At 38.2% G+C, this 67,925-nt stretch overlaps 3 protein-coding genes across 5 annotated transcripts; 2 read left to right on the top strand and 1 right to left on the bottom strand.

Annotated features, from left to right (window-relative positions):
• Window positions 1-23,522: 23,522 nt before the first annotated feature.
• Window positions 23,523-25,391, bottom strand: LOC113062646 (eukaryotic translation initiation factor 1b-like). The gene is made up of 4 exons (XM_026232644.1): window positions 25,209-25,391; window positions 24,205-24,368; window positions 24,005-24,106; window positions 23,523-23,904 (listed from the first exon to the last, which is right to left on the bottom strand). The coding sequence occupies exons 1-4, from the start codon at window positions 25,237-25,239 to the stop codon at window positions 23,860-23,862; spliced, it is 342 nt and encodes a 113-aa protein (XP_026088429.1). The 5' UTR covers window positions 25,240-25,391; the 3' UTR covers window positions 23,523-23,859.
• A 14,998-nt stretch (window positions 25,392-40,389) lies between these two features.
• LOC113062643 (keratin, type I cytoskeletal 13-like) lies at window positions 40,390-42,554 on the top strand. Of its 2 annotated transcripts, none has more exons than XM_026232638.1 (7): window positions 40,390-40,884; window positions 41,153-41,235; window positions 41,322-41,478; window positions 41,566-41,727; window positions 41,819-41,944; window positions 42,028-42,248; window positions 42,343-42,554. In XM_026232638.1, the coding sequence occupies exons 1-7, from the start codon at window positions 40,405-40,407 to the stop codon at window positions 42,461-42,463; spliced, it is 1,350 nt and encodes a 449-aa protein (XP_026088423.1). In that variant the 5' UTR covers window positions 40,390-40,404; the 3' UTR covers window positions 42,464-42,554. The 2 variants fall into 2 exon arrangements, with proteins under 2 accessions (XP_026088423.1, XP_026088422.1); XM_026232637.1 differs by having other exon boundaries at window positions 42,340-42,554.
• Window positions 42,555-48,433: 5,879 nt separating this feature from the next.
• On the top strand, window positions 48,434-50,622 carry LOC113062644 (keratin, type I cytoskeletal 13-like). 2 transcript variants are annotated; one of them, XM_026232639.1, is made up of 7 exons: window positions 48,434-48,982; window positions 49,270-49,352; window positions 49,439-49,595; window positions 49,683-49,844; window positions 49,936-50,061; window positions 50,145-50,365; window positions 50,457-50,622. In XM_026232639.1, exons 1-7 carry the CDS (start codon window positions 48,503-48,505, stop codon window positions 50,578-50,580), a joined length of 1,353 nt encoding a protein of 450 aa, XP_026088424.1. In that variant the 5' UTR covers window positions 48,434-48,502; the 3' UTR covers window positions 50,581-50,622. The 2 variants fall into 2 exon arrangements, with proteins under 2 accessions (XP_026088424.1, XP_026088425.1); XM_026232640.1 differs by having other exon boundaries at window positions 50,460-50,619.
• The last annotated feature ends 17,303 nt before the right edge of the window (window positions 50,623-67,925 follow it).

Raw genomic sequence — 67,925 nt, 5'->3', positions numbered from 1 at the left:
CACTTATATGTGTCTACATCCCGGTCTTTGCAAGTATCCCCATAAACACAGTGATTTAGGTTTTAAGAGAGAGTAAACAGCTGAAAAAAAAATGCATATGTAACAGTTTATTGGATATGGACTTCTTATCTTAAAGGGGAAGCAGTCCAATATTTATCCTGTCTGCCATTCATATTAATCAAACAACAGAGAGAAAGTCTCTCACTGCTCTCGACTAAATCCCTTTTGTAACTTAAATAAAAAATTAAAAAATAATAATTATGTATATCATTATCGTGATAAACGATTTTGGTCATATCACCCACCCCTATAAGGTCCTGGGTGTTTTTATATGTGTATTGAAACTGATAAACTCCATTTAGAATGGCATCAAAGCAAACGATAACTCATAAACCATTTCGATAATGCAGAAGTTAACATTTGCATTTGTTAAACATAGAACCATTAGTAAACCTGCAGGGATTCATAGAAGAGGAAGGCAACAGATGATAGAGAAAAACATATTTTGTTCTACACTGACGGCTCGGGGAGCTGCTTTCCTTCAAGCACACAGCAGAAATGCTCATATCCTCTGGGAAAGAAGAACATTTACAGAACAGCAAACATTTCATGAGTCTCTAATGGCATTTTCAGCATTGACAGATTGATAGGAAAGGTAAAGAGAATGCTAATGACCTGAGACATAATGAAAGTACTCATGACTCTCTTGGTGGTAATACATATCCTTTTTAACAGCTGCTTTACTTCATGCATATGAGAAACTCTCAAAATTTTATGAAAAATGAGTGAAGCCACAACTTTAAAAGAGTAAAACCATAACAGTTCCTTCATGTTTAATACCTTCTGATAAGATTATTATATTAAAGAAAGCCATGATAAAGGTAGATGGATGGATGGGCAGGTGGACATAGATAAATAGACAAGACAAACAGAAGGATAGATAGAAAGAGAGAAAGAACAATAAAGAGATGGTTGGATGATGGATGGAGGATGGATAATGACATAGACAGACAGACAAACATATAGATGAAAGACAGACATTTAAATAGACATTTAGATAGATAATTTCTGAAATACTATAATTGCATTTACAGGTGCAATACTTTCTGTCTTTCTAAAACAAAAAATCTCAAGATGTTTAATCATCAGTAAAAGAAAGAATGAATGATGTTCAAAATGTACTTTTGTAGGCTAAGGTAACACTAACTTTTATGTATTCACTCCAGTTTGTTCATTTGACCCCAAAGCATTTCTATAGCTCACCTTTAAAACTGAAATATTCAAAAGTATAACTGTGGCTTGTACTGACTGTGAAACCTGTATCAGCTCGAGGCTTGTTTCTATGCCACACGCTTAGCTTACTTCAAGCCTAATGGGGGAAGAAGCTTAGCTGGATTTTTAATTAAATGATATAACACTTTAACACAGTCACTCTCATTTTCTCTCTCCCAGTGGTCTTTTTCTGCCTCGGTGTAACACCTAAATATACAAGCATTCTCGTGCCGTCGAGGACAAATGGGCAGATGAGTTTCCAAATGCCCATAAAAACCTACAGTGATTTACGTAGACTCGTATTTAGAGATTACTTTGATCTTCCAAATGGCTGAAACTCACATTCATCTGAACTCTGGCTCTCAGTGGAAAAACCGTGCTGATAAACCCAGTCCAGATTTGGATGACATGGACAGACTAAGCTGATATTATGCCTGCTGACGCTGTCTTTCACACGTCACTCTGCATGTCATGCTTCCCCGTTAGAGGAGCTCGAAGAAACCGCTGCTACCAATACTGATTGCTCTTTTTAGAGAACCAAACTAAAAATGTAGAAAAAAATGCTCTTAGGACAAGGATGAGAGAGAATTTAGTCAAGTATAAGGCCTCTGTCATGGATCATAATTCACTTGAATAGCTTCAAATGTAGCAGTCTGGATGCGTGAATTTGTATGTGAGTTACAGATATAAAGTACTTTTTGGAGGATTTTGACATACTGTAGTGTGTATAAATACCTAAGCTGTGATTTAAATAACTTTAAAGAGGTGTGTGAACTTGCAAGCACGATGTCAGACACTGTAATATGCTCTGGTCCTCTCCCTGCTTACCGTGGTGACGAGATGCATAGCAGATTGTCATCACTCAATGGCTGGATGTCTAAGTGGTGCCCACAGAATAACATAGGTTTCATAGACAATTGGACGAGCTTTTGGGGCAGACCTGACCTGTTTAAAAGAGATGGTCTTCATCCCTCCTGGGGTGGCGCCACTCTTCTGTCTAGAAATATGGCAAATAGTCTTAGTGTTTATACTTGACTAACTGGGGCCCAGGTCAGGAAGCAGACAGACTGGCTAAACCGACCGTCTGCTAGCTGCCTCCCGTCACAGAGGTCAGTTAATTCTCAGCACATAGAGACTCTTTCACCTAGATATCACACTATAGAGACTGTGTCTGTTCCCCGAACTAGAAAATACAAAAAACGTCCAAACCAAGTTAAGGTTAACAATTTAATTGAGGTTCAACAAATAAAAAACAAATGCAATATGGATAAACAAATGATAAAGATTGGCTTATTGAATATCAGATCCATTTCTACGAAAACACTTTTTGTAAATAATATGATAACTGATCATAATATAGATGTGCTCTGCTTGACAGAAACCTGGCTAAAACCTGATGATTACATTATTTTAAATGAGTCCACCCCCCAAGATTATTGTTATAAACACGAGCCGCGTCTAAAAGGCAAAGGGGGAGGAGTTGCTTCAATTTATAACAACGTTTTCAGGATTTCTCAGAGGGCAGGCTTCAAGTATTACTCGTTTGAAGTAATGGTGCTCCATATAACATTATCCAGAGAAACCAATGTTAATGATAAATCCCCTGTTATGTTTGTACTGGCTACTGTATACAGGCCACCAGGGCACCATACAGACTTTATTAAAGAGTTTGGTGATTTTACATCCGAGTTAGTTCTGGCTGCAGATAAAGTCTTAATAGTTGGTGATTTTAATATCCATGTCGATAATGAAAAAGATGTATTGGGATCAGCATTTATAGACATTCTGAACTCTATTGGTGTTAGACAACACGTTTCAGGACCTACTCATTGTCGAAATCATACTCTAGATTTAATACTGTCACATGGAATTGATGTTGATAGTGTTGAAATTATTCAGCCAAGTGATGATATCTCAGATCATTATTTAGTTCTGTGTAAACTTCATATAGCCAAAATTGTAAATTCTACTTCTTGTTACAAGTATCGAAGAACCATCACTTCTACCACAAAAGACTGCTTTTTAAGTTATCTTCCTGATGTATCCGAATTCCTTAGCATATCCAAAACCTCAGAACAACTTGATTATGTAACAGAAACTATGGACTCTCTCTTTTCTAGCACTTTAAATACAGTTGCTCCTTTACGCTTAAGAAAGGTTAAGGAAAACAGTTTGACACCATGGTATAATGAGCATACTCGCACCCTAAAGAGAGCAGCCCGAAAAATGGAGCGCAGCTGGAGGAAAACAAAACTAGAGGTATTTCGTATTGCTTGGCGGGAAAGTAGCATATCCTACAGAAAAGCATTAAAAACTGCTAGATCTGATTACTTTTCTTCTCTTTTAGAAGAAAACAAACACAACCCCAGGTATTTATTCAATACAGTGGCTAAATTAACGAAAAATAAAGCCTCAACAAGTGTTGACATTTCCCAACACCACAGCAGTAATGACTTTATGAACTACTTTACTTCTAAAATCGATACTATTAGAGATAAAATTGCAACCATTCAGCCGTCAGCTACAGTTTCGCATCAGACAGTGCACTATAGACCCCCTGAGGAACAGTTCCACTCATTCTCTACTATAGGAGAGGAAGAATTGTATAAACTTGTTAAATCATCTAAACTTACAACATGTATGTTAGACCCTATACCATCTAAGCTCTTAAAAGAGGTGCTTCCAGAAGTCATAGGTCCTCTTCTGACTATTATTAATTCCTCATTGTCATTAGGATATGTCCCCAAAACCTTCAAACTGGCTGTTATTAAGCCTCTCATAAAAAAGCCACAACTTGACCCCAGAGAACTAGTTAATTATAGACCAATCTCGAATCTCCCTTTTCTGTCCAAGATACTAGAAAAGGTGGTATCCTCACAATTATATTCCTTCTTAGAGAAAAATGGTATATGTGAGGATTTCCAGTCAGGATTTAGACCGTATCATAGTACTGAAACTGCTCTCCTTAGAGTTACAAATGATCTGCTCTTATCATCTGATCGTGGGTGTATCTCTCTATTAGTTTTATTGGATCTTAGTGCTGCTTTTGACACAATTGACCACAACATTCTTTTGCATAGACTTGAACACTTTGTTGGCATCAGTGGAAGTGCATTAGCTTGGTTTAAATCATACTTATATGACCGCCATCAGTTCGTAGCAGTGAATGAAGATGTATCATATCGATCACAAGTGCAGTATGGAGTACCTCAAGGCTCAGTTCTAGGGCCGCTACTCTTCACGCTTTATATGTTACCCTTGGGAGATATCATCAGGAAACATGGTGTTAGCTTTCACTGTTATGCTGATGATACGCAGCTCTATATTTCTTCGCGGCCCGGTGAAACACACCAATTTGAAAAACTAATGGAATGCATAGTCGATATAAAAAATTGGATGACGAGTAATTTCTTACTGCTAAATTCAGAAAAAACAGAGGTGTTAATCATAGGGCCTAAAAACTCTACTTGTAATAACCTAGAACACTGTCTAAGACTTGATGGTTGCTCTGTCAATTCTTCGTCATCAGTTAGGAACCTAGGTGTGCTATTTGATCGCAATCTTTCCTTAGAAAGCCACGTTTCTAGCATTTGTAAAACTGCATTTTTCCATCTCAAAAATATATCTAAATTACGGCCTATGCTCTCAATGTCAAATGCAGAAATTTTAATCCATGCATTTATGACTTCAAGGTTAGACTATTGTAATGCTTTATTGGGTGGTTGTTCTGCACGCTTGGTAAACAAACTACAGCTAGTCCAAAATGCAGCAGCAAGAGTTCTTACTAGAACCAGGAAGTATGACCATATTAGCCCGGTCCTGTCCACACTGCACTGGCTCCCTATCAAACATCGTATAGATTTTAAAATATTGCTTATTACTTATAAAGCCCTGAATGGTTTAGCACCTCAGTATTTGAATGAGCTCCTTTTACATTATACTCCTCTACGTCCGCTACGTTCTCAAAACTCAGGCAATTTGATAATACCTAGAATATCAAAATCAACTGCGGGCGGCAGATCCTTTTCCTATTTGGCACCTAAACTCTGGAATAACCTACCTAACATTGTTCGGGAGGCAGACACACTCTTGCAGTTTAAATCTAGATTAAAGACCCATCTCTTTAACCTGGCATACACATAACATACTAATATGCTTTTAATATCCAAATCCGTTAAAGGATTTTTAGGCTGCATTAATTAGGTAAACTGGAACCGGAACACTTCACATAACACCGTACTTTCTACATCATTAGAAGAATGGCATCTACGCTAATATTTGTCTGTTTCTCTCTTATTCCGAGGTCACCGTGGCCACCAGATCCAGTCTGTGTCCAGATCAGAGGGTCACTGCAGTCGCCCGGATCCAGTACGTATCCAGACCAGATGGTGGATCAGCACCTAGAAAGGACCTCTACTGCCCTGAAAGACAGCGGAGACCAGGACAACTAGAGCCCCAGATACAGATCCCCTGTAAAGACCTTGTCTCAGAGGAGCACCAGGACAAGACCACAGGAAACAGATGATTCTTCTGCACAATCTGACTTTGCTGCAGCCTGGAATTGAACTACTGGTTCCGTCTGGTCAGAGGAGAACTGGCCCCCCAACTGAGCCTGGTTTCTCCCAAGGTTTTTTTCTCCATTCTGTCACCGATGGAGTTTCGGTTCCTTGCCGCTGTCGCCTCTGGCTTGCTTAGTTGGGGTCACTTCATCTACAGCGATATCATTGACTTGATTGCAAATTAAAACAGACACTATTTCAACTGAACAGAGATGACATAACTGAATTCAATGATGAACTGCCTTTAACTATCATTTTGCATTATTGAGACACTGTTTTCCAAATGAATGTTGTTCAGTGCTTTGGCGCAATGTATTTTTTTTTGTTTAAAGCACTATATAAATATAAAAATAAAGGTGATTTGAGGGTGTAGAAAGGTCCAGGTCTGTCTGAAAGGAAGTCGGAATACATAAAACCCAATTCTGAAGTTCTCATTGGTCAAAAAAATGCATACTGTATGTAAAAGTGTGTTTGGCATAATACAATTTTAAAAAATGTTTGGTAACATGCCAGTGTCAATTTTTGCAAACCCTTGTGAAGTGTAAATCATTAACTACTTAACTTGTCAGATACAAGATTAGCACAACTAACATAACAAAAACATGTTAACAGTGTTTCTATTGTTAACTAAATCTAAAAACTGTTTTTGTTAATTGAAAAAAAAATTCAACTGAAATAACATAAACTTTAGATGAAAACCTTGGCGACCAAGTGAAAAAAAGTATTAAAATTACAAACTATAAAAATAATTATATCTTAATAGAAATATAAATAAAATAAAATAAATCATACATTTTCCCACTTTTTTTGTAATAATTAAAATGACTAAGCGTAGTGGCTCTGTAAAATTTAAATGAAACTAAAATTTGTATATTTCAAAATAGAAGCTGTTTCTTAATATGAATAAAAACTTTAACAGTATAAATACTATAATCATATAAATAATACTATAAAAATAACACTCAATTTTGAAAATTAGTGATAAAATCATTTTCACGTTATGGCTTTTAACCAATAAATGGACAACTATTTTGTCCAAATAAATAGCTTTAAATTAAACCACATTTTATTCATTATTCAGTTAATTTAGACATCACAACATTATAATGTACAGAACGAAATTCTGAGATTAAATATAAAGATTAAATATATTGTTCATATATTGTTCATATATTCAGTTCATATATTTCAAGAAAGCCACATTATTACCTTGATGGTTAATTTCAAGGTTTGCAGGTGTGCACTCAGTCACACAGTATTTTAGAGTAAACAGAAGGGATGCAACAATACAGTTAGCCCACAGATCAATAGATACCTCATTTTTGGTAACCACAGTTTTCAGTTTTCGGTTCTGATGGCTTGGCACATCAGAGTATTTTCTTCTTCTGCTTTTTTTGTGATTTGTGATTTTAATAAATAAATAAATAAACATTAGTACACTATAATTAAAACTTCAGTATACATCTGTACACTGTAGAAAAACATGAAATATCATATGCCTACTTCATATTTCATTTTAAAGAAGTATTATTATTATGTGTATTATTATGTAATGTCTGTTTCATTCATACAGGACGCCAGAGGGCACCCTCGCACAGAAACACCAAATATGCATCAATGATCCTCCAGGAAATCCCTAATATGGACAAAGGCATCCAGCTATCACTGTAACTGAATGGACATAATGATAAGCAATAATAAAATTATAAACAAAAAGGCTCGTAACCTTCTGGTGAAGCATCACTATCATAACTGTTGAGGTTAATGTTACCTAGCTAGCGCTTCTATCTCATAAACGATATCAAATAATGTAAATGCAAAACAAAAACAAAATAATGACTTTATTGACTGCCCTCGCTTAAGAAATCATAAAGACGGTGGAAGTGGATGGGAGATGAAGTAGGGATTTTATGATGTGGCAGTCTCTTTTTAATGATAGGCCTTATGCATTTACCAGTCCTCCCCGCTTGCTATTTGGGGAACGAACCCTGTGCTCTAATTGGTTTATCTCTTCTGTTGCTTGTTTTCAGTACAGCGTGTGGACAGAAGCGCAGGTTTAGGTTTAGAGTGACAAATCGTTGGCAGGTCTGCTGTTGAACAAAAAATAAGATATTTTAAAGATACTTTGTTTTAATGGTAGCCATCGACTTCTATAATATGAAAAAAAAAAAATACTATGGAAGTTGATGGCTACCAGCTACTGTTTGGTAACCAACATCCTTCAAAATATCTTCTTTTGGTGTTCTACAAAAATAAATTAATATACGTTTGGAACAACAAAAGAAATTTCATTTTTGGGTGAACTTTCCCTTTAAAAAGTTTTTACCCTACAGTTGCTACTTTATATGACCTTTCTGAAAACAATCCACTCACCTTCATACATTAAATATCCCTTTTTTCTCGATAGTTGTCTCGCCTTGTAAAGAAAAGTGGCGTGTCAGATAGGGGACAAACATGAGAAAGTGTACGAGTAGGTGAGTGAACGCCGGCTGTACGTTCTGCCAGTGAAGGAGAACAGATGAAAAACACTGAATCACAAAGGACAGAAAATGTGTGAGAGAGAAAAAACACAGGAAACATAAAACAGAAATAAGAAGTTTCTGGAGTCTTTCGGGGGCTTCAACAAGACGTGTGTGGGGACGTAGATAAGTGCAGGAGGCGAAAACGGGAGATGGCAAGGGAAAATTAATGACAGCTCCCTGTGGAGCTGGATAAGAGAGCTTATATTATGATGGTTTGCAAGACGGTGCCTATTACGCAATTGACAAAAAAAGAGAGACATAATAGAAGAGGTAGGAGGAGCTGAGAAAAGCAGGAGACGAGGGGTGAATGAGGGCAGCTGAAAAATTAATTCAAATGTAGTTTGGGTCTTGTTCTCACACATCTATTGAACATTAGCATGCTGTCAGAAACCGAGATAGCGGCTACAGATTTAGCCGAAGTCTTGTCTCCCAGTTGGAACATGTGAAGCATTTAGGGGATGAAAAGCTTCCTTTGAAGTCTTTAATGAGTGTCAGGAGAAATTATTTGTCAGTATGCCAAAAATACGGCACTGTATAAGCGTGCTCATGGGAACATTTCAATTTATATGACCACAAGTTTTGTCTGAGGCTCTTCCCTAGGATTCAAATGCATGGCCATGTTCTGTCACGTTTCATTGTCATTGGGTGTTTCAGCTACAGGCGCGTTCGTGTCCCAGAGGTTGTTTTTTATTAAAACAAACAGATTTCAGCACCAGGCATTCATTTGCTAAATATGGAAATCCATCATGAAAATATTCATTATTGCATTTTAAACCCCTGATAAACTAGGAGTGAGACAAACAGTATAACCAAACAGATAAATAATTTAATATTTATCAAGCACTGAAGAATAAATTGTTGTTGAAACTACTTTCACTCGGAAGCTGCTAGTTAAGATTCACAAACATTTACAAAGAAAAGGCAATTAAATGTGGTATTTCAATTGGAAAAACTGAAATATTGTTTCGTTTTCTTCTAAAGCATATACCAACAAACTTTGTTTTATTCAGCAAAAATAAAGATACTTTGAAAAATCTCTCAGTCAGTGTGGTCCAGTGTCTTTTTTGGGTCCCACTGATTTTTTTTTTTTTTTTTTTTGATGTTCAAACATTGGAGAATCATCAAAATACCAGCTTTTTTGTGCTCCGCAGAAGAATGAATGTTGTCATGTCATGTGATTTCAGAATGATACATGGGTGACAAATTTCATTTTTTGGAAAACCAAGTCCAGAGGGCCAAAAGTGTCCATTGTGTTGGGTAATGTGACAAACACGAACATTACAGCGAATAAAATATGACACACAAAAATATGTGGACAGGGAACACGGCTGCTGCAAAAGCCAGAAAAGATGAGAGCACCCGAAGAAACATCACACTGAAGATACTTATGATTACTGTACAGCAAATCCTCAAGAGCCGTATAACCTGATATTGTAATGCCAACAAGAATAATTGCATATACAAACATCGTTTCTGGCCCTAAGGAAATAAAACCTAACTAACAAGATAAGGAAGGCCTTTCTGTCGATCAAAGCATAATTTATTAGGAGCTGAACGCATCTTATGAATGAATTTCGATTCTATTAAATGTGGAGAGAGTGGCCTCTCAGTCTGGTGACTGCCTAAAACTGCAACCATGGGCAAAAACATTTCCTAATTAAATATTGATCTCTAAAGAAGGTAATTAACCAGCTGTGAAGGTAGTTGGGCACGAAACGATTGGACTGGGAAATGTTGCTTGTATGATCCTGTTCTAGCCATAGGAGAGACTTATGAGAACAATCTTATGGTCCTGAATAGCATTCTCAACAGATATCCTCCAATTCTGCTCTGACAAACATTGTTGAATTACCTAGAACCTAATTCTTGTGATCACCAAAGCATAATGATAATCTGCTTCATCCAGTGTGGGTTGTCTTTTCACAAATAGCTAAACTCTTCAACAACAGCCTGTGTATATTCTGTGCATAATTGTCTGTTTGTTTCAGGGTTGAAAAAACAGCACTGGCTCAAACAGTGAATGTTTGAATCTTTTTAAATAGTTGTGTTTGAGTCCCTCAAATGTCCTCAGTCTGAAAAGATGTATCTCAAAATCATACAGTCACTACTGGAAAGGGTTCAAATATGCAAAGATGTTGGAAAACTGAATAATCTGCAGGACCTTAAAGATTTTTCTGAAGAACGCTGCTCAGTTTAACTGTTCAGAACAAACAAGGGACTCATGCACAATCATCACAAAACAGAAAGACAGTCGAGGATCATCAGGTAACAGAACACAGTACTAAGAACCAAGGGTTCCCAAACTTTTGAGTAGGGTTATTTTAATAATTTCAGCAATTTTTTTGTCTTGTGGACTAAATGTTAATATCTTTTATGTACAATATCTTACTCAGGACAGTACTAAATAAAAAATAACATGCATTTAGTATGATCTCTCTTATTTTTTGAAAATTACTCATATTTTCACAGATTCTGCAAGGGGTGCCCAAACTTTCGATCCCCACTGTATATATATGTGTGTGTGTGTGTGTGTGTGTTTGTGTGTGTGTGTGTGTGTGTGTGTTTGTGTGTGTCATTTCTGTCCCCCTCACTTCTGAAAAGATGGCTACGCCCCTGATGTGAATGATCACAAAATTCATTCTTGTCATTATATAACCTTTTTAGCGTAAAAGGTTCTTTGGAGTTGAATAAGGAACCCTATGGTTCTATATAGAATCCCAATTAACCCTTTTTTCTAAGAGTGTGTTGTCATAACCTTCACCTTGGAGATCGAAAATGTTCCTTTTTTAAGACCCCAGGAGCCCAAATTCAGGCTCCGAACAATAAAACCCACAGAAGAGGTGGGAGTTCAAAGGATGAATCTTATATTACCAAACTGCAGGGAGAGGAAGAGTAGATATAAGTCATGATCTGCAAGATTAACTACAATCTGATGTGATCCGAGCACCTCAAAAAAACCAGTGAGCTGCTGCAAGAGCTTTAGAAGAACAGCAGCTGTGGTCAAAGAGTTCTCGTGTGTTCTGATTGGTGGATGATGATGATGATGATGAGTGGGTAAAGACTAGAGAAATCAAATAGTGAGTGATCTGCTCACCTGGTTATGTTCGTGGATGTTTCGATGTGGAAAGCAGTTCGGAATGGAAATAGTGATATTTTATTTGTTAACAACATACTTTGCGTACCTTATAATCAGTAAATGTTAGGAAATTAGAGAACTAAGCCAATAGTAGTGCTGGCGGTGTCAATTGATTTTAGATGGGAACTTCAGATTATGATCGCGAATCATTTAAGTCAGTTTGGGAGTTCGATACGGGATCACGAATCATTTGAGTCAGTTCGGGAGTTCGAAGCAGGTTCGCGAATCATTTGAGTCAGTTTGGGGATTGCGAATCATTTGAATCAGTACGGGAGTTCGGAGCGGCTTCGTGGATCAGTTCGGGAGTTCGTAGCGGCTTCGCGAATCATTTGAGTCAGTTCGGGAGTTCAAAGCGGGATCGCGAATCATTTGAGTCAGTTTGGGGATCGCGAATCATTTGAGTCATTTTGGGAGTTCGGAGCAGGTTCGCGAATCATTTTAGTCAGTTTGGGAATCGCAAATCATTTGAATCAGTTCGGGAGTTCGGAGCGGCTTCGCGGATCATTTGAATCAGTTCGAGAGTTCGGAACGGGTTAACGAATCATTTGAGTCAGTTCGGGAGTTCGTAGCGGGTTCGCGAATCATTTGAATCAGTTCGGGAGTTCGTAGCGGGATCGCGAATCATTTGAGTCAGTTTGGGGATCGCGAATCATTTGAGTCAGTTTGGGAGTTCGGAGCGGGATCGCGAATCATTTGAGTCAGTTCCCCAGCAAACAAGGGGACGTCGGCTTAGGTCCGCAGTAGGTACGCTTTATTACGTTCGCTGGCGGACGTTCGGATTTGGTCCGCTTTTTGACATTTGCTGGTGAATGTTCGGAGGACATTCTGAGACACTTTGTGAACGTCCCTGTTTCGTCCTTCATCTGCCATTTCCATTCCAACACTTGAAGTGTTGGGCAGTTACATGTAACTAAATTACGTATTTAATTGCAAAATAAATGTAGCTGTAATCTGTTAATGTAATGTAAACTGTAATTAAATTACAGTTAATTATGATATTGTTAATGATTACAAAAGGGAGTTACATTTGAATATTTTCACACATATACATATTTAAAATATGAGACACCAATGTTTCTGGAGTTGAAGACACAGAATATGACACATGCTTATTCCATAACTGTTTTATTTCCTATTTTGGTTTATGTAAATGATTATTTATTTATGTATTTATTTTATTTTATTTTTAGATTAACTGCCTTTTTTCCAAGGCATTATTAGATGCCAATGTTTCCTGTCATAGCTATGCAAAGATTTTATTTCAAAAACAGTATCATCGCTATTAAACTATATCTTATGATTTTATATCTGTATTTAACCTAAAAAAGATTGCAAAGTAAAAAGAGCTGCTAAAGTCCTATTTTGAGGTGGTTGTACTTTACAATCTTAATTCAATTGAAGAAGGATTCTGAAATCTGAGAGTAATCAGTGTTGAGTACCACTGTATCATTAACCCTGCCTGCTTTAGATTATTCAAAATAATCAAAATTTGAAAACAATAGAAATTTAGAAAAGTAATCAAATGTAATCAGTTACATTACTTAAAGTCACTTGAAACAGTGACACTACATATTACATTTTAAATAAGGTAATTTGTAATCTGTAACCTATAACATTTCCAAAGTAACCTTCCCAACACCTGACACCTTGCAACTCAGACAAAGATAGTTGACAAAATCAAACTAATATAAACTCATTTTGGATTTTAAAGGGTATTTGCCTAAAACAAAATCCTAAAAAAAAAAAAAAAAAACTGTAATAATAACAGATTGCTAAATAAAAAAAATGTTGATTTGCAGATTGATATTATAATTTGTTTTACTATATAGATTTGAATACATTGTAAAATAAAGTTAATGTTAAATTAATCATTTTCATTTCTGGAAAAAGAAAATAGGAGTAACTTCTGTAATGAAAAATGTCATTAAATCAGGAGTCTGTTTTCAGCATTTAAACATCAAAATCATGATGCCTTTCAATAATATTATTGAACATACCTACAATTAGGTTTTTGCATGAATGAAGAAAATATGTTTGTAGTTTCTCTACTAGAATGTTATAGAGTGAATGCCAAGGAAAACATGAAGAAAAGAAAGTGAAAAATAACACAGGTAAGACAAATAAATTAATTATTTTAATTTACGTAGTAAACTGTTTATTTGATCTATATAAATTGTATAAACTGATAAACTGAAATATAAATTATTTTAGTTATTGCATTTAAGACTGCTATGCTACATGGAGCTGTAATAAAAAAGTAATATAGCCACACTGGAGATAGGATCCAAGCAGCTGTTGATCAAATGAGCACATGACCGAATGACGTCACTTTAGGGCACACAGCATGTATCCATGGGGACCTTTTTTTGTTCTGAGCAGATTCGCGAATCATTTGAGTCAGTTCGGGACTTCGGAGCGGTATCGCGAATCATTTTAATCAGTTCGGGAGTTCGTAGCGGGTTCGCGAATCATTTGAGTCAGCTAGGGAGTTCAAAGCATGGTTCAAAGCGGGTTCGCGAACCATTTGAGTCAGTTTGGGGATTACGAATCATTTTAATCAGTTCGGGAGTTCGTAGCGGGTTCGCGAATCATTTGAGATAGTTCGGGAGTTCAAAGCGGGTTCGCGAATCATTTGAGTCAGTTTGGGGATCGCAAATCATTTGAATCAGTTCGGTAGTTCGGAGCAGGGGGCAAGGAACTCGACCGGATGTTGAAGTCGGGTGGGGGCTGCCATCTTTTAGCAGAACTTCACTTGCGTTAGCATTCCCATTGACTCCCATTCATTTTGGCGTCACTTTGACAGCGAATAACTTTACATCTGAGGCGTTTAAAGACGCCGTTTGTCCATTATTTATTTCTAAAGATACACGACAATGTATAAAGGGCTCCATTACCTTCTATGTTACATTATGGCCCCATATAAACAGTTTTTGTAAAAAATAGGCTAACGATTGCGTCATAACCACTCGTCTCTCTGTTGCATTACCGTACAGACAGGAGGAGAAGCTCGCAGGCAATTAACTTAATATGGCGTACTGGCGTTACATTTTAAAATACTATACAAAATAATTAATCAGAATACTTACTCCTGCTCACTCACGACAAAGAACTCCCCGCTCAAGCTCGCCGTCTCTGCAAGATTAACGATGGCAGTTTGCACGCACAGCCACTTAGAAGATTTACATCTGTCAGACAGGTTGCTGACGTCCTCAAGCTTCGTTTGAGTCTGCGCGTCAGAAACGGAAGTGCTAAAAAACGCTAAAAATGGGCTTCACTTGTCTCAATTGAGTTCCAATGGGGTCGCTGTGTCCATTTCTTTTACTGTCTATGGTTCGGAGCGGGATCGCGAATCATTTGAATCAGTTCGGGAGTTCGGAGCGTGAATCATTTGATTCAGTTAAGGAGTTCGGAGCTGGTTCGCGAATCATTTGAGTCAGTTTGGAAGTTTGGAGCAGGTTCTCGAATCATTTGAGTCAGTGCTTTAAGTGGACCGCTAAGCACCGGTACTCATTACCGCCACTTCCAAATATAGCTCTTTAGCGTACTGCCACGGAGCGCCCAGAACGTGCATGTTAATTAAAAATGTCCCATACCTGTTTGTAGGCGAAGAGAGTGTCTGAAACTTGAAAGATACTCAAATCATTAAGTGATGTATAAATTACACATGCTTTATTTAGAAAAATGTCAATTTTAGTCAAAAGCGTACAGAAGTCCAAAAAAAAATTATTTTCTTTTTTTCGTCATCACGGCTAAATGTTCGCATGATCTTGAGATAACAAAAGTTGTTCTCCAAGTTACACAACTGCAGAACAAGTGGCAGTATAAAACTGAATATAACTGATGGAGTTTATATCTGCCTAACTGTGTTTGTTCAGATTGGCCTAGATTGCATGCATTTGGGACTGAGTGATGAAAATTAAGTTGTGATCACAAGAAAACAGCTTTTGTTATGTTGAGATTGCAAGAAAATTAAGCCATGATAACGTGAAAATTGTTATGCATGTAATAATCCATAGCCTTTTAGGACTTCCGTGTGATGTAGCAATATTACAAAAACTGCATGGGAAGGTAAAGCATAGTTTGAGGACATCAGCTCACCTCTAAATGTGATCAAGCCTTCAGATTGAGTATTAGCACCCCAGACCCTTAATTATTCAGTTGCCATCATGCAGTGCAGATATGGATATAAGGACAGGTGAAGAGCTGTACTCACAGAGCCTCGGGACTTTTCTAGGTGAAGACAGAGCTGCTGACAGAAAGGTATATATACACCAGGTTAACACTTTCACCTCAACATTTGCTGCATGTAGTTTGCACATCACACTATACTTCAACTGAAAGTTTCCAGTCCAATGACCAATTATAGGAAGCTAGTAGACCATTTTAGAAAAGCAACAAACCAGCTACCAGTTAGTCATACCAGCTTACGATGATCAAACTGGATTTTGGAACATGATGACTGGTCAGTCAGCTAATGATGACCAGCTCTGACCAGTTAATGACCACCGTGTACCAGCTAATAACCAGCTTTGATCAACTAACGACTAACTTGTACCATGTGTAATGATTAGCAACTAAAGACCAGCTAGAAACACTCACCGTGTTCCAAGCTACTTCACAGCTATTTATCAAAGCATAACAGGGTATGTTCTGCACATATAAGTACCAGGTTGCAAGTCTATTTAATTTTTTAACTCTTCATCAGAAAACTGAGTTTTACATACTAACCTTTTACGTAAAATCAGCTCTTTCCACTTTAATATCTACCATGCAATTATCTGTCTGGACACATCGAAGGGCATTGGTCAAAGTACTAAAGGTCTCTGCACTAAACAGCACTGTGTCACTCTATTAATTGAGGTGAATAACTCTGTTGGCTATAATTGGCTCTGTTAGCGGTGCTTATTTGTGATTGGCTGACACTGCAATTATTAAAGCTTTGAAGCTGAGGAGCTTTCACCTACACTTACAATGCCGTCGCAGTGTGCCATGTTGCGTTGTGAATATTATGAAGAACATAATAAAATGTTGTTCGTACATTAAAAGTGCTGTTCTGGAGAGGTTTTCATATGACTGCACTGAGTGCGCATGAAGGGCCATTTTACAAAATGTTTGAGATCTTCTTCTAACCCTGCAGGGAAAGTTTATGACAAATGATGCTGTCAGAAAACAAGCACTTTGGCTCCCTTGCTTTGGGTGAAAATAAAATGACATTTTATATGGATTTTCACTTTCTAACACGTACGTACACAGCATTAAAAACTACGCATCAGCTCCTAGTATTAACGTTCACTACAATAAATTTATTCATTGATGTACTGTATGATGCACAATATATAGCAGATTTGTCACAGTTTTTACTCCAGAGAAAATCTTTCAGTGTTGGTGAAAAAAAAAAAAAAAAAACATTTCAATAATTGTGCCAGCAAAAATATACAGTATATTTAACACAACATTTGTGACAACATGCTCCATTATGCATGGGGTAAGTTGTCACAATGACCTAAATTTATGAATTAAATTAAAATTAAACAATCTAGCATGGGCTTTTTCACAGAATTTATACAGGAAATTATAAAACAAATCAATTCACAATATAACAAAAATGTATTATATAGTACTGGGTAGTAACTGATTACATGTAATAATCAGATAAAAAAATAAAAATAATAATAATTAGATTATATTGAGTTTTAAAATGCTCAAAATCAGACCAAGTTAATTTTTTATGGTTTTACATTATTACAAATTATTTACATTATGGCAGTAAATTCTTCATAATTTATTGACCTTCCCTACCTATTGTTCTCTCTCTCTCTGGCTCTCAATTGTTTAATTGAAGTCCTACCTAATTAATTTAACAACACAAGCACATGTTCTCTGATTAATGGTCATACATTTTACTTAGATATATTTATATAACAATAATCCCATTTAATTATATAAACAAGTTATATCAAACATAATCTAAAAGTAATCCAAATGTAGTCAGAACTTGATCATATCACTTAATACAATTTTCAAAATGTAATTAATTTGTAATCATTTACAGACAACAATTTGTAAGTAATGCAGCCAGCACTCTGTGTGTGTGTGTGTGTGTGTGTATAATATATATATATATATATATATATATGTGTGTGTGTGTGTGTGTGTGTGTGTATACACACACACACACACACACACACACACTCACACATATGTAAAATGAGACAATTATAGTTACTGAATTAAAATCATCTTATGTGACAACTATAGTCCCTGGGTTCCCCTGTTTCAAATTTACTATTTCCACATAACACCTTCATGAATAGGCACTTTTTCACTACATCTGCCAACTGCAAGATGCAGTGACAGCTAACTGTGTCCATAAAACAGACTGTCAAGCATGAAAGTTTTCTTTTTCTTTCTGTGCATGTTTTTGTTTGCAGGGTTGTTATGGGAAATAGATATTTTAATAACTACCCAAGGGAATAAATTAGACTGTAAGAAACTCCAACCAAAACTACTGGAATATATATATATTCCAGGAGTGACTTATTCCAGCATATATATATATGCTGGAAAAAGTCAATCCTTTATAAAGATATCAAATAAGTTATGGCTCTACAAAGGCATCTTAAAGGATACAATCCTGTTTATCATTTGCACGGTGCACATAATCAACATCCACATGCAAATAGAGAATATTGAGCTGCATATCTATCTAAATATGAGTAAATTCATCTGCAAACCTTTTTGCAACTGAATGCTGAATTCACATCACCTTTTAATATAAAGTGATATTTATTCCTAAAGGTCACGCTGATATCTGAGCAAACTTTTGGCATGAGAACTCAAAAACTATTTAACAAGCCCACATGATAAAGAAGAAAAAAATTATTCTACATGGTAACAAAGCCCATTGCACCTCAAAACTAACTCAAGATCAACAGCGTTTTGTCTGCATGGTACTAAGAGGCTTTCCTCTGGTGGTTTAAACACTCAAAATGGATTCGACATCTGGGCCGAGCACCAGCTCTCCGACTGGGAGCGAGTTTGAGAACAATGACAAAATTATACAGAAGCTTCCTGGATGTTGCCCTAAACATGGCACTGCTTGAAACCAACAAACATTTAACTCAAGATGTTTCCTACACTCGAGCCACTTTGTTTTACTGACATCCATTTAATTTTGAGAGACTAGGCGATGTGAACATGAAAGGCCCGTCTCATCTCTTCACGTCTGATGGAAAGGAATCAGAAGCTTCTCTCTTTGATCCCAGAATTTGAAAATGTTAAACTGCACCAGGTTGATGGCAGTCATTATACTGCAATCAGGATCCCTGAAAAGAGTATGCCGACATAGCAATTCACACACTAGCAAGAGGCAGATCTCGATAAAACTGTCATTTTCCATACACAGTATTCATCAATTTACAGATTATGGCAATTCTCTGAGGGGTAAACTATTTTCTGCAAACATATACTGTAATGTTGTGGTTTTCTTGTGAAAGAGCATCACTGTATAGAATGAATGAACTTCACTGCAAAAATAAAAATTAAAATTAAATTAAAATAAAATGTAAAAAAATTAGACACAATATTTTTGTTGTACTCAAATGTATCATATTTGTGAAGTTTAGCATTATTTGGAACATTCTTCATTCTTTGGAATTAAGATTGTAAAACTTCTCAAATCTACCATTCAAAAGTTTGAAGTTTTTTGTTTTGTATAGTTATACATACTTTTTTTTAACCTTTGTATTAAATAAATTTATTATTTTATTCTGCACAGGCATGTTAAATTCATTAAAGGTGACAGTTATGTCTTTTAAATTGTTGCAAAAAAAAAAAAAGAAACGAATTTATTTGTGTTCTTGAACATAAAAAATTGAAAACAGAAAAATCCTAGAAAAAAATATTTCCACGAAATATTAAGAACAACAGCTGTTTTATAATAATAATAAAAAATTATTAAGCACCAAACAAGCAAATAAGAATTATTTATAAATAATTATTTCACAATGAAACTGAAGGATAGGCCTAATGATGTGGTAAATTCAGCTTTGCCATCACTGGAATAAATTATATTTTATCATAAATTAGTTATTTTACATTGAAGGTCTGATAATATTTTACAGTATTCACTATTCATTTATACTATATTTTTGAACATATAAATATGGCTTTTGTGCATGAGCATAATAGGCTATATAATAAAAATTAACCTTTGAATGGTGCTTTCTTCTTCTTCATTTTAAAGTTAAAGTTTAAAGTTTTTACAGGATGATCACTTCAATAACACGTGCACTATTACACTATTAATGTATCAACAACTTGCAAATCGAAGTTACTATAAATAAAAGGATCTTTAAGGACAGTCACATGATTGATATGCCTGACTGTGGATCAGTGGATGCCAAATTGTGAGGAAATCCTTTCTTATGAGTTTAAAATATTCCTGTCCACTAAAATCAATTTTGCATTGCTCTTGATCAGGGATATATTCTGAATAACAAGTAGCCTAATGCAGTTCATTCTCTCCGCAATGCATATTATCACAAAACAGCTTTACAACAAATAGTCCCTTATACTCCCACTGATCAAGCCGAAGGCAACAACGGCGAGGAAAAACTCCCTGATGTTTACACTGATTACAAACCTGAGGAAGTCCAACTCCTCAGGCTATAGCACTTTTTTTAATACAAAGCAAGCAAGCATACATAAATGTTTTGAATTACATCCAGACACACAGAACTAATTATTATACTAATCTGCTGTGTCATTAAATAAAATGATTTAAAAAAAAAAACGATTTCAATTGGCTATCACAGTGAGTTTATATAGCAGAACCGGTTGAACCCACACAACTGACTGGACTAATTAATTGCATTTAGCCCCCAGGTCAATATCCTAGTTGATTTTCCATCAATAACCTGATTACTAGGCCTTTCTGTGCACAGTTCATTAAAGCTCTTTGCTAGTGAAATAAATTATTTTTATTATAATTATTTCTTAAGCCAGTGGCTTTGAAGAAGGGCATCTTATAGTTCATAGGTTAATAAAAATGGCGCATTTCCTCAGTAGTTTTGTATTTCTTGAAGTACTTTGGATAACCCTATAAATACACTAATACCATTACTGTACCTGGGATTTGAATTAACTCTTACTAAAACCATTATTACTTGACTATTCATAACTAACCACTGCATCGGCACTACACTTGTTACTGGAACTCAGCATCTAAACAAATACTCAGTTTTTCTTCATTCTGAACCTGTATTTATCACTTGAACCTGTCGGTCCGGGGTGTTTCCCTGCCTTCAGCCTGAGAGATATGCTCCAGCATCCCAACAGTCCTGCACAGACAAGCAGTTTGGAAAGTGGATGAATTGATCTATGGGTTCAAGTGTGATTTACTTTGGTGTTTGAGTTGTAACATGCAGTAAACTCTTAGTCATTAGTCTGAGTCAGGGGCGTTGCTAGACCTAAAGCTCTTCTGGGGCACAGGCCCCCAATAATTTATCTTTTTTATTTTCTTGAAAGCCTGCTGTGTGTTAAAAGTGTGCAACACAATGCAGCGTACAAACTTGCGTTGCTTAAACCAATATTCCCACATTGCATCAATACTGAGGAAAATTTCGATTTTCCTGACCTAAATGTGTGCATTTTAAGATGTTTTAAGGCTCATAATAATAATATAGGTTTAAAACCAGTGGGCAGTAGTAGCATAAATTGTTTTTCAAAATAACAAGATTATTAAGCATGAGAATGAGATTAAATGTTGCAATGAAATGATCCACGCTACAAACTGGAAATAGAGAAGGTATAGTTTGTTTATGTTTATGAATTTAATAAACTCAGTTACCATTATCCTCTGTTAGCCTTCAGTTTAATCACATGTCTAAAATGATTAAACATTAGTATTATTTTTAATGTATTTTTAATTCACACTGATAGAAAGTAATATTTTCCAATAACGTTAAACAGATTATTTTTATTTTTACATTTTATGGGCATTTTTACTTTAATAAGGCTTTACCTTCATAATTTTTTTCTAGAAGTTTCCATTATCTTCTGAGTCTAATTCTTACAATTAATCAGTGAATTAGAATAAAAAGACATTTGGGCTGTTACCAAGCAAATGAAATCAACACAGAAGCTGCATCTGAAGTGGCATTTTGATGTATTTACACACTGTTTAATGCAGGACATGAATGCACTTAACCTGCAAATACAAATGCATAAATAATGTTTTGATATGTTAAACATAAAACGTTTAATGCTGACATTTTAAATTATTTAAAACATGAAAAAAAAAAATCGGGAAAAAAGTCCAAATGTGAAATTAAAAATGCCAATAGGTGGTAGCAAACCACTGTTTATAAGTCAAGTCACCTTTATTTATAGCACTTTAAACAAAAAAGATTGCGTCAAAGCAACTGAACAACATTAATTAGGAAAACAGTCATTTTATGGCTGCAACTAAAATAAAGAGCATATTCATTAAACCGTACTGCCTATAATAGTAAATAGCTATCACAGCCATAGTTACTGCCAACTTGTTATGTACTGTCCTAAACAAGAGCTAGTGAATTAAATATTCGTTTCATATCTGAAAGTACAGAACACATAGTTGTTCTTCTCAGCAACATTGCAATTCTACAGACTTGACAGGTTTTCTGAGACTTTTTCCTCTGATGTCCGAGACCTGTCTGGCTGGAGATGTACAGTAGTTTGTTTATCAAGTCTTACTCCCCTCATCTCTCATTTCTGCTTCCCTTTCCCTGCTTTGCGCTCACACACACACACAATCTGATCACTCCTTTTTAGACGTGCACTTTTTTTTTTACTTGCAGCCAGCCACAAAAACATACTTGGAGTGTTTAGCCTACTTTTTTTCAACCTTTAAAACATTGCCAGGCATCAAATATTTCTATAAATATTTCAGAGAGTAATATTTACTACCGTTGTGCCCTCTGCTGTGCAAAACAGAAAACAGCCACAATTTGAAACAGTTTACAAATGGTGGTTATTGCACTCACATTATATCTGTCAGTAGCTGGAGTGGATAAGAGGATTATCCATTAAAACATTGATCTTGTTGAACTAATCTGAAGTGAAAGGAGCTGAAAGAAAACGGGTGCAGTGCGAAAGAATTCACTATTCATATAAAAACTAAACTTTCCTCCAAGTCAGTGTAAAAGCTACCTCAGAATCGAAGTTTGACCTGGTTAGTGATTATCATTTCTTATGTCCGTATAATATACATTATAACATTTTATTAAACGTTTTCTAGGTCGCTCACGAATATCTTCTATAGCTTAACGTGAATAACGGGTAGCATAAACAAATCTCTTATTATAAAACGCGGTTCACTCGGAAAACTCCCCTAAAATCAATCTTTCAGCAAGCTTACCCTCAGCTTGAGCCATGCTGTCTCGCGTTATGACTTGTCCTCTGGCTTACACACTTCTGAGCTTGAAAAAAAAAAAAAAAAAATGTACGCAGCTTGCCAACAAATTTTATAACAATCATATATAAACTGAAATTAAATAATGGGTTCAAGTCAGCAAAATGCATAGATAAAATGACTATGCCAAGCTACCCACAAAAAAAAAGAAGAATGTATCCCCAAGTACAACCACATGAATTAATTCATGACTGTTTCCTGCGATCGACTGCCATTACAACCAAAGCACTCACTGCATTCAAGATATTTTCCATTTAAGAAACTAAAACATTGGAAGTATGGGAATTGTTTATTCCAGACCAAAACCAAAATACGGTATTACAAGTTTAGAAAATTGAAATTATGCATATTGTGAAAGACGAAGGTAAAAAAGGCAGTTAAGACCAGCATAATGAGACACGATGGGGTGGCTGTGCTTTGTGCACAGGCGGCACTCCAATGTAACCCTGAAGCAGGCTGGCCCACATCAGAACTAAAAATGCAGATGCTTTATGGTGTATGTAAATATGAACCAAGAAATCAATACATAAACTGCCCCACCCACATCCCACCCGTCAACTTAAGGACTGTGCAAAACATGGCATCTGAAGGTTTTATTGAAACACCTTGTACAAAACAAAGAGAGAAAAAAAAATTACATGGAATTTGTGCTTCAGAGCAGCACAAGATTAACTAAAAAAAATGGCTAAAGGAGGGGATGAAAAACAGAAATCATTTATCCCACAATTTGCCTTGTCGTGTGTCCATGCTTGAACAGGACAGGTCGTTTTAATAAGGGTGCCATACTAAAAAGTCTCAAATCAGAGGTAATCATTTTCAGCTTTTTTTCCTTTGAGAAGGGTGGAGTGGGAGGGGGGGCACAACAACAGGGGAGGTTAGGTTAAGATTCGGGGAGGGGTCCGTTCACATCAGCCTCTAGAACCCGTGGACTTTGAGTTGCTCCTCTTTGGCCAGTTCAATCTGTAAAAATGACGGAAATGGGTCGATTAAATCAGCTACCATGAAAAGGCCAACAGATTACATGCCACAAAAAAAAAGCACATTTCGAGTTCATACATACATCAGTGAGAAACTGGCAAATGTTCTTGCGCTGATCACCTTGCAGCTGAATTACTTCACCATACTCAGGGTGCTCAATCACAGTCCCATTGCAGGCAAATTTCTGAAAAAAATTTAAATATGGGAACGTTAAAAAAGATCCACTCATGAAACCATAAAACAAATGAAAGTGCATTATCTTAGACCGAATTAAATGACAACCTTCTTGAAGGCCTTGACTAGCTTCTTTTTATCATAGTCGTCGGCTATGCCCTGAACCGTGGTCAGAGTCTTCCGCCCGTTCCTCTGTTGAATTCTTATGTGGATGTAGTCCTCTGTCCCAGCTGGGAGCCGATCATCACCCTTAGTTGCATCAGCAAAGGGGTCTTCGGATAGATAAAACAAACAACATTAGCCATGTTTGTCCTGCTTTGCTGGTTATAGGTCACGTGTGATCTGCTCGAAACAGCTCAAAGTTAATCTTTCAACTAGGTCACCCCAAGTACTTTTTAAATTAAGGACAACAAGTCTAATTAGTTCTATCACCTCAAATATTTCCACATGTAAAATCTGATTATGTGGGGTCCTCACGAGAGCATATTGGAACAAAGCAAACCAGGCTGTTCATTAACCGTTCGTGTGCTGGATCTGCTCGATACATCTTAGGCTTGATATAGATCCGTGTAAAATTAACGATTGAGGTTTAACGCGTTAAGTTAGTTTTCTTTCATCTAGACATTAATCTAAAATCGTAATGATAGAGATGTTTCGGGATAAATCTAAAAATAATAAACCGTCATCGACTGGCGTCTTCCATTTTGTTTCCCTTCCAGAAAAACAAGCTGGCGATCAAAATGGTTATGTTGGTCGTCGTGCATAATCTCGATTTAATTAGAGATAAACTCGACGCTAACCAACTAATAAAGAGCTTTAAAACGGATTTAAGACGTTTAAGATGTTTTAATAAAGCGAATAAATCGACATTAGAAGAGCAAACCTAACAATAAAACAAACAAGGCCCAAGTTGGCATTTCTGCGATTTTAGACGACAGAAAAATACGTTTATTCAAATACGACACTAGTTTAAATCAATCAGAAAACTATTGTGTGTTCATTTGTATTTTTAAAACCCCAGAGTAATATTTATTCGCTAAGCATCAACATAACGCTGTCGTTTTCAGTCGCCCCTCCCCCACACAATAAAATAATACGTTTTCGAGTCTTACCAAAAGTTTGGAGGTTCTGGATAGCGGACATACGATAAGATTCCCTTTCCTTTCGGACGACAACGGGTAGTCTTGTGGTTCTATTTTCTCGGGAATCTGGCCTGATTAATGAGGGGATTTCTTCTCACTCGGTGCTTCTGTAGCGACTGCCGAGCTTACAAAATGGCGACGCTTGGGATTCGGGGCGCTTGAGATCTGCTCTGTTTAGCCCCGCCTCCAACTGGGGACATGACGTCACCCATACTCAAAGACGAGACTTTTTTTTTTTTTTTCAAAGACGAGACTTGGGTCTCTGCAGAGCAAAAGAGACCTGCTGTCAACCACGGGAAATATTTGCAGGTCAGAAGTCCCTCACTGAAAAACATAGAGAGCGAGCAAAAATGGGCGTTTATGACTTTGTGGGTGTTTTCAAACTGCTAGCTGTTTGTAAATCATGCAATCAAGATGATCCCCCATACCTAACCCCACCCCCATCACTATGACCTAAGCCAATCAGGTTTCATGGTCTAAAAACACCCTGATCTGGTAACTCCCATTACTTTCCTGCAGAGACCTATACTTGGAGAGAAACACAAGGTCCAGGGGCATGGTTGGATCTAGGGGTAGAGATGGGTGGGTTTAGATATATGTACGGTGGTAGGACTTGGGTCTGGATTCAACCACGCTCCCTGGATCATGTGTTCTGCAGTGAAGACCAGGTAAAATGTAGACATGTATTATAGTTTTATGAAAATATGATTTCCTGGTTAAAGTACTGTTGATGCTTGTGGTACTTTGGCATTGTTTACGGAGAGAGGTAAGATGATAATCCGTAGCTAATGATGTCTCTATTTGTCTCTGTTAATGATGGGATTTACATCCCGTGGATTTACACAAGCTCCAGTCTGGATCCAGAACACCTGAGAAGAGATGATGCTGACCCTCAGAGGACCCCAGATGATGCTAACCCTGAATCTACAGAACCAACAAATATTGCTTCTTACTATGCAATCACATAATAATTGCTTTTAATAGTGTTCATGGTTACGTTGACTACGTCTTGTATTAATTTTTCTGAAAATTCCTGTAATTTGAAAATAAACTGACAGTCACCACTTATAAGCTACTACTAATTGTAGAAACGTAATTTTCTGTAAAGTTGCTTTGCAATGATTTGTGTCATAAAAAGTGCTATACAAATTAACTTGAATTTTATTGAATGACAATACGCCTTAACCAGGATAGACAAATTCATAATGGACCTTTTTGATGCATTTCGTCATTAACATCATCTTAGTATTAATAATTTTAATGTATTTACATTTATTACACTATACTGTTTTATTATATTATCGTTTGGATCAAATTACAAAAAAAAAAAAAAAAAACGAAGTGGGAGTGTCTTATTTCAACAAAATGTTTTATTTGCTTTTCAAAGGTTAAAAAAAAATAGAATAAAGGAAATTTTCTGATTTACTGAGCCGAACGCTGAATACAAATTCTGCTACACGTCATATTTCCGCTGAGAAAAAAATAAAATAGCCCTAAATATATATGTATATGTATATATTCATGAGTGCATGACGCCTTTATATACATATATATATATATATATATATATATATATATATATATATATATCAAGATTATAGTATACATTTATAAATAGTATAAATAATAATAAAAAAACAATGATTATGGGATTCGGTTTGTTATAAACAACATAGCCCTATAACATCTTGCTATAAATGATGTTGTGTGTTAAAGCAGCAGTGGAGCACTTTCAGACGGTAGATGGCAGCCTGTAATAGCCTAATGGTTCGGATCTCTCGGTAGTAAGGTGAGGGACAACACAAAGTTATCCGAGAATGTTTTTATTTTTTCAAAGAAGTTCAATACATCACAAACTATGTTCTTTTTAATTTACCTATATGAGGTAAATTAATCTTGTAGCCTACTTCAATCTTGTCATGTCAAACTAAGTGAAATAATTCGGTTTACAGTGATAAATATGCATTCAAAATCTCTTTGGCCTAAAAATGTGCCAAACTGAATTTTAAATCAATTAATTTAATTTAAAGAGCAATTCTTAATATAAAATATACACTTAATATAAAAAATACAGTCAAAAGAAAAATGACATTTATGATGTTCATGGGGTAAATTGATTATTATTATTTTATTTTTTGCTTTAGCCACTTGGTGGAGAACTTTACTCATGGGACACACTGGTTAAAGTCAAGATTTTCGTTAGATATTTTTGTGATTTTCCATTTAGGTATTCGACCGTTAAAATACTGAATACGTTTATGCTTCGGTGACATCATTTTTATTGCTTGAACTGCATTTCCACCAGAATACCTAATATCTATGGCAGTTTGGTTATCTTTCATTTGCCAGTGGATCTCTTAAACTTCCTTGTTACTTGTGTTATGGCAGTGTCTGGCCCAGTTATGGTTTCCAGATATGCTCACTATCTTTGACATCTAATGGCAATACCCGACGGCTTTTTAGTGTTGCTAATTACCAGAAGACCAGGAGAACTTGCTACTCTTGTGAGTAAACATTTGTTAATTTAACATATAATATAATTTTTTAAACCGTTATACACATATAATATCAAAGTAATGTTTATTTATAATAAAGCTATGATTGTAAGTTTGCTGACATAGTGCTAGAGTTTAGCTCCAACCACCTGATCCAGCTAATCAAGGTCTTCAGGATTACTAGAAACTTCCAAGCAGGTGTAAGTTGGATCTAAACTGCAGAGCTGCTGCCCTCTAGGAATTGAGTTTGACACCACTGTATTGTGACTGGTCTTTTTTTCTTCTTCTTTCCTTCTTAAATTACAGCCAAGAAATGCTAGTACAGAGATTTAAAAGTTCATAAAAAGATGGCTGCTGCCCACTTTGGACAGAGATGCAGGGAGAAAAGAGTGGATCCGAATGCAACCAAATTCTTCCAAAGGTGTGTTCCAAATGTTAACAGTTACCTTTCATGTTGTCAGTCTGAGATTGTCTGAATAATCATTCGTGTCATTGTCTGTTTCCTTTTTGTCTCTCTTTCTGTCAGCATGTCCCTCTTTTAGGGTACGCTTACTGGAGGAAGCTCCTGGATAAAAAAAAAAAGATAATAAATTAACATTGTGTCATTTATACAGGGGGAAAGGAATCACATATGGATGTTATGGGGGTCAGTAGGGATGTCATGAAAAGAAATGGTGTGAGGGCAAAATACTTGTAAAAGTGACATTGCTGGTATCGGCCCAGTTTCAGTGTGTTTCATTTCTTGTTGGTGTGATTGTGGCCCAATGCCGGTGGTGTTGACTCAGTTTTAGTACCGAGACCAATACTGGCTAAGTATTGCAATTCTTGTCGACATGATTGTGACCCAATGCCGGCAGTTTTGGCAGCCAGACTCAGGCCAGTGTATTTTTTGGCCAATTCAGGGGCGTCATTCATCCCATGTCAAGTCTGGGATCTGCAGCCGGGCGAGTTATTTCTTTAAGGAAAAATAAGTCAAGTCAGGCCACGCTTAGGCTACATAATCATGGGAAAGACTGCTGATCTGACAAGGTGTAAAACCAACCGAGAGAACCCCAGCCTTATGAGGATTGTCAAGCAAAATCAATTCAAGAATTTCACAAGGAATGGACTGAGGCTGGGGTCAAGGCATACAGACGTGTCAAGGAATTTGGCTACAGTTGCTGTATTCCTCTTGCTAAGGCACTCCTGAACCACAGACAACGTCAGAGGCGTCTTACCTGGGCTAAGGAGAAGAAGAACTGGACTGTTGCCCAGTGGTCCAAAGTCCTTTTTTCAGATGAGAGCAATTTTTGTATTTCATTTGGAAACCAAGGTCCTAGAGTCTGGAAGAAAACCAAAGTCACCCATTTACCAAGCACCTCATGCTTCCTTCTGCTGACCAGCTTTTTGAAGATGCAGATGTAATTTTTCACATGCCCACATTGCCAAAAGCACCAAAAGTTGGTAAAATGACCATGGTGTTGGTGTGCTTGACTGGCCAGCAAACTCACCAGTTTTTTTACTGTAGTGATTATAACCGCTGTTTATATACCACCCGACGCCAATAAAAACAATGCTCTTGCTCTCCTACTAAATGCCATAGACAAACTATAGAGTATGCACCCTGATGGTGTTCACATTATAGCTGGAGATTTCAACAAAGCAAACCAAACTAAACGTTAAGTGCCCAACTAGGGGTGAAAATACACTTGTATACCAACATTTTAACATGCCTACATGGCTGTTCCTCTTGCTCACCAGCCAGGTCACTTGAATCTTAATCTTACTGTTACGCAGTTTTTTTCTCTCTCTCTCTCCCCCTTTGGGGAGACCTAGTGCAATATACACTTGTGTGCAATATAACTCTCAACTTGCTTGTTAAAGGTTAGTCTCAAGTAACTCAAACTCTTTATTGTGCAAGTACGTAACATTGTTAAATTATGACTTGTGCATTTGTTAAATGTGCACTATGTGATATGTAAATTTATGTTGGGGGAAGCTATCCTAATTTCATTGTACGTGCGTATAATGATAATAAAGGCATTCATTAGTTTATTCATTCATAATTTAGTTAAGAGAACATAACACTCTTGTATTAATTCTATCAGTGTTTCTCAGCCCTACTGTTGATTTGAGGTGTCTCAATAATCTGACACACCCAGTTCAGGTCACGGAGCAGCACATTACTAATGATCTTATGAGGTGAATCATGACTTTGATAAGAGACAAAAACAAGAAGGATTGAGAAATCCTGGTGTGGATCAAGGAACAGCAGCCACTGGGACAGTAATCAGCAAACGGAAGCTGTTTCGAATCAGACACTCCCTTGAAAATCTCCCTGTGTCAACAATTACACTTGTGAAAGAGGACAAAAGTTTGCAGGGCTGAAAGCTTGAACATAGCTCAGTTACACCCAAACACACACACACACACACAAAACAAGTACTTTAAAGTAGCTGTGTCTGTAGCTTTTTATAGCATTACATTCAGTAAGACAAGAAAAAAGATTTTGAGGGAAAAGTCTTTATGCTGTGGGGCTGTTTTCAACAAAAGGGACAGGAAATCTTGTTAAAATACAAGAGCGGATGCTGGAAAATGTTTCTCGAGTTTTTGACTGCTAAAAAATACACTTATTAGGAAAACAAGGCCAGATGGCTCCAGGAGTGTTTTTCCTGGTGCAGTAAATTTTGGCTTGTCTACTGAGGTTTTAAAGACACGAAGGCTGCAATGAAACAAAATGGATTGTGAAAAGCGCTAGATAATAGAATGACCTGACTTGACTTATTAATTCATCATTCTCTTATGTTGGACAGTGTTTACATTAACAGGCCTTCAACTGCCATATGTGTTAGATGAGATGACATTGAATGCATAAAAACATGCTGTGCTCTCTATGAAGTTGTCATCTTTTTAATTATGGAAATTTGACCACAACAGTGCTTCATACATCAGTATAACAGCTTTGAAAACTGCCTTGTCAGAGCCTTTTCAAGAGCTTTATGAGTAATGGATATAACATAACATAACTCACATGAGCAAGCAACTTTCCAACAGAACGTTTCTCATTTGTATAAGCACTTTATTTGAGTAGCTCAAGGGATAGTTATTTTGAGGATATTTTTAAAGAGTGTTTATTCTTGTACATACATGAAAATCAGTGTTATTTTGTACCCCACTAACTTTCATAGTCCGGATGAAATGACAGATGAAATATTTTTCAAAATATCTTCTTTTGAGCTCTACAAAAGGAACATGAGTGTGATGTAATTTCCGGTTTCGAAAAGTTTTATCCCTTTTGGCAAAGCACTGCAATGAGGAAATGTGACCTTATGAAAACAAACCACACCGTGCCACGGTGGGCTGCAAACTGGGAGGAAGGCAGATGAATGGACAGCACATGTAACAGGAAGAACTGGTCGGAGCAGATTCAATGAGAGCGAGGATATTTACACAGCAAGACAACATCTGAATGTCGGCAGCATTCTATTGTGGAAATCTTTGCATGAACATGTGTTAAGATCTACTCAAACTGCCACTTTCTTTCACATACACCCTGGTGTTGCCGTTTATTCCAGGTGGATGTTGACAGATTAACTGCGTCTATAAACTGGAATATGTAATAAAATCTAAAGCACCAAACTGTCATTGGCTAAAGTGTGCTGATTATCTTTTGAGATCCGCTCTTCAAAAAGATGGAGACTCAGATAATTTGGGATAATATCTACAAAAATGGGGCTTAGATGTTTTAACCATGCAGACAGAAAATGTCCAGTGTTATGTGTTTGGCATGTAAAGGTCACAACAGGAGTTTCTGTCTCATTAAAAAATCAACAGCAATTGTATAACAAAGATAAGAAGGATCACAGGATCACTCAGTTATCTACTGTTCACTCATCAGGCAAAGCGTGATACTGATCATTTCAGAAACACTGAAGACTACTGTTCTTGAATAAGAGAGATTCAACTTAAAAGAATAGTTCACTGAAACAAATCTGCAGGCTTACACTCAGGCCATCCATGATGTAAATAAGTTTGTTTCTTCATCTAAAGAAATTGCTCACTGGCTCACCAAAGGTTCTTCTGCAGTGAATGGGTGCCGTGAGAATGAGAGTCCAAACAGCTGATAAAAACATCACAATAATCCACAAGTAATCCACAAAACTCCAATCCATCAATGAACATATTATGAAGTGAAAAGCTGCATGTTCGTAAACATTTTTAACTTCAAGCTGTTACCTCCGGCTAAAGAACAAGTCCTCTATCCATTGCTTTCTCCAGTGAAGAAGTCATCTTGTCTTCTCAAGAGAAATATGCACAGATCAAACACTGTTTACAAGCCAAACCAGTCCAAAATCATTCTAAACAATAACATGTCAGTGGCTTTTGATGTGATATTTTTACTGGAGGCTAGAAGCAATTGTTTAAAATGACTTAATGATAGATGTATTTCTTATAAACCACAGCTTTTTGTACTTCTCAAGACGTTAATTGATGAACTGGAGTCATGTAGATTAATTGTGGAATATTGTGATGTTTTTTTCAGCTGTTTGGTCTCTCATTCTGACGGCACCCATTCACTGCAGAGGATCCATTAGTGAACAAGTGACGTAATGCTACATTTCTCCAAATCTGTTCTGATGAAGAACAAAATTATTTAAATCTTGGATGGCCTGAGGATGAGTACATTTCCAGCAGATTTTTTTTCATGTTTGGTGTTGCTAGAACTGCTGTTGCGCATGTTTCTGGGTGGGTGATCTAGCCGGTGGCGGCACACCCAGTTGTACCAGTATTTGTTTTACAAATGAGATGCTTGTTTTTTGCAGGATTATCTGAGAGAAACAGCACATTGTTCACTGTTAAAAAAAAAAACTGCATTGATGTGTTATTACTGTCACAGTCAGCCAACTGAATGGGAATGGACTACTCAAAGATAATTGGGGAGTAGAAAGGAAAATGTATGTCTCTTGAATGAAAGGGTCCCATGGATGTTAAAAGTCCTTCATGGACCTAACCCTAACCCTAACCCTAATGGCAATAAAGAACCTTTATTTTAAGAGTATACAGATCAAGAAAACAACATTGAAATTGTAAAAAGCGCAAAGCATTGATAATAAATACTATTTTGAATCTAAATTAAATATATGGTGTTTTTTACTGTACACTACAGTCATATACACTTGTTCTTGTGGAAATGGTTTTAAATCCATTCAAGTATGATTCAGCAGGAACACATCACTGTAATCTTCTACTGTAATCTTCTATAAGAAATCACACGCTGGGCTGACGTTCAAGCTGTGCTTACAGCATCTCAAATGCAAGCCAGCTGGAGCACAGATTTCATTTGCAAAATTGTGTAATAAAGCATCAGCAACATATTTCAGGTCTGAGGGAATTGTTTCAAGATATGCACCAAAGACTATCTCACATAAACTCCTTTGTTTGTTTTCGAGCTTGTGGGGAGTCATTTAGTTGGAAGAGAATGTGTTTTTGCAGACAGAGTTTGGTCTGAACAGGTTAAGATTTACCTTATATTCAAATCACCACAGTGCAACATTTACTCACACACGTAACCCTCTATTGGCAATGTTACTTCAGGGTAACAAACTAAAAACTCAAACTCAAAACTCAAACTCTTTGTTTTTTTTTATCTTTTAAATTGCACATTATGAACACTGACTTTAACCCATAATTTCAATTTATTTTTAAAGAATATGCATTTTACGGTCATCTTTGTTTTTATTTCTATTTTACTAAGCCTTTGTTTGCACATTCCTATAGTTCACAGTTTTTTCTTCCTTTGTCATTTCACATCAAGTGTACTGTGACCAGGACAGGTTTCTGCAACTCTGAGGTAACTACAGCACCTTATAGGGCAGTAGTCCTGAGATTTCCCTGCAACCACGGATGGGAGTCAAAACCACTAATGTTACAGGACACACAAAATGTATTTGCATATACTCTTTCAGTAAGACTTTTCTAAAAGAAACTTATATTTAGCAATGATGCATGCAACTGATCAGAAGTGACAGTAAAGACAATGTTTCATTTCAACATCATACTATTGCCAGAATTCTTTGATATCATGGTTACTACAAAAATATGAAAGCAGTACAACTGTTTTTGACATTGATAATAATTTCTTGAGCATCATGTGACACTGAAGACTGGATGCTGAAAATTCAGCTTTGCATCACAGGAAGAAAATTCATTTGAAAATACATGTAGAAGTATTTTCCTAATTTATTGCCAACAGACAAATGCAGTGCTTGTCTGCAAGCTCACACGTTATTCACAAATTTCACGGGGACACAATAAAAGTTAATTCAAGCTCGGAAAGTATAAGCAACAGTTCCTTTCCATCCCTGGCAACGGCAGTGGAAAAGTCATGTATTATATTCCACAGTTCATTGCCCAACAGCAGCATGCAGCTGGATGTTTCAAATATTGGACATTTGCGAGATATTGGCTTACGTTCCTCTACTGGGCTACATTTGCAGAACGGTTCCACCAACAGACCTTAAAAGGGCAACTAACATCTGCAGACAAGCTGAGCCGAGCTCTAAGAATATTACTTCAGTATATTTTAGGATATCAGACTAATCTTGGGAGCAAGTCATGAACATGCACCAGTTTTGGAATTATTGTAGTCTTACATTGAAACATAAAGATGTCAGCATAGGAAAACACTGACAAAACGATGCACATATTTTAGATTTCAAGTGCGCAAATTTATGTAAACTTAAAAATAAAGGTTCTAAAAGGAGCTTTTTGTAGTGATGACATAGAAGAACATTTCGCAAGAACATCTGACAGCAGTGTGTGAATGAAGTGGGCGAGTGATTGATGGGAGGGCGTAGGTCACTGATAGCAGTTTTTCTGCTGTCATGCCCGTGTTTACTTGCCAAACCCTGAGGGAGAAGGAATGAAAGAATCTGTCCCCTAGTCTCTGGATGTTACCCAACCTGTGCTTCGAATCATTCTGACACACCCTCTGTTCTCAAACGCTCACCCAAGGTTCACGGGCCACAGCAAGAAACAGAGGGACAATATAAGCGTTCCACAAATTAAAAACATAAAATACGATAATCTAGTTATTTATATTCTGTCTACTGCATGGTTTGACAACAAGTTGGGATGTGCAGAGATTCACAAAGGTTATGGTTAGTACAAACACACACTTTGTTGCAACATAATCCCATTGAAATAAACAAGTGACTCAGTTATGACTCACAACATTCTGCAGAATAATAGAGTCACTTTATGAATAAAGGTTCTCACAGGTGTCTTTTTTTTTCATCTTCTTTCCAGTTAGAAGTAACTATGGTTAATTCTGAAATGTATACACCGCAATTGTAGTCTGTGAATATTGTGTAGGTGTCCTATCATTAATAGTACTACAGTTATGTTGTTATAATTACACCCAATTAATTCAGTTACAATAAAACAGATGAATATCTGAGATACCAATTTTGTATTTTTAGTCAAATTTATACTGGTATCTTCTAAAACAAACCCAAACATGGTCTTTGTAACAGTGTTGATTTGGTTGAGAAATAATTTCAGTCAAAATTTTAGTCGAGACGACTAAAAACGAGATGATAACAAAATAAAAACTTATTAAACTTAATTTAATTTCAGTCAGAGTTGACACTCAATCACCATTTATGGATACCCATCTGTCACAAAATGTCTGTTATAAAACCATTTTTTTAGTGCAAACTTTAAAAATAGTTTAGTCGAAAAATATTAATTAGTGTAAAAAATATTTAAGATTAGTCGATAGACAGACAGTGCAGGACTACTGACTTCAGTTCTCTTTCGCGTCTTATTGCACATGAACGGAGGAATGCATGCAAAATTGTCCTTTTTGATGAGTATCCACATAAAAACTTGGTTACGTCTTAAGTGAACATAAACAGTTGGGAGAAATTCAGATGTGTATCTGTATTTTGCATCCACGTATTCTTTTTTTAAAGGGACAGTGACTTAATTTAGTTGCTTTTGTCTGTGTCATTAATGTTAGGCCCAATCCCAATTCTATTTTATACCCCTTCCCCTTCCCCTACCCCTCTGCCTATCCCTTCCCCTTGTCCCTTGAAACAGACTGTCAAGGGGTAGGGGAGAAAATATTCCCCTAAGAATTGGGACACAGCTAACATGACGTCACACGCCATCATTCGTCGTCTAGCTCTTACAATACACAATATTGGGGGGGTCAGCCCCCATCAATGTCTACGGCAGTTATAGCCCTGATCAGACATATGCTGTGGCACTATCATGCAGTCTGTAATGATATGACATTAGCAAACAATGATTTTTTGGAAACATTTCTTTGAGTAACATGACCATTAATATGAACTCACAATTGAATGTAACATAAAACAGATGATTACTCTCCATTAAAATCTTTATTTATGCCAAAAAAAGCTTACATTTAAGTGTATTTTTGTTTGCTGTAGCAGCCATGTTGCCGAGATAATTCATACCCCTTTGTTTGAAGTGTGGTCCTGAAAAATCTTCGTTTGAAGGGCTATCTGGCCCTTCCTCTTCCCCCTTCCCCTCCAACCAAAAGAGAATTGAGACAGGAAAGGGGAAGGGCTAAGGGGTAGAATTGGGATTGGGCATTAATCAAGCAACAAAAGAAAGAAATAAAATCACTCCCTGTTAATAATAAGTAGGTTTTAATTTAATATAAAGGCATGTTGTGTGTCACAGCAGTTGAATGTGTCTATATTGCATGTTCAAACTTCAATATCATTCATATTACCAGGTTAATAGATCTTTTCTCCAGGAATATATTTCAGAGAAATGTTTAATAAATGCATTACACTGTAACCAAACCTATTAGATTTGAGTTAACTACAATCTTTTGATATTTAGTCAACAAAAGCTACATAATTCAGAAAGTGACTGAAATATCACTAAAACTAAATGGCATTTTAGTCAAAAAAACTATGACTGAAACTAAATCCGAATTTGCTGTCAAAGTTAACACTGCTTGGTAAACTAATCTTGTAATATCTTGTTTAATAGCATCATGGTAATTTGGTTCTGAATGGTGAATTTAACTGTTTACATCAACACAGGGTCATGCAGTAATGTGAGCTTCAGTGGGTGGAGTGGGGTGGGGCTTGGCTGCTCCAATAAAACTAAAGCAAACTGAAACCTCTGCTCAAAACGCCCTGTACTCTCAATGCTTTAAGACTTACGTAATAGGTTACAGATGAAAAGCTGTTTAAACTTAAGAATAAAAATCAAGCAATCCAGTGTATTTTTTTCCCCTAATCACATTTGGAAAGAAAGAAAACATCTTAGTACTTGTTGAAACATTCTTGCTTACTTTACGTGACCAAGACTTATTTAAGATTACGGAAAGCACACTTTGTCAATGCAACACACCCAAATCCCCTCTTTGGTTAATGATATGGTGGATTCTTGCGAGCACAAGTGTTAATGGATGTCTTGACAGTCATGCATACAGTTTCCCTTTCAGAAATGCCATAAATGTCTTAAAACCACATAAAAACAAAACCTCTTTGAAACTCCCAGCGCAGTCAGAAGGATCAGGTGAAAGGGGAAGATTCTCATTGGTTGAGGGTGAGCAGATGATTACGTGATGGGCCTTTACAAGCCTTTGTTTGCACATTCATGAAATTTGTCTTCAGAACCTCAGAACATTCTGACATACTAGACAAATAACACTGAAACAAATGTCTCAACAAGGATTTTAAGCCATAATGTGTGATGAAAATGTATAGTTAAGGTAGCTTATCGAAAATTCCACACAGTTTTTCAACCATTTTAAATCACCTTTTGGTCTTTGATATTCCTAAATAAACGAAGAAATGTTTCAGAAACAAATCACTTAGAAACTGCTAGTAAATTGTGCAAACAAAGACATGGCGTTTGAAGTAGAAATACTGAAACGGTATTTCCTCATAAAACTTACTCCAGTAATCTTAAAAAATATATTTTTTTACAGTCTATATTTATGTACTTTATGTGAGGTCATTAAATCTGCATGTACAATCATTTTAGAAAAGTTTATTACAAGCATGTCAAATAAACCACAAGTTTTTAGCAGATCTCTATGTCCACATCTACGTATGTATACTAATATAGCAAAATATATATCTTAAACCTTAAAAAAAAAATGTTATGCTATAGAAACTGATAAAACTGACAGCAAAAATATATTGTATTCTACTTGAATCAAAGATCAGCACAATTTGACCAATTAGTTTGAACACATGTTCTTTCAAAACAGTACCTAAATGAACATGTAATTTATCTCACATAAATAACAAAAGAATTGCTCAAGATCACTTATGAATTTTTGAAAAGAATCAGAAGTGACTGATAGGAGGGTGGAGGGCACTGCCAGAACAGTTTCCTTCATACTTGCGTATACTTGCCAAGCCCTGGGGGAGAAGAATGAAGGAATCTGTCACCTTGTTGGTCTCTAGATGTTACCTAAGCTGCTATTTGTATTGATTTGACACGCCTGTTGTCCTCAAATGCTCACCTGGTGCAGGTTCACAAAAGTGTCACATTCCCTGTAAGGCCCAGCACAATAGCACTGCAATGAAAATCTAAACTGAAGTCAAAGAAAGACACACTGATTCAAACGTATTCAAAATGCATGCCTTTGTTAAGAGGAAACAACAACAACAACAACAAAAAACTAACGCTGAACAGAGAGATACAAAACTTATAAACATATTTCTTTGTTGTTTGACTATGTGAGTCGAATTTGGATTATTTAATTAATGCAATACAAAAAGATTTTGCATATTTTTATTGCATTAACAATCCAAATATAGGACTCACAAAGTGCAATATATTACAACCATCACAACATTTTCAAAACACAACACTGAATGAAATGTCCATGGTGTTTTTCCTGTGCATTATGATTGTATGATTGTAACTAACTTATGTTTGCATAAATATTTAATTGTAAAGAACAACTACAAAGAGATAAGTCCTATTTACCAGCTGCACACAACCGGCTTTGAATAATTCAGAGAGGAATGACAAATTACTGAAGTGTTATTACGCACATAATTAGTGTTGCACTTAATATGAAGCAGGCATTAGGCTTTAGTTTATTTGTCTTAGTTCAGGCGTTAGACTTTGTGTCACACTCCTCTATTTGCTATGCTAGAATTGTGTTAATGTGTTAGCCTAACATAAAACAATGTTTCATCCAGGTTAGACCTTTTCTCTGAGACTTCCCTGTACTTTATTTACTCTAAGCACCTAAAACTTAAGAAAGAGGACCACACTTTTTGACTGCTTAAAAATTGGTCACCAGGCGAGTCATTCACATTTCTCAATTGGTTATAGCTGCACATATAAATTCTTACTATCCGAGTGATGTTACCCCTGCATAGGGACACAAGCACAGTCTATTATAAACCCTTTACTTGTTTACAGTAAGTGAGTCTTTGTAAAATATAAATAGTCTTGCAGTGAAGCGTGAAACTGTGGTTTTTGGCATATAAACTTAAATAATGTGAGCCAGAATGGGTGGAGCCGACGTTTGGGAGCAGAAAGCCATGCAGACCAACTTAGGCAATGCACTTCAAGATCTCTCACCCTCATTTCAAAACCTTTTCATAAAACAACTGAACTAGACAAGATCCAGTTGCTTGAGTTTTAAATGAAGCAATTCAGCTTTTTCTTTGGGAATAAATAGCATTATTATTCATGCATCAAGCAACATTAATAAAAAAGTACACTTAGTCTCTGCAGTTTGGTGTTTCATATCCAACTTTTATTTCTTCCCTATAAAACACTCCCTGCTATCAGCTAAAGATTAGTTATTAAAGGGCTGTCTTGTTCTCTTATCAGGCGATCAAGTTTTAGTGTGTTAACGCCTGTGCTAAATGTGATTCCCTTTTGTTCTGTTTGTTAGTATTTGTTTTTGTACTTTGTTCTTGTCACCATGGCAACAACTTTTGGGCTTGTCTCTATACTCTACACAGGCATAGCGTAAAGAATGATTTCATCCACACAAAAGGCATGACTTGAGATTAATAAACAACTGGGATTTTGAATGCTTGTAAAATTAATATTATTATTTAAAATAATACAGATATTAAACATTCTATTCTATATACTGGTGCGTACATATGATGATGCATATTTTCAAATAAATAGTTGTGAAATGTTCTATTCTTTTGTTTGTATGACACTGTAACCTTGGCATTGCTGCAGCTTGTTTTTTTTGGGTTTGTCTCAGTATTTGCACCCTGAGGACAGACACTCCTACTTTCTAGTTCTTATATATACTATATTTTCAATAGAGTTATCTTATAATTTATCATTTTAAAACCACTAAACACCAAAAAGGTTCAATTTAAGTGCACAAAAGGTCTCTGAAATAAGCTATTAGACCAAAAACAATGCTGTGCAAATCAAAAACGTATGCATACTGTTTTGGTACTGAGTCATAAAAAAAAAAAAAAAAAAAGAACCCAAAAATTGTCTGAATGCTGTGTGAATGTGTGTGTCAGTATTTGTTTGCTTTGTGTTGGGAGAGCGAGGCAGTGGTTTCTCACTCCACCTTCTTGGACAACTAACGTTCCCTCCCTCATTTATACCAAATAAAAGGATCACGGGTCATCTGTTCCTCACTTCTCACTCTCTCCAGTCAGAGAACAGAACAACAAGCCTCCTCTACAATCATGTCTGTTTCATACGCTCGCAGTCAAATGTCCTCTGGAGGAACCATGGGAGGATCCCGCTTGTCCCTTGGTGGTGGAGGCAGCCGTATGTCTAATAAGTATGCAGGCAGCATGCACGGGGGAGCTGGAGGATATGGGACACGTATCTCAAGCTCCTCTGCTTCTCGTTCCTACTCTGCTGGAGGCGGTGGTGGCTACGGAAGTGGTTCTGGTTTTGGTGGCGGTGCTGGTTTCGGTGCTGGTTTCGGTGGCGGTGCTGGCTTCAACCAGTCTGATTCATTTGATGTGTCCGCAAATGAGAAAGCCACCATGCAAAACCTCAATGACCGTCTGGCCTCCTACCTGGAGAAGGTGCGCTCTCTTGAGAAGGCCAATGCTGATCTTGAGCTGAAGATCCGGCAGTTCATGGAGAGCAAGACATCCCCCTCTGCTCGTGACTACAGTGCCTATTATGCTACGATCAGTGACCTCCAGAACAAAGTATGTGTTATTGTCAGAAAGAAACATTTAACCAGTATTTGTAGCTGTGCTTATATATCTTTTTGCTGTCTTATCTTCATATGAATAATGTGCTAAAAATAAAGCAGCAGATACTATGCAGTTTTGTAGTATGATTTTTGTACAAGAACCATTTAATTGTTGGAGATAAACATGGAGATGGATGCAATTAGGACAAATAAGAGATACCACTAAACTCAAATAATTCCCAAGAGATGTCTGAATTTATAAATGTTATTGTTTCCTGAAGATCCAGGATGCCACTCGTGTTAATGGAGGCATCTATCTCAGCATTGACAATGCCAAGCTGGCCGCAGATGACTTCAGGGTCAAGTAAGTCCATATAACTAAGAAAAAAGCAGACTATAAACATCTTAAATGGACCTAAGTGCTTACTTAAGGGTTTGATTGATGTGCAGATATGAGAATGAGCTGAGCATGAGGCAGTCTGTAGAGGCAGACATTGCTGGCCTGAGGAGGGTGCTGGATGAGCTGACAATGGCCAGATCTGACCTGGAAATGCAGATTGAGGGTCTAAAAGAAGAGCTGATCTTCCTCAAGAAGAACCATGAGGAGGTAAGTTGGAGGTTGATTGATAGTCTTTAATAAACCGTTATTCTTCCTGATGAGGGAAATGCTCAGTAGTTGTTATTGCATCTTTAGGAACTCTTGGCAGCTCGCTCCCAGATGAGCGGACAAGTCAATGTAGAGGTAGATGCAGCACCACAGGAAGACCTGACAAAGATCATGGCTGAAATCCGTGAACAATACGAGGCTGTTGCTGCCAAGAACCGCAGAGATCTTGAGGCCTGGTTCAACACTAAGGTAAAATTACATTCGTTTGTCTTAAGAAACCAAAACCAAATCAAAACTAAACAACTTACTTGACTGCTTTCCTGTTGATTGTCTCTCACAGACCGAAAACCTCCACAAAGAAGTCGCTGTAAGCACAGAAATCCTTCAGTCAACCAAAACAGAGATCACAGAGCTCAAACGCACACTCCAGGGTCTTGAAATTGAACTACAATCACAGCTCAGCATGGTAAGTAGGTCACCAGGTCAATCTTGTTTTTGCTGTTATGATACATCACACAGGCTTTAAAATAATGACTTCCCTCTCAACAGAAAGCGTCACTGGAAGGCACTTTGGCAGACACGCAGGCCCGCTACTCCTCCATGTTAAGCGGTTACCAAATGCAGGTGACCAGCATGGAGCAGCAGCTGGGACAGCTTCGTGGTGATCTGGAGCGTCAACGGCAAGAGTATCAGATGCTTTTGGACATCAAGACCAGACTGGAGATGGAGATTGCAGAGTACAGAAGACTGCTGGATGGAGAGGCTTCTGGGTGAGACATTGATATCCAGACATTTACGTCCTGATTTGTGAGATTAAGATTCGGAGTAGTCTATAAATTTTTGTTTTTCCCCCATCCTCAGAAGTATTCAAACCTCACAATCCTCATCCTCATCCTCAACTACACGCAAAGTGGTCACCATTGTAGAGGAGGTGAAGGACGGCAAAGTGATCTCCTCCACCCAGGCTATGACCCATTCCAAGTGAGATGTCAAACAAGAACAACCAGCATAACAACTCTTGAGATGAAGCAACACAACTCAGAGTGATGAAAAATTAATAAACTGGTTTACATGTACTTTTGAGTTTGAGTTTTATTTTGCTCACAGATGTTTTGATGCTAAACAAATTCATAATTTGAAGTCATCCGAAACGTTATTTGCCCCATTACAAAAATGAGCTTCACCAGGAATATTTGCTTAATTGAAATGAAGCAAATGAAGCTAAATTAGGCTAATTAAACACATAATAAACATAAATACTACTCATTAAAGAATACTGAAAAAAACAAGATCACAGTTCTCAATTGGTTACAGCTGTACATATGAATTCTTACTATCCGAGTGATGTTACCCCTGCATAGGGACACAAGCACAGTCTATTATAAACACTTTACTTGTTTACAGTAAGTGAGTTTTTGTAAAATATGAAAAGTCCTGCAGCGAAGCGTGAAACTGTGGTTTTTGGCATATAAACTGAAATAATGTGAGCCAGAATGGGTGGAGCAGATGTTTGGGAGCAGAAAGCCATGCAGACCAACTTAGGCAATGGACTTCAAGATCTCTCACCCTCATTTCAAAACCTTTTCATAAAACAACTGAACTAGACAAGATCCAGTTGCTTTAGTTTTAAATGAAGCAATTCAGCTTTTTCTTTGGGAATAAATAGTATTATTATTCATGCAGCAAGCAACATAACAAATAATAGTCACTTCTCCTGCTCAGTTTTTATGGAACAAGGTGTTTCATATCCAACTTTTATTTATTCACTTTAAAACACTTTAAAACACTCCCTGCTATCAGCTAAAGATCAATTATTCAAGGGCTTTCTTGATCTCATATCAGGCGATCACGTTTTATTGTCCTAATGCATGCGCTAAATGTGATTCCCTTTTGTTCTGGTTGTTAGAATTTGGTTTTGTACTTTGTTCTTGTTGCCATAGTAACAACATTTGGGCTCATCTTTATACTCTATCCACCTTATTTTTCACATAAGTGTGGGCGCCGCTATTTTAGAAACATAATGTGTCAGGTATCCGGTAAAGCACTTCAGCTAATAGTATTTTTTATTTTTTTTTTTAGTTAGAGGGTCTAATACAGATGGAAAATATGTGTTTTAAGCCGATTCTTGGAGACGGCTAAGGACTCAGCTGCTCGGATTGAGTTGAGTAGGTGGAATTTTAATGCGAGCAGTTATTGGTAGCCAGTGCAAATTGATAAACAGAGGTGTGATGTGTATTCTTTTCGGGTCATTTAAAATTTATTTTGCTGCCGCATTCTGGATTAATTGTAAAGGTTTGATAGAACTGGCTGAAAGACCTGCCAAGAGAGCATTGCAATAGTCCAGCCTGGACAGAACAAGAGCTTGAACAAGGAGTAATGCAACATGTTTCGAAAAAAAGGGCCTGATCTTCTTAATGTTGTATAAAGCAAATGGTTATCTGCAGGACTGGACAGTATTAGCAATGTGGTCTGAGAAAGTTAGCTGATAATCAATCATAACTCCAAGGTTTCTGGCTGTTTGAAGAAGTTATGGTTGACGTGCCTAATTTAATGGTGAATTGTGATGAAACGATTGGCTTGCTGGAACCATAAGCAGCTCTGCCTTGGCAAGGTTCAGTTGAAGGTGATGGTCCTTCATCCAGCAAGAAATGTCTGTTATACAAGCTGAGATGCAAGCAGCTACCATCGGATCATCAGGATGGAATGAGAGGTAGAATTGAGTGTCATCAGTATAGCAGTGGTATGAAAAGCCATGTTTCTTAATGAGAGAATCTAATGATGCCATGTAGACAGAGAAGAGAAGTGGCCCAAGAACTGAGCCCTGAGGCACCCCAGTACTTAGATGTTGTGACTTGGACACATCACCTCTCCAAGATACATTGAAAGACCTATCTGATAGGTAAGACTCAAACCATCCCAGGAATGGGGTTCCTGATATGCCCTTTGTCAGTAGGGCTGATAGGAGGATCTGGTGGTTAACCATTTCAAAAGCAGTGGATAGATCAAGCAAGATAAGTATTGAAGATTTAGATTCCAATCTTGCCAGTCTAAACTCAGATTGTTTGCTGTCAAGGAGGATTTTCTGTGTGAGAAAGGCAGAGACTTGGTTAAACACAGCTCGTTCAAGTGTTTTTTATGGTAGTGAATAGGATCCAAGAATAGTTTCTATATTAACATTATTCCAAATATCCTCCTTTGTGTTCAGCAGAACAAAGAAATTTATACAGGTTTAGAACAACTCGAGGTTGAGTAAATGATGAACATTTTTGGGTGAACTATCCCTGAAAGCCAGGTACTGTGATTGTATTGAATAGAAGGACCACTTTACTGGGACTGGAACACCATGGTGCCATGTACAAAATATTTGACTATTTTTTGTAAATAGGGGGTAGAGAATTTATAATTTTCTCCTGAGCATCTGACTGACTCCAGTGTTGTGTTTTGCAGAAGATGAGCAAGGTGACCATGAGACTGCACAAACTAACACATTGCAGCTCTTCCTTCAGTACGGTGATGGCTGAAGTACAGCCATTGACAGACCACACTTATGCCTAAGGCGATAAAATAATGTTACACAAGGCAATTGTCACGATCATCAGCTGGAGTGCCCATGCACTCCAATGGAGGGCACACCACTTAAGACTCTCTAGCATTCTTGTATTTCCATTCCCAACTCCATTTCCCATAATCCTGTGTTTAGGGCTAATAACCACCAGGTGCTCCCCATTACCACTCCCCTATATAAACTTTTTTTTTGGACTTTCAATAAGTGCAAAGTCTTGTTATAGCCCAGTCTGTCAATTTTCGAGCGTTTCTCCTTGTGTTTGTTCCTCTCGTGTCTGACTTTGGATTGTTTATACTACCTGTGATTCTCTGCCGCCTGCCCCGTCCTCTGCCTGGTATTGTTGATATTTCTGGATATCCCTTGACACACTTGATGCTGTTCCTGATTTCTTTCTGTCTGACCATTCTTTAAAAAACTACTGTGTATGGATTTGAACGTCTCTGACTCCATATTACAGAAGACTTTGCCATACCAGGATCCAGCAGAACGGTATCGTCTCATTACCAAGATATCTGTTCCCACCTCTATGTCAGCGATTCATCTATCCAGCTCAACCATGGACCCTGTAGACCAGCTATTATGTCTTCGTCAAGGAGGCCTATCTATTGAGGAGTATGTTCACCCGTTCTGTGAGTTGTCAGATCAAGTACCACTTTACGATGAGATAAGGACTTGTTCCGTTTTAGACTCAGAGAACCCATTAAATCACAGTTACCTGGAGGGGAATTTATCTGTAGTTTAAGATACATTATGGACTATGCACTCTTGTTATGTGTTTCTTCACTGTAGGAGAGGCAGAGGACTTTAAAGCCCCAAAGTCACTGCATGAGATGGCTGCCAGCTGGGCGCCACTGCACAAGATTTCCACCAGCCAAGCGCCTCTGTACAAGATGGCCACCAGCCCAGCACCACTGCACAAGATGGCCGCCAGCCCAACTCCACTGCACAAGATGGCCGCCACAGTTTATCTTCCCAAGTCATGTCAAATCCCTGTTGATCTTCCCGAGTCATGTTAGGTCCCCGTCGATCTTCCAAAATCAAGGTCCAGTCAAGTCACCGCTGACCGTCCAGTGTCAGCTCAAATCACCACTTACCGTCCAGAGTCAGGTCAAGTCACTGCTGACCGTCCAGAGTCAGGTCAAGTCACCACTGACTGTCCAGAGTCAAGTCAAGTAACTGTTGATCTTCGTGAACAAAGTCAAGTCACCGTTGATCTTCCAGAATCAAGGTCCAGCCAAGTCACCGCTAACCGTACAACCGCTAGCCATCTGCTCAGATGTGGTGGTCCTCTGCCCCACGCTGGTGGGCTTCTGTCTCGTCTGCTCGGCTGTGGTGGTCCTCTGCTCCACCCTGGTGGGCTCCTGATCCCGAGTTAAGCCCACGTCGGGCTCCTGATCCCGAGTTAAGCCCACGTCGGGCCCCTGTTCTCAGAGTTAAGCCCACGGCGGCCTCCTGTTCCCGAGTTAAGCCCACGGCGGCCTCCTGTTCCCGAGTTAAGCCCACGGCGGCCTCCTGTTCCCGAGTTATGCCCACGGCGGCCTCCTGTTCCCGAGTTAAGCCCACGGCGGCCTCCTGTTCCCGAGTTATGCCCATGGCGGCCTCCTGTTCCCCATGTTAGGCCCAGGAAGGGCCCCTGTTCCCCATGTTAAGCCCAGGTAGGGCCCCTGTTCCCCAGTTAAGCCCAGGAAGGGCTCCAGATCAGATCTATATCACGATCATCAGCTGGAGTGCCCATGAACTCCAATGGAGGGCACTCCACTCAAGACTCTCTGGCATTCTTGTATTTCCATTCCCAACTCCATTTCCCATAATCCCGTGCTTAGGGCTAATAACCACCAGGTGTTCCCCATTACCACTCCCCTATATAAACTGTGTTTGGACTCTCAATAAGTGCGAAGTCTTGTTATAGCCCAGTCTGTCAAGCGTTTCTCCTTGTGTTTGTTCCTCTCGTGTCTGACTTTGGATTGTTTATACTACCTGTGATTCTCTGCAGCCTGCCCCGACCTCTGCCTGGTATTGTTGCTGTTTCTGGATATCCCTTGACACACTTGATGCTGTTCCTGATTTCTGCCTGTCTGACCATTCTTTAATAAACTACTGCATATGGATCTGAACGTCTCTGACTCTGTATTACAGCAATACAGTTCCACAGTGAAGATCCCTTAGTCCTTGCCATTCTCAAGAATGACACTAGCTCTTTATTGTACACTGTTAAATTCTATACTTCCAATTTAAGATGCACATAATGGATCAAATTCTGATGGTCATGATGATGCTGAAGTTGAATTTACTTAAATTAGATCTTGCTGAATGCTTTGAGGAGGAGCATGAGTCTACATTCCATGTCATTTTATATGAAATTTAGAATGGTGTAGTAATTTTGGATACATTGTGTAGTTGTTTGGAATTATTCAGTGTTACCATTAAATATACAGTTTTTACACAAATATTTTTAACATATCTGATATTACTTCTTTCTCCTTATATATGCACACACAAAAACACACAATTTAAATGTCAAGGCTCCGTTTGTTTAGATTTTTTTCCCCCACTGAAAATTATATTTTAGCAATGCTAGGTAAATAATGGTAAATTTGTGTAAATTATTATTATTTTTTTTCTTCAAAAATTCATGGAACAAATGGAAAACATTCTGAATACTACTGTAAAATTAATAATTGCATCCAAAAAATCCAAAGATTAACACATTATAAGGAAATACATCATTGTATCTACTTCCACATTGCAAAATAAGGTGGATACAAGCATAGTGTAAAGAATGGTTTCATCCCAAAAAAAAAGGCATGACTTGAGATTAATAAATAAATGGGATTTTGAATGCTTGTAAAATTAATATTATTATTTTATATAATAAAGATATTAAACATTCTATTCTATATTCTTGTACGTACATATGATAATGCATATTTTTAAATAAATAGTTGTGAAATGTTCTATTCTCTTGTTTGTATGACACAGTAACCTTTGCTTTGCTGCAGCTTGTTTTTTTGGAGGGAGGTTTGTCTCAGTATTTGCACCCTGAGGACAGACACTCCCACTTTATAGTTTTTATACATTCTATATTTTCAGTACAGCTTTCTTATAATTTTTCATTTTAAAACCACTACACATCAAAAAGGTGAAATTTAAGTGCACAAAAGGTCTCTGAAATGAGCTATTAGATGAAGAACAGTGCTGTGCAAATCAAAAACTTACGCATACTGTTTTGGTACTGAGTCATATACAAACCATACAATTGGCTGAATGCTATGTGAATGTGTGTTACAGTGTTTATTTGCTTTGTGTTTGGAGAGTGAGGCAGTGGTTTCTCACTCCACCTCCTTGGATAATGAACGTTCCCTCCCTCATTTATACCAAATAAAAGGATCACGGGCCACCTGTTCCTCACTTCTCACTCTCTCCAGTCAGAGAACAGAACAACAAGCCTCCTCTACAATCATGTCTGTTTCATACGCTCGCAGTCAAATGTCCTCTGGAGGATCCATGGGAGGATCCCGCTTGTCCCTTGGTGGTGGAGGCAGCCGTATGTCTAATAAGTATGCAGGAAGCATGCACGGGGGAGCTGGAGGATATGGGACACGTATCTCAAGCTCCTCTGCTTCTCATTCCTACTCTGCTGGAGGCGGTGGCGGCTACGGAAGTGGTTCTGGTTTCGGTGGTGGTGCTGGTTTCGGTGCTGGTTTCGGTGGCGGTGCTGGCTTCAACCAGTCTGATGCTTTCGATGTGTCCGCAAATGAGAAAGCCACCATGCAAAACCTCAATGACCGTCTGGCCTCCTACCTGGAGAAGGTGCGCTCTCTTGAGAAGGCCAATGCTGATCTTGAGCTGAAGATCCAGCAGTTCATGGAGAGCAAGACATCCCCCTCTGCTCGTGACTACAGTGCCTATTATGCTACGATCAGTGACCTCCAGAACAAAGTATGTGTTATTGTCAGAAAGAAACATTTAACCAGTATTTGTAGCTGTACTTATATATCTTTTTGCTATCTTATCTTCATATGAATAATGTGCTAAAAATAAAGCAGCAGATACTATGCAGTTGAATAGTTTAGAATGAATATATAAGTGATTTTTGTACAAGATAACCATTTAATTTTTGGAGATAAACATGGAGATGGATGCAATTAGGATAAATAAGAGATACCTCCAAACTCAAATAATTCCCAAGAGATGTCTGAATTTATAAATGTTATTGTTTCCTGAAGATCCAGGATGCCACTTGTGTTAATGGAGGCATCTATCTCAGCACTGACAACACCAAACTGGCCACAGATGACTTCAGGGTCAAGTAAGTCCATATAACTAAGAGAAAAGCAAAATATAAACATCTTAAATGGACCTAAGTGCTTACTTAAGGGTTTGATTGATGTGCAGATATGAGAATGAGCTGAGCATGAGGCAGTCTGTAGAGGCAGACATTGCTGGCCTGAGGAGGGTGCTGGATGAGCTGACAATGGCCAGATCTGACCTGGAAATGCAGATTGAGGGTCTAAAAGAAGAGCTGATCTTCCTCAAGAAGAACCATGAGGAGGTAAGTTGGAGGTTGATTGATAGTCTTTAATAAACCGTTATTCTTCCTGATGAGGGAAATGCTCAGTAGTTGTTATTGCATCTTTAGGAACTCTTGGCAGCTCGCTCCCAGATGAGCGGACAAGTCAATGTAGAGGTAGATGCAGCACCACAGGAAGACCTGACAAAGATCATGGCTGAAATCCGTGAACAATACGAGGCTGTTGCTGCCAAGAACCGCAGAGATCTTGAGGCCTGGTTCACCAATAAGGTAAAACAACATTCATTTGCCTTAAAAAACCAAAACCAAATAAAAACTAAATTACTTATCTGACTGCCTTCCTGTGAATTGTCTCTTATAGACCGAAAACCTCCACAAAGAAGTCACTGTAAGCACAGAAATCCTTCAGTCAACCAAAACAGAGATCACAGAGCTCAAACGCACACTCCAGGGTCTTGAAATTGAACTACAATCACAGCTCAGCATGGTAAGTAGGTCACCAGGTCAATCTTGTTTTTGCTGTTATGATACATCACACAGGCTTTAAAATAATGACTTCCCCCTCAACAGAAAGCGTCCCTGGAAGGCACTTTGGCAGACACGCAGGACCGCTACTCCTCCATGTTAAACAGTTACCAAATCAAAGTGACCAACATGGAGCAGCAGCTGGGACAGCTTCGTGGTGATCTGGAGCGTCAACGGCAAGAGTATCAGATGCTTTTGGACATCAAGACCAGACTGGAGATGGAGATTGCAGAGTACAGAAGACTGATGGATGGAGAGGTTTCTGGGTGAGACATTAATATCCAGACATTTACGTCCTGATTTGTGAGATTAAGATTCGGAGTAGTCTATAAATTTATGTTTTTCCCCCATCCTCAGAAGTATTCAAACCACACAGTCCTCATCCTCATCCTCAACTAAACGCAAAGTGGTCACCATTGTAGAGGAGGTGAAGGACGGCAAAGTGATCTCCTCCACCCAGTCTATGACCCATTCCAAGTGAGATGTCAAACAAGAACAACCAGCATAACAACTCTTGAGATGAAGCAACACAACTCGGAGTGATGAAAAATTAATAAACTCTTTTACGTGTACTTTTGTGTCTGAGTTTTATTTTGCTCACAGATGTTTTAATGTGAAACAAATTAATTATTTGAAGTTATCAGAAATGTTATTTGCCCCAATCCAAAAATGAGCTTTGCCAGGAATATTTGCTAAATGTAAATGAAGCTAATGAAGCTAAATTATGCTAATTAAATACATTATACACATAAATACTACTTTCTATTCATTAAAGAACATTGAAAAAAAACAAGATCAGGGTTTTCACAAAAATATTAAGCAATGTTTTCAATATTGATAATAAGAAATATTTCCTGAGCATCAAATCAGCATGACAGAGAGAGAGAGAGAGCTTGGCTAACGTACCTCTGTGCATCTCTAAACTAGGATTGCCACCCGTCCCTTAAAATACGGAATCGTCACGTATTTGAGAATAAAATAGCGCGCCCCATTTTCAATCAATACGGGGCGGGGTTTGTCCCGTATTTTCGGAGCTTGTCTTCAGTGCAGCATATCATGCAAATCATCCCACCGACATTCTGTGAAGACTCGTCCTATTCAGCCCCTGATTGGGTAATACTCGCTGCCATCGTTGGATTGATTGGTTTGTTTCAGGTTCACGGCCAATCAGAGACAGAGGAGGGTGGGTCTCTTGGCAGAGAGTCGATTTGAAAGAATGGCGGGGGCTGCTCCAGACACATTTATAAGCATTATTTTAATAAGAGATAAGAGAGATATATTTAATAATAAAAATACAGTGCCTATGTGAAGCAAATAAACAACTTAACTAATTTAAATGATTGCATTTTTCAATAGGCTACTGTAGAATTAACAATACATTATTTAAAAGCTCAAAACTGGTTGCCCACTGAGCAAGGTTAAACCTGGTCAGTACCTGGATGGAAGACCTCCTGGAAAAATTAGCTTGCTGGAAGAGGTTTTAGCGCTCACCCTGTGGTCTGTGTGGTTCCTATCACCCCAGGGTAGTGATGTGGACACTAAACTGACAAAAAGCACCGTCTTACGGGTGAGAAGTTAAACCGAGGTCCTGACTCTCTATGGTCATTAAAAATCCCAGGATGTCCTTCGAAAAATACTAGGGGAGTAACCCCAGCATCCTGGCCAAATTCACCCATTGGCCTCTGGTCCTCATGGCCTCCTAACAATCCCCATATCTGCTGATTGGCTTCATCACTCTGTCTCCTCTCCACCAATAGGCTGGTGTGTTGTGGGTTTTCTGGCACAATATAGCTGCCGTCACACCATCCAGGTGGATGCTGCACACTGGTGGTGGTTGAAGAGATTCCCTCCTTCTATGTAAAGTTCTTTGAGTGCACAGAAAAGCTATATATAAATGTAAGCAATTATTATTATTATAACATTTAAGGAATATGAATAAGTATATACAATAGACACTGACCCCTGTGTGGGACCAGCACCCTGGATATAATCTATATTGGGTTTCCTACTCTGCCACAGTGTATTCTGGACTCACTTTCCTCAAGTTTTGTTTATTCAACACTTTCCCATTTGTTGCACATGATATCTTTGTTATAGCCATAAAAAAAGAGAAAATAAGTACTATATTTTTTGGATATTTTAGTATTTTGCTGTTGCCATCTATTAGTGTTGGCCTTATATCTTACAACAATTAAAATCTAGCTTAGTCTACAAACCCTAGGGTTTGTTGGGGCTAATGCATTACACATGAGAAGTTACATTTTACATAATTATCTTAGGCTTTTAAGTGACCACAACAATCCATCCATTTCAGCAAAGACCACATCAATCAGATAAGGCCTCAGCAGATTCTAAGCAAAGACTGGAACGAGACGAGGTTCCTTGCTGCTGCTAACTTTGACTTTCTTAGTTGGGGTCTACTGGACACTTAATACTCAGTAATATGATTGCGGTCAATGCACTGACACTATCATATGAAAACAAAACTTGCAAAACTGCACTAAGTTAAATGATGACACTATTGTCTTCTGTAGACCTGCTTCAGAGTTGAATCACATCCTGCAACATAGACAGTCCTATCCAACTGAATTGAAGCAACATTAAACTTCAGCTGAATAACACAATTGCTGTCTTCTGTAGAGCTAAGCTGAATAGAAGTTGTTTCAAAACTGATGAACTTTTACCATTATTCAACTGATCTGAACCAACACTGAACTGACTGGTGCCCAATAGTGACAGTGTCTTTTAGAGCTGCTTTTCAGAAGAATCTGAAATGTCTAATTGTCCCTGGACTTTTATGCTGAAGTGTTTCCCATTCCATGTCTGTAGTCAGTTTGTAGTTTTCACCCATGATTAGTCTCGTGTCTTGTTAAACTTGTTATCCCTTGTGTATGGCTGTGTCCCAAAGGTGAAATATGCTGCCTTCGGAGGATTCCATAGTAGCATTCCATAGTAGTGAGGCATCAAGACACGTCCAAATCCAAAGTTAGCTTTACTTCCTGTCTCCTGAGATGCCATAATCTGATCAATTTTGATGGAAGCACAGATGCTATCCTTCGCTGCCTTTGATATCCCACAATCCTGTACGTGCCATTCCATGATAGATGAGTTAAAAAATAAAGACGGCGGCTGAAAGTTTTGATTGGTGGTCTGTTTGTGCAAATGCTTCTGATAATCTTTTTTCCACTTTTAATGTTATTTGTAGTGAGAAATTGCTATTATAATAACATTATCTGAGCAAAGCTCACTTTATAGTATTTGGATGTAGATCAGGGGTTCTCAATTCTAGTCCTAGCGACCCAGCACTCTGTACATTTTGTATCTCTCTTATCACTTCTGACATTTGTTCTATTTGACGGTAAGTGTCTTGCAAAGTGGACTTCACAGGACACTCCACCATGATGTCAGTTCAGATATGTTCCATTCAAAGGGCATTAAAGTGTGAGAAACGTGAATATAAATTGTTCTTATTTACAGAGGTATATGAAGAACTGAAAGAACTGAGTCAAGATGGCGCTGAGTATGGCTGACGTGTTGGAATCTCTGACGCAAACTGGCACCTTTTTGTTTGTTTTGTATATAATTTGGATGTTTCTTGTTCTTGATGTTGTCTCGCTAATTGTCTACAACAGACAAACACTTCTAGATATTGGTTTTACAATTACTTGCTGCATATGCTCGACCGTGACGTTGAAAATGGAGCTGGAGGATAGGAAAAAGAGCTGGTGTCCTCGTCAGATTAAGATGCCTTGCAAACCGACCACCACTTCCAAGTATACTACTGTCTAATTTCCAGTCCCTGGACAATAAACTCTTTGAACTGAGAGCCTGGATTTCTTTCCAGCGTGAGATCAGGGATTGCTCCATTATTTGCCTCACAGAAACCTGGATGTCTCAAGAGGTGTATGTCTCTGTGCATCGCACAGATAGAATAAAAGATCTCTCAATGGATCAGCTGTTTACATCCCTCCTCAAGCTGACACAGATGCAGCACTCAAGGAGTATAAGAATTTATGCAAACAGGAGACCGCACACCCTAATGTTTCATTTATTACCGGGGATTTCAATAAAATGAATGCCGATCTTTTTTTTGAGGATTGCACCAAAATTCTTACATCACAGATCATGCAACACATGTGGAAAATGGATTCTGGATCAATGTTACCCCCCACTTTCCGGAATGCTTAAACGTCCCTCCCCAGCCCACTTCTAGGCAAATCAGATCACTCTTCCATTCTGCTCTTGACTGCTTACAAGCAGAAGTTAGGGAACACCCGAAACACCTGCCCCTCGGGACAATTCAGCTTTGGTCATACCAGTCGAATTCTATGTTACAGGTCTGATTTTATTACGTCGACTTGGATATGTTCTGAGCTGCATACAAAGACAACATTGGTGTTTACACAGACACCGTCACGTACTTCATAAGAAAGTGCATCGAAGACATTGTACAGACCAAAAAGATCAGAACCTACCCAAATCAGAAACTACTGATTAAAACTAATTTTCGCATGGCTCTCAATGCTCGAACCTCTGCCTTTAATTCCAGTAATGGAGATGATTATAAGCAAAACCATCGAGACCACAATACGCCAATACAAATATACAATTGAAGCACAGTTCACCACTTCCAGCTACAGAGACATGTTACAAGGACTCCACAACATCACGGGCTACAAGGATTGCAAACACCCAGGCTACAAACACCCCTTCCCGTCCCCTTCAGCAGTGGCCTGATGAGCTCAGTGCCTTCCAGGCTCAATTTGAAGTGAGCGGCTCATCAGAAAATAACAAACAGTTGGTTATTCTATAAACACAGTAGACTGATAAGGTTCAATATAGACAAATACTTTTATACAGAAACAAATTTGATAATTTGAATGAAAAACAAAAAGTGATGGTTTAAAAAAGGGGTGTCCAATTCCGCTTCTGGAGGGCCACTGTCCTGCAGAGTTTAGAATCATCCTGAATTAAACACATCTGAATCGGTTAACTAAGGTCTTACTAGCCATGCAACTTCCAGACAGGTGAGTTGAGGCAAGTTATTGATTAACATTGTAGGACAGTGGCCCTCCAGGACTGAGTTTGGACATCTCTGGTTTAAAGTTTCCCTATGCTAATTATGAGAGTAATAGGGATGTGCTCTGAGTTGGTTGAAAATATGTGCAAATATGTGATGATTCAAGTTGATTGAGACTTTAAACAAATCAAGATACATGTTTTAAACAGTAGGGGCTGCTGAAGTTGTATTCTGTGACCTTGCTTTACAAGCACCATTGCATATTTTACTATAAAATAAATAAACTCAAATACTGTAGAAATGAAAAGTACTTCACTTGATTTTTCTTTTTTCTTTTATTTGGTAAATTATTTAGTAAAACTTACTGAACTTTTATATTAACTGCCCCCAACTGACTGATATTAAATGCAACTTGCAGGTGCAGTTAAACTTTAAATAAGGTGTTCCTGAATTGTTATGTTATTTAACGAATATGCAGAGATGTATAAAGTACTAGAGACCCATACTTGAGTAAAAGTACAAGTGCTCTATCAAAAAAGTGACTCGAGTAGAAGTTGAAGTCCTCTTTAAGCACCACACTTAAGTAGAAGTACTAAAGTATTCAAAAATGTTTGTACTTAAGTATTGCAAGTAGTCTATTTTAAAATTTACTACTCAAGTACTGAAAGTAAAAGTACAAGTATTGTGTTATGTAGTTATTAAAGAAAGTAGTCAAAAGTTTGAACATATTGTTTTTACTATTTCAAATGATTAACCTAAAGGACAATCACAATTCCTTTGACTAACTTTTTGTAAACAAAGAACGGTTACAGGGTTAGTTCGCCCAATTTGCTAAATTATGTCACTTACCTTCATGTTGTTTCAAACACGTAAGACCTCCGTTTATTTTTGGAACACGGTTTAAGATATTTTAGATTTAGTCTGAGAGCTCTCAGTCCCTCCATCTAAGCTGTGTGTACATTTTGGTCCCAAAATAGCAAAAACTACGACTTTATTCAGCATTGTCTTCTCTTCCGTTTCTGTTGTAAGACAGTTAAAAACAAATCAGTTTTTGATATCCGGTTCGCGAACGAATCATTCGATGTAACCGGATCTTTTTGAACCAGTTCACCAAATCGAACTGAATCGTTTTAAACGGTTCGCGTCTCCAATACGCATTAATCCACAAATGACTTAAGCTGTTAACTTTTTTAATGTGTCTGACACTTCCTCTGAGTTAAAACAAACCAATATCCCGGAGTAATTAATTTACTCACACAGTAAACTGACTGAACTGATGTGAATAGAGAACTGAAGATGAACACCGAGCCGAGCCAGATAACGAACAACAGACTGACTCGTTCACGAGTCAAGAACCGTTTCTGTCAGACGCGTCCGATTCGTGAACCGAATTCTGTGCTAATGTTATGAGCCCAGGTAAACCGAAGGCTTGGAGGCTTGCAGTTAACGCCAATGACGCCATTACGTCGAGCGCAAAATAATCGGTGAATTGTTTTCTCCAACTGGTTTATTGAATCGAACTGTCAGAAAGAACTACTGGTGATCCCGAGAACCGATGCAACCGGTTCCTGACTCGTGAACAAGTCATTATCTGGCTCGGCTCGGTGTTCATCTCTCTCTTCACAGCAGTTCAGTCAGCACGCGCAGTCTCGCTTGGATTCGCTCAATGATGTGCCATCTTCATCAAACTTGCCATCGACAGTTCTGGCAGTGGTAATGTGGATTTGTAATGGAATGATTCGTAACATTTTTATAATTGTAACGAGTAACGATGCAGCACATAAAAAAATATCGGAGTAAAAGTATTAAACTCAGCGAAAATATGTACTGAAGTAAAAGTGGAAGTAGGAGAAAAAAATAATACTCTAGTAAAGTACAGATACTGCCTTTTAGTACTTAAGTACAGTAGTGAAGTAGTTCTACTTCGTTACTATACATCTCTGCGAATATGTTATGTTATTGTTTTACTTCAGTCAGTTTATAATATCTAAATATTTTAGATTTGAAATGTTCTAATTGTAATAAATCAAATTTACTTCCTCACATTAACAGATCATAAGAGACCTCTTGAAACGCTACTTGCTAGAAGGACCAAATGAAGTGATACCAGAAAGTGCTCTTTGGTTGGGTTTGAAATAACTTTTGAAAAAAGGGAAATTAAAGGCACTTCTTCTGGTCCAAAAAAGTTAAAAAGCATTTATTCAAATTCTGGCCATCTCATTATAGCAAAACTTGTACACTGATGCATTGCTGTATATAGTATCCACTACCAGTCAAAAGTTTTTGAACAGTAAGCTTGTTAAAGTTTTTTAAAGAAGTCACTTCTGTTCACCAAGCCTGCATTTATTTGATCCAAAGTACTGCAAATCACGAAATCAGTGTCATTTTGAAATATTTTTAATAGCCTATTTAAAATAGCTGTTTTCTATTTGGATATATTTCAAAATGTAATTTATTGAGAATTCAAAGCTGAATTTTTTTTGCATCATTACTCCAGTCACACAATCCTTCAGAAATAATTTTGATATACTGATTTGCTGTTAAAAAAAAGAAAAGAAAAAGAAGATAAAAAAAGAAAAACTCATATTATGATAATGTTGAAAACAGCTAAGTAGAATTACTGCTTTTGCTGTACTTTGGATCAAATAATCTTGGTGAGCAGAAGAGACTTCTTTCAAAACATTAAAAATCTTACTGTTAAAAAACTGTTGACTATTAGGCCGGGTTCACACCGCAAGCTGCAGCAGAGCAGAAGCAGTGCGTATTTTTTTCGGTGCCTATGTTAACAGATGAGAGCGTTCACACCGCACGCAGAGGCTGCGCGGCAGAGCGTTGCAAAAGCAGAGCAGAAGCAGCAGTGCCGCGATCGTTTCGGCGCTGGGTCTATTTTTGCTGCGCTGCTCACGCTCAGTTAAAGTGAAAGTACACCTTTGATGGACAAAATAAATATGATTTCACACAAAAGTGCTCTAAATGCACAAAATAAGCACATCTAGGGTGTTTTAACAAGAACTGGAGTATGTTAGGAAAGAAAATTAATCTAAAAAATATGTATAGAAGATAAAGTGACAATGATCATGGCCAAAATACACATGTACTGAAACGAAAAAGTAATTTTGCCCAAAATTTGCATTAATGATATCTACTGTTTTTTTTTTTTACAAAATCTGTCAAAGTACTACAGTTCTATCCAAAAATAAACTTTTTTTGCCGAAATAAAAAAACAACTTTAAATAATTTATATTGCTAGTTTAGCCTTAGAGATTTATTTATTATTATTAGTAGTAGTCGTATTCTTATAAATAGGCCTATATATTGGTAGAAGAACGGATGTCGTGCTGACATCATGCTGACAATCATAAACAACAGCACGTGATGTCACAGGCGGTGGTCTTCAGAGTACACCTGGAAAGACAATAATGGACTACACTCGTCTCATCGTGGAAGTTGAGAAATATCAGGTTCTTTATGATCCACACAATGTACTTTACAAAGACTTGCAGGAGAAGGAAAAAGCATGAAGTTGCAGCTGCTCATATTACAGATGGTAAGTAATTTTATAGTGTTTTTGACGCTTTCGCTGGCACACGAGCAAACAACTCAATATTTGATTCAAAACTGATTCAACTGGAACCATTTATTTACAATTTCTAAATTACACATAAGCACACAAATAACAAAAGCAGGTGATATGCATATATAATAAACAAGATGAGCAGGAAGTCAAGGCTGTGAACCATTTACAATACACAGAATTTAAAACCGTGTATTAAATTGGTTTTCAGGTTGTCCTTTGGTAAACGTGCTTGCAAACAAACCCAGTGACAAGATGGTTATATGCACCATGTTCTCTCATACGTCGGTTAATGGGATGAACCCAAAGTCTGCGTCTTTTTCATAATCTCCTTAATAACAAATATAGCGCAATGGCCTTTCTTCTATTAACAACACGTACTGCACGGAAAATAAAGACAGCAAAACAAAGATGCAACAAAAGTTACAATTAAATTATTAATTAAAATAATTAAATGTATTTTAAATGGAAATAAAGCAATGCGAACTTTATAGAGTACTCCCATTATAGAGTACTCTGTCCAAAATCCGCTGTTCAGTTGCGCGCTGCCTCCGCTGCCAGTGTGAAAGCAAAATAGGCGCGCGCTGCTTCTGCTCTGCCTACCTGCTGTTAACGCGCTGCTACCGCTCTGCTGCAGCTTGCGGTGTGAACCCGGCCTTAGGCTTCATAGATTACAGAATGTTATATCGTAATGTTTTATATCGTATGTGTGTAATTTCTGTCCCCCTCACTTCTGAAAAGATGGAGTGTGAATCATTTGAACCAGTTTGGGAGTTCGGAGCGGGATCGCGAATCATTTGAGTCAGTTATGGAGTTCGGAGCGGGTTCGCGAATCATTTGAGTCAGTTCGGGAGTTCGGAGCGGGTTCGCGAATCATTTGAGTCAGTTCGAGAGTTCGGAGCGGGATCGCGAATCATTTGAGTCAGTTCGGGAGTTCAGAGCGGGTTCGCGAATCATTTTAGTCAGTTTGGGAGTTCGTAGCGGATTCGCGAATCATTTGAGTCAGTTCAGGAGTTCAAAGCGGGTTCGCGAATAATTTGAATCAGTTTGGGGATGACGAATCATTTGAGTCAGTTCGGGAGTTCGGAGCGGGTTCGTGAATCATTTGAGTCAGTTTGGGGATCGCAAATCATTTGAATCATTCGGGAGTTTGGAGTGGGATCGCGAATCATTTGTGTCAGTCCGGGAGTTTGTAGCGGGTTCATGAATCATTTGAGTCAGTTCGGGAGTTCGGAGCGGGTTCGCGAATCATTTGAGTCAGTTTGGGGATCGCAAATCATTTGAATCATTCGGGAGTTCGGAGTGGGATCGCGAATCATTTGTGTCAGTCCGGGAGTTCATAGCGGGTTCGTGAATCATTTGAGTCAGTTCGGGAGTTCAAAGCGGGTTCGCGGATTATTTGAATCAGTTCGGGAGTTCGGAGAGGGATCGCGAATCATTTGAGTCAGTTTGGGGATCGCGAATCATTTGAGTGAGTTTGGGAGTTCGGAGCGGGATCGCGAATCATTTGAGTCAGTTTGGGGATCGCGAATCATTTGAGTCAGATTGGGAGTTCGGAGCGGGATTCGGCGGACGTTCGGAGGACGTCCGGATTTGGTCCGCTTTTTGACGTTCGCTGGAGGACGTACGGAGGACATTCGTCTGTGACACTTTGTGAACGTCCCTGCTTCATCCCTCATCTGCCATTTCCAATCCAGCACTTGAAAACCAGTGTTGGGCAGTAACTAGTTACATATAACTAAATTACATATTTAATTGCAAAATAAATGTAGCTGTAATCTGTTAATGTAATGTAAACTGTATTTAAATTGCAGTTAATTATGATATTGTTAATGATTACAAAGGGAGTTACATTTGAATATTCTCACACATATACATATTTAAAATATGAGACACCAATGTTTCTGGAGTTGAAGACACAGAATATGACACATGCTTATTCTTTAACTGTTTTATTTCCTATTTTGGTTTATGTAAATGATTATTTATTTATGTATTTATTTTATTTTATTTTTAGATTAACTGCTTTTTTTCCAAGGCATTGTTAGATGCCAATGTTTCCTGTCATAGCTATGCAAAGATTTGATTTCAAAAACAGTATCATAGCTATTAAACTATATCTTATGATTTTATATCTGTATTTAACCTAAAAAAGATTGCAAAGTAAAAAGAGCTGCTAAAGTCCTATTTTGAGGTGGTTGTACTTTACAATCTTAATTCAAGTGAAGAAGGATTCTGAAATCTGAGAGTAATCAGTGTTGAGTACCACTGTATCATTAACCCTGCCTGCTTTAGATGATTCAAAATAATCAAAATTTGAAAACAATAGAAATTTAGAAAAGTAATCAAAAAGTAATCAAATGTAATCAGTTACATTACTTAAAGTCACTTGAAACAGTGACACTACATATTACATTTTAAATAAGGTAATTTGTAATCTGTAACCTATAACATTTCCAAAGTAACCTTCCCAAGACTGGACCTGACACCTTGCAACTCAGACAAAGATAGTTGACAAAATCAAACTAATATAAACTCATTTTGGATTTTAAAGGGTATTTTTGCCTAAAAAAAAAAAACTGTAATAATAACAGATTGCAAAATTTAAAAAAAAAAATGTTTTGATTTGCAAATTGATATAATTATTTGTTTTACTATTTAGATTTGAATACATTGTAAAATTAAGTTAATGTTAAATTAATAATTTTCATTTCTGAAAAAAGAAAATATGAGTAACTTCTGTAATGAAAAATGTAATTAAATCAGGAGTCTGTTTTCAGCATTTAAACATCAAAATCATGATGCCTTTCAATAATATTATTGAACATACCTACAATTAGGTTTATGCATGAATGAAGAAAATATGTTTGCATCCCAGGAGCTCTACTAGAATGTTATAGAGTGAATGCCAAGGAAAACATGAAGAAAAGAAAGTGACAAATAAATTAATTATTTTCATTTACATATTAAACTGTTTATTTGTGCTATATAGATAAACTTGTATAAACTGTTGTTAAGATGACAAGAAAAGCTATTAAGGAAATAAATTATTTTAGTTATTGCATTTAAGACTGCTATACTACATGGAGCTCTAATAAAAAAGTAATATAGCCACACTGGAGATAGGATCCAATCAGCTGTCGATCAAATGAGCACATGACCGAATGACATCACTATAGGGCACGCAGCATGTATCCATGGCAATGCTCAGCCGCTATGACAGTTAACGGTCATCCAGTGATTTCCTCAGACACGGCCTTGAGTTTTCGCTTTTGTTTGGTCGAAAAGTTATTTATTCTTTTATATTATTAGACATTATAGCTACTGTTTATCTCCTAATGCTTACATTTGTTGAAGTTTACATTTTTAAACCTTTTCTGAAGTTGTCCCGCACGGCTGCTGATGTTAGGCTATGTGAACACTTTCTAAGTTAGCTTGAAGAGCTGAAATGATTTAACGTAGGCTATATGATATGGGCAGATATTGAACTTAAATATTTAATTTCCATATGGTAAAAATACACACTGAGACGCCTATATGCGGCAAAAAGACATACGTTATGTCCGCTAAATTTCTGTCTTTACAAATCTTTTGTCAATGGATAAACGATAGTCCTAGACATATAAAGGCATAACACTACTGAATATGTTCATTTTGTTGTTTTAGGTTAGAAGACAATGGGAAGAAATGCCATCGAATAACCACAGCTGACAACCAGATACACGCGGACACACCATCCACCAAAAGACACACACACACACACACACACACACACACACACATGAAAATAGCCATGCAACTTTACAATTGTTCAATTAAAATAAACGTATTTTGCTTAATACAGCGTGTCTGTTGTCTTTGATAAGCTTAAAAGTACAATAAAATTACATTTAGAGGATTTAAAGCGAAAGTCCCCTAAACGTCCTGAATGGCTGCTGCACGTCCTGTGAAAGTCCTCGTGAATGTCCGGGGGACGTCTTCGCGAACGTCCGCTCGACGTCAAGCAGACGCTACACGCTGACGTCCGGGGGACATTCACAGAGGCCATTTAGGGGACGTCCTGAGGACCTTTTTTTGTTCGGAGTGGGTTTGTGAATCATTTGAATCAATTCGAGAGTTCAGAGCGGGTTCGCGAATCATTTGGTACGTTCATTTGGACATCTGTTTTAATAGAGGTTTTAATCCTTTGCCTGCGCTGCCGCTTTTCAGAGCACCCTTCACAATGCACGCTTCCTAATTCGTCCCACCGAGAGCAGAGACTACATCACTCATACACCCTTTTACAAGTGAAAAGCGCACGAGTCACTTTTTCCTCTGTCAGTGTCAACAACTCAACGTGGCCGGAGAGGGTGTGTGAAATGCATCAGTATAACAATGAAAACAAATCCCATATTTTTATAATAATAACTGAGCATGCGTGCGAGTATTCTGCATCATTAAAATGTGATCTGTTAATTTGAGCGCCACATTGAGAGACATATTGAATCACAGGAGATTATTATCAGGTGGTTCCGATCAGTGTCCAATCAACTGGAATAAGAAAAATATTATATGCAGTGTTGCATTCACAATATTTTAGTAATTTTGCCTCAGATACAGGATTATGTACATTTGCTTTAACAAGCATGGCAGAGATACAACAGGTCAGTGCTGAATACTTGTACAATCCCATCAGAGTTTGTTACACTAATGAATTGTAGTCTTTCATTCCATTTGTGAACATCACTCCTGGTGTGCTTTAGAGTATCTGTGGGGCTGTGTGGTATTCTGGTTTGCCAGCTGTAATCGACTGCCCCAAGCATTTTTCCTTTAGTTAACAACAACTGTTCTTAAAATTCCTTTTACTCTACACTGACATCGGTTTAATTATTCTATTTTTTTGTCTTTTGTCTACTGTTTCTACAAAAGAACTTAAGAAATATAGGTTTTATAGAGCATTATAAATAAAATGTAACATGCATTTAATCTAAACATTATTTCATTCCAAGGAAAATAATTAAAAATCAGCTATTTCAGAACACATCAGAAAATCATATACAGAAGACTCGGGGCATTGATAAAGCTGACTTAGGCTAAATATTTAATTCAGATCTACAGTGAAAAACAACTGTTTTTATCCATGCAATATATGGGTTGCATATATGCAACTATAACTAAATTAGGTTTGTGATTATTTATGATTTAGTGACTATCTTTGATGTTTCTTGCACAATCACAAGTGAAATTTCTGCGTAATTTAAATGCTTTGGGAGTTACTTTAAACCTGCTTGTTCACTTTTAACCTGAAGACTAACTCTAACACTTCCTTGTCTGTTTCTGTCATTTTGGTCAGAGTTATTTGCCCAATGGGTTTATAGGCTGAGGGTTAAGCAGTTTAAAGGGGTCATTTGATGATATGATTTAATTATTTTCCTTTCTCTTTGGAGTGTTACAAGCTCTTGGTGCATAAAGAAGATCTGTAAAGTTGCAAAGACCAAAGTCTCAAATTCAAAGAGATATTGTTTATCAAAGTTAAGACTCTGCCACGCCCCCTAAAATGGCTCGTTCTAACATGTCTACATCACTATGCGGAAATATTTGCATAATGCCACCAAAATGTTCACGCAAAGAAAGAATGCTTGGTTTCAGTAAACGCAGTTAGTGTGAAGCAGCTGTGTCAGGGAGATGCTGTGTGTATCTACGTGAAACTAAACACACTTCATTTTGCCTTCCAAAAGTAGATGCATTTAAGAATTTTTAAGATTACTTACAACAGAACAGCAACGCATTTTATGTACGAACGTTTCATGAACCTAGGAGAGGATTTAATTCTGACTTTGCTTCGACAATCCCTCGCTTCTGAATTAGCTACTGTACATATGTTTTGTTATTAGTTTAAGTGTGTGTGTGTGTGTGTGTGTGTGTGTGTGTGTGTAAGCGTCAGGGAAGTGTCAGTAAGAGTCAGCTCCCTTACCAAAAATTATTATACTTCAAGTTAATTTTATTAAGGATACTCAAATAAAGTTCAAGTATATTTTAAGTATACTTTATGTAGCAAGTATACAAATATCAGTGTTCTGTAATGTATGGCGTTTCGGCTTCGGCTCCATCCTGTTCCTCCTGTCTGGACTGTGCGCTCGATTACTTGTCTGCCCAGTTGGTGTAACGTGTGCTTTGCCCTCAGAGCTTTTTGGACTGTTCTTCTGGTTTCTCGACCTGGCCTGTTTTTGACCCTGTTGCTGCCTGCCATTCTCAGCCCAGCCTTCGCTTGACCCCCCCCCCATCTGCTCGACTACTCTCCTGCCTGCCGTCTCATACTCGTTGTCCTCTCCACTCCTGGCGCTTTCAGAGGCTGAGCGCACGACACGCAGGCCATGCTGTTGGAAGTCAAGACTGAGCTATTATTTCCAAATTGGGTTTTTGGTTTTTCTGGACATTAGGTCTTCGCCTTCCTTCTGATAATAAAGTATAATTTTTCAGCCTCATCTGTTCTTGGCTCCTTATCTGTCCTGAAAACACACACTGACCCAGAATGGACCCAGCGGAAGTCTCAACTTGGCAGTCTGCTTTGGAGCATCAGGGAGAGATGCTGGGCCGGCACAAGATGGAACTGTCTTCCACTTGCCACTCTGTGAACTCCCTGGTGGCTCAAATCCCTGAATTGGTGGGTCGACTCGATCGTCTCACTCAAGAAGATTCCGGGAGATTCTCCAGGAGATTCTCTCCTGTCCACTTTCTCCTCTGAGTCGAGAGTGAATAACCCCCTACGTATGCTGGTGAGCCTACTAATTGTAAATCATTCCTTATTCAGTGTGAGGTAGTGTTTTCTCTACAACCTAGAACCTATGCGTCAGAAGTCTCCAAGGTGGCCCACATCATCTCTCTGCTCACAGGTAGAGCACGTGACTGGGGTACCACTGTGTGGGAATCGCAGGCCAGGTACTGTTCTAATTTCAGTTCCTTTAAGGTGGAGATGATTAAGACTTTTGATCAGTATGTTTTTGGCAAGGAGTTGTCACGTCTGTTAGTGCGTCTCCAACAGGGCAGACGTTCGGTGGCTGATTACTCAGTGCAATTTTGCACCCTGGCCGCTACTTGCGGATGGAACACTGAGGCCCTTATCACTCATTTTTTAGAGGGTCTCAATGACTGTGTCAAGGATGAACTTTATGCCCGCGAAGTTCCTGAATGTTTGGATGAGGTAATCACTTTGTCCCGCCGCATACACACCAGGAGAGAGCTGTGCCACCGAGTTCGAGTAGACTCCATCCAAGCTAGTCACATCCGCTCCTCCATCCCAGAGTGCCGAGAGGTATGAGCCGATGCAGGTGGATCGCTTGCGCCTCACACCCAAGGAGAAACAACGCCGCCTGTTGGAGGGCCTCTGACTGTATTGCGCGGCTCAAGGACACCAAGCTCACTCCTGTCCTGCAAAGGCTGTTCATTCACCTCTGAAAGTTATTTTGAGTGGTACTGCCATTTCCCCCACTCACAGGTCACGCACTCATCTTCCTGTGTCTCTGTTCACTAAACGCTCTTTGTTTAAGGCTTCAGCTTTCATTGACTCTGGGGCAGAGGGCAACTTCATTGATGATGATTGGGCGCGCGCTTGGGAGATTCCCATCCAACCCCTTCAGTCACCTATAGTCGCTCATGGACTCGACGGCTGGCCATGCATGCAGATTAACCCATATCACTGATTCGGTGAGTGTTCTTACCTCCGGGACCCACCGGGAGGACCTCAAGTTCCTAGTCTGTAGATCTCCGTCTGCTCCTTTGGATTTGGATCATCCCTGGCTCATTCGTCATGGGTCGAACATTAACTGGGCAGACAATTTAGTTTTGTCATGGAGTCAGTATTGCTACACACATTGCCTTTTGTCTGCTCCCTCCCCGGTCTCTTTCTGTTTCCCTACAGGAGGAGAAGGCGGACCTTTCTCGGGTCCTGGCTTGTTACCACGATCTGTGGGCGGTCTTCGGTATTATTCGTCCCTCTTCTTCTCCGGCCAGAGCGGGGTTCTTTTTCGTGAAGAAGAAGGATGGCTCTCTGCGCCCCTGCATAAACTATCGAGGGCTGAATGACATCACTGTTAAGAACCGGTACCCTCTGCCGTTGATGTCATCGGCCTTTGATCTCCTGCAGGGGGCCGAGTTTTTCATGAAATTGGATCTTCGCAATGCTTACAATCTGGTATGGATCAAAGAGGGGGACGAATGGAAGACCGCGTTTAACACGCCCCATGGGCACTTTGAATATCATGTAATTTCTTCTCTTCGGCTTATCCAAAGCCCCAGTGGTTTTTCAAGCACTTGTCAACGACATGCTGCGGGACATGATTGACAGGTTCGTTTTCGTTTACTTGGATGACATCCTAATTTTCTCCTCTTCTTTCCAGGATCATGTCTAGCACATTCGACAAGTGCTTCAACAGCTGTTAGAAAATCAGTTGTTTGTTAAGGAAGAGAACTGCGAGTTCCACGTTCAGTCAGTTTCGTTCTTGGGACACATCATCTTGGATGGGGGGGATTCGCATGGACCCTGCGTAGGTGAGGGCCGACTCTGAATGGCAGACATCTGATTCCCATAAGGCGTTTCAGCTGTTCCTGGGATTCACCAATTTTTATCAGTGATTCATCAGGAACTTCGGGCAGGTGGCGGCCCCTCTGACCATGCTAACCTCCATCAAAGTCAATTTCGGTTGGTCATCAAACGCTCCGACAGCATCCAATGACTTAAAAAATAGCTGTCACGTCTTTTCGCTTCTCCAGGCGATCCACCCCCCGACACCATAATACCTCTGGGATGCGTGCTGGGGAATTTAGAACCTCGTCAGATGAGCGCAGGAGGGAGTTGGGGTGCCCGCGGTGTGTCCCACGGGTCTGGTCTTCGTGCCCGAGTCGGTCCGCTCCGCCGTTCTCCAGTGGGGCCACTCCTCCAAAATCATGTGCCATCCAGGAGGGAGGAGGTCGCCGGCTGCCATCTGCCAGTGGTTTTGGTGGCCTGCCATGGCGGAGGACGTACGCCAGTTCATTGGGCCGTGTTCGGTCTGTGCTCGCAATAAATCGTCTAATTTTCCTCCCGCTGGTCTGTTAATGGCGCTTCCCATCCCATCCCGCCCCTGGTCCCATATTGCCCTGGATTTCGTGGTTGGACTCCCTCCATCCAGTGGCAATACAGTTATTCTCAGTGATTTTCCAAAGCGGTCCACTTCGTTCCCCTTTCTAAACTCCCCTCAGCTAAGGAGATGGCCCG

Source organism: Carassius auratus, chromosome 44 (assembly GCF_003368295.1).
Source record: "Carassius auratus strain Wakin chromosome 44, ASM336829v1, whole genome shotgun sequence".
Taxonomy (NCBI): domain Eukaryota; kingdom Metazoa; phylum Chordata; class Actinopteri; order Cypriniformes; family Cyprinidae; genus Carassius; species Carassius auratus.
The sequence above is the reverse complement of the archived record's forward strand: the minus strand, read 5'-3'. Positions and strand labels throughout refer to the sequence as shown.

Coding starts and splice junctions, on each gene's coding strand:
- LOC113062644 (XM_026232639.1), top strand. CDS start 48,503: ATGTCTGTTTCATACGCTCGCAGTCAAATGTCCTCTGGAGGATCCATG. Junction 49,596..49,682: donor TCAAGAAGAACCATGAGGAG/GTAAGTTGGAGG, acceptor TTGCATCTTTAG/GAACTCTTGGCAGCTCGCTC. Junction 50,062..50,144: donor TACAATCACAGCTCAGCATG/GTAAGTAGGTCA, acceptor CCCCCTCAACAG/AAAGCGTCCCTGGAAGGCAC.
- LOC113062643 (XM_026232637.1), top strand. CDS start 40,405: ATGTCTGTTTCATACGCTCGCAGTCAAATGTCCTCTGGAGGAACCATG. Junction 40,885..41,152: donor TCAGTGACCTCCAGAACAAA/GTATGTGTTATT, acceptor TGTTTCCTGAAG/ATCCAGGATGCCACTCGTGT. Junction 41,479..41,565: donor TCAAGAAGAACCATGAGGAG/GTAAGTTGGAGG, acceptor TTGCATCTTTAG/GAACTCTTGGCAGCTCGCTC.
- LOC113062646 (XM_026232644.1), bottom strand. CDS start 25,239: ATGTCCGCTATCCAGAACCTCCAAACTTTTG. Junction 24,107..24,204: donor TAGTCAAGGCCTTCAAGAAG/GTTGTCATTTAA, acceptor AATTTTTTTCAG/AAATTTGCCTGCAATGGGAC. Junction 23,905..24,004: donor TTTGCCAGTTTCTCACTGAT/GTATGTATGAAC, acceptor TCATTTTTACAG/ATTGAACTGGCCAAAGAGGA.